We start from the raw sequence: 59,486 nt of genomic DNA on the forward strand, positions 1-59,486 counted from the left end.
ACAGAGATGAGTGGAATTGCGTCATAGAGAATTATTTGATGTAAAGATAGAGGCAAAAATACTGCCGACAAGACTAAAACTACTATATATGAGAGAAACCGTATTAAATAGTTATCACAAAAAAATTCGCAAATATATTGGGACAGAAGAAAAAGATGGGGTTGCATGAAAGAAAGAGATGTGGATGTAAGAACTGTAGAGCACAGGTGGATCAAAAAAGATGTGCACGGAACTGCAGAAAGGAAGCATACGATAGGCTGCAAAAGGTTGCATATATACTCCATCCGTCCCACATAATTTGACCCAGTTTTCTATTTCGGGACGTCCAATATAATTTGACCAATTTCACTTTTACCATTTTTGATAGTGGACCCCACATTCCACTAACTCATTCGTACTCACATTTAATTATAAAACTAATACATAAAAGTAGGACCCACATTCTACTAACTTTTTCAACTCACTTTTCATTACCTTTCTTAAAACCCGTGCCCGATCAAAGTGTCCCAAATTAGGTGGGATGTAGGGAGTACTATACATACATTAATAATGTTAGAGAGAGAAGGTTTGTGTGTGTGATAGAGAGAGGAATGCCTACCCACACGCACACATGCAAAGCTGAACTGGAGACGTTTTCGCTTCATTAAATGAGTGATATTACAATCAAAACTCCAGAGGTGCACGAGGGCCTCCATTTTGTCCTTTTCTGCTTTTTGCTACCCCCCTTCCACCCCACCCCTACCATTATTTTTCCTTCAAATTATTTTCTCCATTTGCATTTGCTTCCCTCAATTATATGTAGAATAATGTTTTTCTACTATACTTCATAAAATCTGCCCTTCTAGATTTATCCTAAATCATTCCACTCTACTACTTTTATGGAGTACTCTCTAGTTTATAGACACACTTGTGTACATCCATATTTATTGTTTCATATTAGGGAATTTAGTTAGGATATACGTATATACGTATCTGTACACAAATATTTTTGCCTAATTTTTGTTAGTCTTAATAGTTTAAGTAGGAGTATAATTTATACTCTACATTCAATATGCATATGCATCTCTATTGGTTTTGGCACTAAACTTGTGAAATTTGGTTATCTTATCAGAAATTTTGGTGCTATTTACTTTTTTTTTGAGCCCATTTTGCCTCCTGAACCGATTTGAAATGAGTTTTTTTTTCTTTAACATGTTTTCTCATAAAAAAGAAGTTTTTGAAAGGAGAAGAGAAAAGAGGATAGAGATAAACATGTCTTTTTGAAATATGGGGTAATGCTCTTCAGCCTCTTCTATTAATTTTCTATTTGTAGGTTTTGTATGCTTCTTCACTTTTATATTTCCAAAAGTGCGGACTACTAGACAATATTCATATAATGCTTAAATTATTGATAATTCCCATAAAAAATATTGATAGTATACAATTTAGGCAAGTGCAAGGGGCAAAATGATTTATAGTTAATTAAAGTTGAGAGGACAATATAACTACCATTGCACTATCAAGAGCTACAGATATCTTTGGAGTCAAGTGGTGTGAAGATAAACGATTTAAATTAATATAGTTGTAGTAGTATTTTTCACTCCTATTTCAGAATGGATAGGGATTTGGTTCTATACTGGTAAACTTGTATTTGTAATTGTTAATGTTACTGTGCACGGAAAATCGTAAAAATAATTTTTTTATAGATTTTTAAGTTGCATCACTTTTGATTTTTGTTTCATTATTTGAGGAAGTAATAAGGACATGATAATTTGATATTGAAGAAATTCAATATTTTCATACGAAAATATTAATACATCATGAATACATGGGATCAATATTATCCTTTTTTTATGAATAAGGGATCAATATTATCCTTATTTGTTAATTAGTGGGTCAAGTATTAAATGAGGATGAATCATTTTGCTTGATTTGAATTTATAATCTGAAGCTTCCTTACCTAATTGGTTATAAATATTGCATATCACAATCTTGAGATGATTGCCAATCATGTATACTATTCTCATACTGTTGTTGCAATTGAAACTTTATCTTTCACTGAAATATAAACTAGGCATGGGTGTGAATCATTCATTTATTGTTATTGTTGTTCGGTGCATCTATTTCATATACATACTTTGAATTCACAATTATATTCCCATTTTCCACACAAAAAACAAGATTTGTATGGATTGAATGCTTTGGAATCTTTGCGTGCATAGTTAGAAAAATCTGCTAATAAACAATTTAACAAGAAAAATTTAAGAGGAGTTTTAATTGTGTTTACCTTGAAGTGAAAATGGGATATTGATTATATTGTTTATTTTAATTATAGTCAATTTGCTTTACTTAGGGAAGGGAATGGTTGCGTTTGAACTTAAATTTAATTGTTAAACAGAAGGCCTTCGCCACTTGACCAAAATATTTTGTAAAAATAATAATGAAATAAAATTGTACTCCTAGCTAGTACTAATATGTACGTACAGTGTTTAATTTGTCTGAGAATTTTGAGAGTGTTGACTAAAATAGAAAAAAAGAAATTATTTGTGTGGACAATGTTTGTGGTGTATGTTACTATGTGTAATTTCTGTCTTTGGATGTTACTGTGCTTGTTACAACGTGTGCACAATCTGCATAGTGCATGTCTGCATTTCTTATCGTGTTGTGTTGTGTAGCGTTGTGTTCTAAATGTGTGTGCATTCTCTCGTTGGCAATGCGTGTATTGTATAGTGCGTTTGTCATAAGCAGTTAGGTGGGTAAGGGTAATTTGTGTTAAGAAGAAAGAAAAAATGTGGTTTTGAATTTATTGTGTTTTTGGAAAATTTTAAACTAAAAAATGAACTCGTAATAATCTATCATTATCATTATTAGTAATTTAGTATCATATCCATTCTTACAATCAATATGCCTTTAATATATCTTGAGTTATTTTATATCCAAGGTTAGTTCAATAATTTCATAATTAATTCACTTTTTCATTTTGTATATAGGGTAAGAATAATTTTGTACTCCATTTTAAAATATTTTACATACATTTAGCCTTTTTTTCATTTTATATTTAACAAGAAGTTTGGTGCTTGCTAAACATGTTTTTAGGGAGTTTTCTATGTTCCGTCATCTCATATCCTGTAGGTCAATTGACCATCGTTGCTTTTCGATTTTGATAGTGTTCCTAGGTCTCGTTGCGAGCATCTCAAAATCCTCCCACTAGGAGTGTGTTAGTGATGATGTATAAATTAATAATTTCAAAATACAATATATGTAGTGATATAAGAAAAGGCAAAAACCAATTGAAATTTGATTTGATCAGATATCCAAGGGTGTTCTTAGATACATGAATGTGTGCTATCGAGTCATGCCGACATGCATTTACATGTGTATTTAAGAATAATTTTTTCATTAATATTCGGTGTACGATATAATCTGAAAAATTACTATATATCACGTATACTGCATAATTGGAGAAGATAAAATTAGACTAATTTGGTGCAGTTGCAGCGATAGCATCCAAGAAGTTGGAAAAGTGCAAAGTGGGTAGCTTAATTATTGTGCTTTATTAAGGATAGGTACTCTCATACAACAGATTTGGCAAGTGATTGTAATTCTTGACGTATTAATTAGAAATTAAAATATTTTATTAACTAAACCGCGATTTTAAAGTGTAGAATGATTCTTACAAATAGGTTGGAGAAACCCACGTAAGAATAATTTATCCCAGATGCCTTGTCCATAAATAAAAATTCTTTAATTGTAGTGATCCACAAATTAAAAATGATGAAAGAAAGAAGTAGGGAAAGAAGACTGTTTTATTACCCAGAACTGTAGAGTGAAATTAATGCGTACGTGTGGAAGTGACAGAGACAGCAGCAAAAACATGGGCCTCTGATGATTGAGTGCACGTGTGGGAGATGCATCCACGTGCACTCGTTTTTATTCACTCAAAAAATTGATTGCATTTTGTCTCTTTGCTCAACCACTATTAATTTTTGCTGTGCCGTCTGATATTTGTTCCCATCCATGGTTTTCCTCTTTCCCACTTTTCTTAATCTCATTGAATTTGAATGTCATTGGGTTTCACAAATTATATAAAATTGAATTTTGCAAATACTAATCTCGTACATAAGAGCATCTACAATAGTTGGATTATAAATAGACAGAGACTGATTTTAATGGACAATCTCAAAAATATGATTATTTTTCATGGATGGATGTCAAATAGAATTGTTCTTATTGATAGATAAAGTCATATACAATCAGTCTTGATTCATGAATTTTCTTTTCATATGACGAAACTAATCTTGGATAGTTTTGGATCAACTCAATTTTGAATAATCTTTGGACGACCAAACATAATGTAGTGTTAATCATTGCATTTTCGCTCTATTCAAACTATACCAACTCATTTAAATCCCCATCCCCATTTAAAACTACTTTTTAGTATGAATTTAGCGTTAGATTCGTTGCACGGGAATCCAACAAATTGGTTGGGTTGTGAGTACTTAATAATTTGGTTTGTTTTTATTAAAATAAAACCTTATCAACTCGTTATAGGGATGATAATGAAATTAAAATTGTCTCGGGGCATTTTGCTATAGGTCATCTTAAGTCAAATATCTAAGTGTTTCGCCTCTGAATATGATAAGACTTGGATTTAAATTGACCTGCAAATCCAACTCATTGGTAGTTCTTAATTTTACACTAAGGCCTAATAATTCCAAATTTGACATAATTGAAAATTTAAAATGGACAAAGTTGATTTGAAATACAGAGGCGTCCCAGTGCATTCAGTATTCTGTCTGGTTTATCTGATCACATCATTAAATAAAATTAAATGAAAGGATTGCTTAAAATTGGCTAAGTGTCACATTCTTGAATGGTCCCTTTCGGCTACAGGGTTAAATTCAAATTTTACTGTGTTGGTGGATGGATAATATTAATGCAAGTATATAAATGGTAGCCCCTCCTTTTTCTTTATTTTGTACTTATTCATTTAATCATTTTTCTCCAATTTGGCTTATAAGCACATATATGTATCCTACCATTTATTTTATTTTGGAATTAGTATCACTTTTGTCATGCACGAAAAAAGTGATGATAATGAGATTCCATCTAATTGATTATGAGCTGGTGTACCTTTGTTTAGTTAGGGTTTAGAGTGGTGAGTTGGAATGTGTTTTTGGCTTTTCTAATTTTTGCATTGCTGTTTTAATACCTACCTATAGTATTTTTTTAACTTTGGGGTGGGAGAATAGTGGTAGGAAAACAGTGTGATATTAGAGTGTAAAATAATACTACTCCAACCTTAACAAAAAGAAAAATCTCACATAACCTAAGGTGGTGATAGTGTAATAGTATTAGAGTGTGAAATAAGTAAATGGAGTAACTCTAACTACTGTCTAGAACGACTAGTTCGATGCAATTGATAATTTACCCTCTCACTTAAAAGAAAGCAAAAAAAAAACTAATAGGAGTAGCAGTAACAAAATAAATGGTAGGTGGACCAATCCGATTGTAGCATTAAGCATAAGATTTTGGTCATGGATATGCATCATGTCGTATGCAATATGAATTTATTACAAGGCATTTCCCCTGTCGTTTGACTCTGAATCTTTAGCTGTGAAGTGACGTTTGATTATGTACAAGTATAAAACCATTTCGTGTGACACGTGTTTCAATAGTACTCCTATTCAATTTAAGGTATTACGAGCAAGAATGATCATGTTATTATACTCTTTAATTTATTTCAAAATTTCATCCAATCTCTACTGGCATTCCCATAATATATGTATATACTACTATATCGATTGGTGATAATTATGATCTCCATAATTTAATTAGGTTTTATAATTCATTAGATGCAGTGACCAAATGTTAAAAATCAAGAGAATTAACTTCCATATTAATTTTGCTCCAATGCACGCCAAAAATAATTAAATCAAAATGGTAAAAGGTAGGAGTGCTATTTTTACTAAATAGGATAATTATAAATTATTTGAAAATTACATAAAAACATCATAAATGGTTGACTACTCACACCAGTTCAAATAACTGATATTAGAGTCTTGTGATTGTTAGTGTCTGATTAGTTTGTGATGGCGCGAAATCGTCTGTGTATAGACCGAGGGCTTAGACTTTGGCAACCAAGTTTTTTGCTATCTCTTTTTTCTCTGTATTTGTTGCTCTTTCCTTATTTTGATGGTGGGTATTGTTTTGAGTTTAGTTGGCTCGTGTGTTTACTCTGGTTGTTTTGTTTGGGAGTGTTGTGTTTTGCTGTGTTTTAGAGGTTGTTACCCATGGATCTCCATGTTAATTTTTTGTCTTTGACACGAATCTTTGCTCGTCATGCCGTTGGCTTAAGCAATTTTATTTCATTGAAATAAATTGGTTGACCAAATATTAAAATTTTCTTCGAGGGAATTATGGATAATTTTATTCATGTTCTTATATGTGGACGTAGGTAAATTGGAGACCTAAATCCCATCATCTACGCTAAGACATTGACTCGACGAACAAAAAAAAAATTGATACAAACTTGACGAAAATATTTAATCTAATGTCCCTTTTACCTGTACCATAAGGCATAGAAAATAACCAGTACTAAAAAAATTCTTATGTATTAAAATTGACTAAACAGCAATTTTTGAAAACTATTGCTCAAACACTAAATGGAATTCAGGGCTGGCAAGAAAAATGAAATAAATAGATTAATGAAGGCAGAAAGTAAACATGTTGGACTTGTTGCAGGAAAATGTTGTCACGAAAGGGGAATATTGCTAGTGGCCAATAATCGAATTTTTGCATTAATAGATGTACTCTTATCTTAGGCTGCAACTTTAGCAATGGCTTTGTGTGTGTTATAATTATTTATAGTAGCTTGTCAAAGAAACAGATATATTTTTTAATCAAAGTTAACGTAATTGGATGATCGTTATCTGGAGAGAATATGTATGTCGTTTCTAGTGTTTTAAATTTGATGCATTGGATATTTTAGTTATTATATGTTGCACATTTAGATCAAGACTCTTTAGATAATCTAGAGCTCAAGAATGACTTATAAATTGTAACATAATAAAGTTATACAACCACATTAGGTTGAGCCATACGCATTTTAGTAAATGTACATTTATTAATATAGCTATACATATACTCCCTCCAGTGGCGTATGCAGGATTTTTTATTCGGGGGTGCGATATTTACTTTGATATAGAGAAAATTATTCGCTCATTTTTCTTTCATTTTGTTAGTTGTGAATATAAAAATATAAATATAATAATTATATAATAAATAAAATACCTTCAAAGTAAATTTTTTGAGAATAAAAAATATAGTAAGTAAACTTTTGATATTGTATTGAAAATAATACATATACATAGTAATTTGTAGATAAAAACACTTGAAAGTAAACTATTGATATAGTATTGAAATAATGCATAAACATAGTAATCTATAGATAAAAATATACTCGTAATCACTATAAAATGGAAGAAGAAAATAATAAATTGCAGCAAAAATACTCTCAAGTTTCATGTAGGAGTACAATATAATTCCAAAATATAAAGGAGAATGTAATAATAGAAGAATTATAAAATGAGACCCGCTTGGATCGAACTCGCGTCTGTTGGAAGGTGAGCGCCGTGTTCTACCGCTGCGCCACTACAAATTTTATAACAGTTGTTACAATATATTATACAAAACCACATTTTTGTTCTACACTGGATACGCCAGTGACTCCCTCCGTTCCCTCATAGTTGAGTTTTTTTTTCATTTTGGGAAGTTCTGTCATAGTTGAGTCATTTCTATATATAGAAAAAGCTAACATATTTTCTCACTCTAACTTTACTCTCTCAACTTTATTCTTTCTCAGTACTTAACACACTAAATATTAATTTCTTAAACTCCGTGCCGAAAAGAAACTCCATGCCGAAAAGTTTTACCTCAACTATGAGGGAACGGAGGGAGTACTATTTAATTATCCTATTTTAGTAATTTATCAATAATTTAAAATCTAAATTTTTAAATTTCATTCTACAAAATTGATACCCATTTTGTGTAGACAACAATAATGCAATTGTTAGGGTCACTCTATATAAAATTTACATTAATGTCACACCTAGCAAACGAATTTCTAAAATAAATCATCAAGTTCTGTGGTATGGGGATTTGTGTTACATTTTGTTTGAAAATCATGTTTCTTATTATCAATGCATGTATAAGTCACATGTAATTATGGCATGCCACTATATCAGATGATATAGTACAAAATACACTCACATGAGTGATCGTAACATAATCAAATTTTGAGTCATGTTTAATTAATTGATTAATTAAGACTGAAACATTAAATGAAATGTAAATTAGGTGCCTGATTCCCTTTATAAAAATAAAATAAATTAAAGACTTTTGTATGGATAAATTATAAAATATTCTTAATTTTGGGCTCCCCACGATATGATAGGTCTAAACATTAGCATTGTGCGAGTTACTTTCCAAGTATTGACATATCGGTACATGCATGTGTTAATTTTATCATCCGATAGCGACAGATTTTGAATAATCATATATAGATATTTTTCATACCAATAATTCCTTATATCAATTTAGTGACAATACGTACATTCATTCGTATTTAATGTTTCGTTTTGGGATATATGTATCTAAACCAAGAATACATAATATTGGTTGTCCTACTTTATTATGAGTGTGTTCAAGCAATGCCTTTGTACGTACATAAATGTACATCCTCTTAGATTGGTTTTCTATTTATCATATGTGAAAATAAAAAATATATAGTCCAAATATTAAAATGAAAGGAACATGGAATTTTTTTGGGTGAATAACTATATAGTATATACCATGACTCATAGCTCAACATTCGTCGTGATGCTTTGAGGTCATGTAATTGTATTCGGATTGATTGGGGAATGGTTTCCAGGTTTGAACGCCATAACTATGAGTGAGCTGCTTGTTTATGTGTTGTTGTAGTTTGGATAGTTCGTTAGTAGGTGTTTGTTGGGTTTTTTTTTATTCGAGAGAAGAAAGGGTGTTTGTAGGATCTTTTCTTTGGTTGCCACATTTTGCCTTTTGGCTGGTTTGTGTTTTTCCTTTCTAGCTAATAGTTTGTTTAGTTTTTTATCAGACTTTGGCTAACTTCCTCTTCAGCTCTGAGCATTTTTGAATTATCAAAATATATATGCATCATGACTACTAAATCAATACAAGATATATTCACTCATCATCATCAATAAAGAATTGAAAGATTGAGAGAGTGTAAGTCCCAAATGGTGTGCTCTTCCAACCAACATATTGCAGAAGAATCTCACCTTTAGGTTGGCTCCACTTCACAAATTCAATAATCCCAATTTCCATACATAAAAAATAAAATAAAATAAAATAAAAGAAGGGAGGAAAAGAAGAATACCCCCACCCCATGTGTAAATAAGGTCCCCCCATATAAGCATTTGAGTGTTTGTTTGATGCCCAATTTTTCCATTTGCTTTGTCTTTGTCCTTGCCATTGTTTCTACCTTTATTTCTCCCTTGTACCAATCCTTTCTTCATATATACCTATTCATTATTAGGTTTAATTATTTACAATTTTTTCCACATGATGTCAAAATAAAAGGCGCGAGTGCCATGTGATCTGGTGACTGCTTGCCCACAATCAGCATCAAGATTTAGCCCTCTCCTACATTTTCATGCTCACTAAATCTAAATTGCATGTTACCCAATTATATTCACTTCCACCTTCCCACATTCTTCCCCAACCCTACAAGTTTTTTCTCTTCTTTATTATTATTATTATAAGATTGAAATATGAGGTAGGAAGGAAAGCGTTACATACCCATTTATATCCTTATATAGGTTTTGACAAAATTAATTAAATATATATTCGGATTTAAAGCTAGGGTTTGTGGTTTTCTTGGATAAATTAGCAAAGCATGAAAGCATCGTTACATGCACATTTATTTGTCTTTTTTTTCTCAGACTCTATCTGACATATATACCATCTTTTATGGCGTCCGATAAAGTGGGGGACCTAAATGGAAAATGATATTCTAATTATTTTAGGTATATTATGTTATCTTTATGAGTGCAATTGTGTGTGACTTGCCATATACTACAATTTAGAGCTTTTGTTATGAGCCAGGTATTTATATGGTTCATAAGTTTGTAGTCTTGTAGATATATTTATCCACAATGAAATACAACGATAGAGTTTGTGTTGATTGTTCACACAAAGTGTTGATGATATTGTAATATGTAGACAAGATCATTACCCAGTCGATGTGGAACAAATGAGTTTTTTTAGTAGATACACTAATTGTCTAGTAATTGTGGCTTAGAAAACATGCCTTTCTTTGAAGAAACGATATATCTTGAGAAAAAATTGATGCTATTTATGAACATTCATTGCAAGCATGGTCGATATTTAGTTAATATACATATATATGGAGTAACTCATGTAGGTGCATTTAAATTCTAGATAACCTTCTATACATGTATGTTCGACATTATTTATTGTTGTATCTTGTATATTTTGATTTTTTCAATTGTTAGACAATTGAGTCGCCATATACATGCATATAACTCTTCTAATTGTTACATTTTTTGTTACATAAAAAGAACCAGTCTATTTTTTAAAGAGACGCAAAAAAATATATCAAAGACGTATAGCTAGATTTACATCTATATATAGTCGGAGAGGGAAAATAATGTTAGTGTGTGATTCACTTTCATTAATAAGTTAATATTAAAAATAATATATCCAACAAAAATGAACGAAATTTAATCTAGTAGTATGTAGTGGTTTAAGCTGCCAACTAACAGGACCTAAGATTATCTGGTCAAATTACAGTATAAATATTATATTAAACCAATTCACATAATAAACTAATAATGAAATAAAATCAATTTCTGTTTCAATAATAATGTAGTAAAAAATTATACAGTATATATAGTGCTATTTTCAAGAATTTTTGGGGGCTGGGCCCCACCCGGATCCCTTCCCTTCACTGGAAATATAGAGTACTATGAGTTAAGACGAGACATACTGAGTTAAATAGGAATAGTAGATTTATTTTGATCAATACAATATGATGTTCAATTTCCATATTGGAATTTAGTTTGTACTATATTCCAACAAGAAAGCAGTGTTACAAATCTAAATAATTAAGTAAGACTGATTATTGTACTCTTGAATACTAAGTATATTTTATAAGCACTTCATTAAAAAAAGAATCTTTGAGAAAATAATTAGAGTGCCTTTAATTTGTTTTGTAGCTATTAATCATATTTCTAGTTTCGCAGACACCAATAACATGAGCCCCATTATAATCGGCATCGATCAAATCAATTCTTTAGACTTTTGTATATTTGACCATAAATGCTGTCACATTAGCTTACAGTATTACTCAGGGAAAATGTGACAGCAGAGCAAAAACAGTACATATATCTTTCATATATGTAAACATATTAATACAATTTAATACTCGGCATAGTTCAAAATTTATATCGAATATGTAGGATGATATTCATCTATACAAATACATATAGATAGTAAAATAAATCCTATATTTAGTAATTGTACATTTAGTGTAGCACACGTCCGGATTATTAATTAATGCATCAACTACTTTGTACTAAACTAAGGAAAAAATTGGGTGGATCTCTTTAAATTCTTGTTTTTGGTAATTATTGTTTGGATTTCTTTTAATATATCTTAGGATTGGTAGCATGTGTAAGATGCCACCTAATCACATGCTCCCCACCAATAATAGTAAAGACAGATTAAATAATTTTCTCAACATAACACTTTTATTTGAATATTATTGTAAAGCGCTTGATTTATTGTAAAACACAAGGATTCGTCACAAAAATTAAGCAGCCGTAGTGGGCGTCTCAACCATTAAAAATTCGAATTTTTATCAAATGAAATCACTTCATTTAAAGGCAAATCTAGCAAAATACTTTATATATCATTAATTTGCAAATCACATCTTAAACTATAAATTAGTCTTGCTAGTTAGATTCAGGAGGTTTCTAAGTATGTTTAACAATTTTAATGTTCTTAATTTCACATATTTCTAATATATCCCATCACACAATTGAATATTGTAATTTTTTATTTATAGGATCAAGGGCATTATTACATCAAGATTTTGAAGCATAATGCAACCATGTTATAAAGAATATGCATAAAGTTAAAGGGAGCTGAAATAAATAGTTATATAGACCACACGATAAAATGGCCTTTAATTAAATCCAAAACGTTCATTATCATATAATCATAGTAGTGTCATCATTTTGACTTCTACTATTTCTGATATACTTACTAGGAGTACAAATTAAAACAAATAAGCACACCATCATGTCACCACATATGGGAATGGACTTCAAAACTGAGTTTGTAATCTTTCTTTGGTCAAAGTTGAGCCTTTCTTTTGCTTTTTGAGGGGAAAATAATAATATTATTATTCACTTTTATTCCAATTAGGTTAAATGCATATATACCTATAAGGGTAACGAAATCCTTTTAATTTGTCTTAATCAATATTAGTATTTTTTATATTTGGAATAAACTTTTTCTTTTCTCTCACAATTTTTTGATGAAATGGAAATGCTCAAACCAGATCACCAGATCACCAGTAGGAGTCTGGCAACTAAACAAGCACAACAGCGTCACAAAAAATAAAAGAGAAGCGACATCTAAATCTAATCTAAGCAAATTCAAAATGCAAAAATCACAAAAGACTATACCACGCCAAGCCACGCTCGCAGCCACTCCGCTAAACAAGTAAAAATGTACCAGCAAAACATACTACATTCATCAATCCCTTGTGGATACAAAAACTTCTAGCCACTTCTAATCTCTTCCAGACAATCAGTCATATGCGTCAATGACAATGATGAGTTTGTGCACCAATCTTTAATCCATGTACCAAGTCTCCACAACAATAATTTCTTCTCAAAATTCTAATTTGGCTTTAGATCCTGAAGATTACTCACATTGCGAATAGCCTAAATGGATCAAAAAACAACATAAAACAAATATCCAAATTCGTCTCTAATTAACTATTTTATCTCTCAACTTTTTTACCATCAATAATTCAACCTAAAATCCCCTGTATTATATAATCCTTAATTGGGCTTGGGTGGGATAAAATCTGAATGAAATGATGTTTCATAAATTGGGCTGTGATAACTATGGCCTACTATTCAATTTTGGAAAGTGCAACAGTGCATCATTTTTATTTTTTTTAAGAAAATAGTGCATTATTTATTAGGTGTTCAGGGGTCCATATTACTGTGGCGTATACATAAAGCAAGATCTTCTTATTCTTTTTTTTTTTAATATTTTTATACTATCTATTTTAATATAAATTCAAGTCCACATGTACTCCAATTTTTTGGCATATATTTAATAGAAATACATACTGGAATGAATCATCACTCATAAGCTGTATTTTGTAGCCCACTGTTCCTTACATAACAGCGGTACGTCCACATTGAAAAAATCTAATATGAATTAATTAATTTCTTGCCCATTTTTATAACATATCCTTGTTTTTAAAATATTTAATGAAGCATAATAAATCCTACCTTTGAGTGCGATTCATATGATTACACCAATATAAGTAAGTGAGTTCCATGACATATAATGATCAACCTTTTAGATAGTAGGAAGTCAACCTTGTAGGGTTTATTATTATATCAAATATATGTATGTAATAAGTAAAACATGAAATTATAATCTCTCTCCACCCCTTTCATTTTTGTGCATGGGAATTCTAAATTTATAGAAAAACAAGAAAATGAAAATTTCACATAGAAGAGATGATATTGTGGTAACAGAGTACTATATCAGATTAGTCAATAGTGCATCTAATTGTATGAACTTGATAGTCTTATCCCAAATAGAAAGAATAAAACAATGGAATTTAGAATCTGTAATATTACTATTTACAAACTACTATTGTTTTGTAGGAATGATACACAATTAAAGAGATCATATTTATGGTGTTATCAAAATAGTGGAAGTTGAGGAACATGTTTGTCATTAAACCACAATTTGTACCATTTCTGTATAACATCTCGTAATTAAATTTGTACAATAAAATCTTTGATTTTATCTAGTATATTTTGAGTGATTCGTGAAAGTGTAAGTATTTTTCGTATTGTTTTTTCTTCCGTGTTTTCGTGATGATAGGGTTTGTGTTACTAATTTTTTATAATTTATATTTCAATGGTACATTTTTCGATATGAGGCAACTCAATTATAGAACAAGTTACATATTTCTAACTTCAAAATCTATAATTTGAGCCAAAGGTGTTTCGATTCGATATATATCACTTAATCTAATCATCACATGTTGATCGATTTGATTTCCGAGGGCTTCTCTTCTAACATGTTCCTCACGAGCGTGTACATTTTGCACCATTCTGCTAAATAATAAGATAAATTAATAAGATTGCATAATAAAAATGAATTCACAAGCCCAATTCAATCCCAAGCCCAAGCTAAAGTCATAGGAAATCTAGCCCAAAACATATAAATGAACACTCTATTTTCATCTTAAATTAAATTTTCATGCACTTAAATTAGACCCAAAAAAAAGGACTTTTCATACCTGATACCTTGTACAAACTTCAAACTATAATATGGACCGTTAAAAAATGTCAACAGATGACTAAATAATAACAACAAAAAATGTCAACACAATGCCAACGGTTGATTTTGTGTTGACATTGTGCTAACATTTTTTGTTGCTGTTATTTTGTCATACGTTGACATTTTTAACGGTCCAGATCATAATTTAGAATTTATACAATATTTAGAGTTTGCATTTTATCATTATCTTATTATAGATTATTTTCGTTTTACTTATGGAAGGGGAAACGAATTTAATCTTTAAACCTCTATTTAAGTGTAATATTAAAATCAAAATAATGTTTTTAGTTCCAAGTATATTACTCGTTGATAAAGATTTTACTATATAATATAGTAGTGGAGTAAGTTATAACCCACATGTGTATTAAATTTATAAAATTACGAAAATCAAGAATATAACTAAAGAATCATATGGCTAACTTAAAACATATAAATGAACTTACAACACATGAATGGACGTCGTTGCATCCGCACAAGAGCTCCCCATTTAACAAATCCGTCGCTTCAAATGCTCCTCCTCCCTTACTCCTCTGCACCAAAATTTAATCGGAACTTAGTCTCATTTTTCACTAACAATATTTCAATCCCATTTTCTTTCTTTATTTTTTACTTTATTGAATTTGTTATAGTATTATTCACTTTTAAGCCTATTTTTTATGGGCGTATAAACATGACCGACCTTATAATAGTCGACGGCAACAAAATTAGCCCAGCGGTTGCCGGCAGCGGCATGACACGTGTGTAGCATATCGGCGAGGGCAACCGAATTCTCCACACATGCGAGCAGCTTCATTGGCACCGATCTGAAATAGTTGACCAAAATCAGCGATTTCGAGGTGTCGCTAAGCACCGAAGACTCTCCTCTATTGAAACACTTGTCCTTCATTCCATCATCCCCATCTGCAATTATATTAATTCGTTAGATAAGATAATACTGAGATATAATATAAGAGAAATAAAAAAAAATTGTCCAATATACAACATAATCTTGGCATTGTGGAGCCAGACCAAGATACATTGTCACATACATTGATTTTCGACCATGTAATTCCACTGGTGAGCGATGCCTTCGGTGGCTTCCTTGGATTTTGCAGAAGTGAAAACGAGCAGCCTTTGATTGCCGGCCACCATGTCGGTGACGCGCGGCCAATTACCGCCGTTTTTCGGCATTTTGGACAGGGGAAACCAGTACTTCATTAGACCCGCGTTTGTGAAAACCTTTGTCAATCCCTTGGGTGTCTTCACGTAGTCTTCGAGAATTATTGTCACGATTTCCGATGGATTTCGCGACATGAACGCCTCTATTTCCCTCAACGTGTTTATCGCAGGTTCCTAGAGGTCGTTCGGCAGGAAAAATAGATAAGATAAAAAATGATAAGAACGCACATTTTAAGTTATTTTAGGTCAGATAATTCCAAGATAGATAGAGGAGAGTACAAATTTTGTGTAGTCGTAGCATTGGCCACCGAAGGAATGGCAGAGCCATATGTCTCCCTCGAAGTCGTAGATATCGAGCATCAGAGCGCGAACGCCGTCCTGACAAGCCGGAAAGATATGATTAGTGATGAATTTTTGTGGATGAAATGAATGAGAGTTTGAAGATTATACATTGAGTTGTTGAGTGATGTTGTCTTCTTGGTTAGTGAAGGTAAGCCTTGGTTGTCCATCTTCGATTGCAAAAGCGTTATGGGTTGTCAAGAATGCGTATTTGTTGAAAGGTAGTGAATTGTTCTGCAACAAACATTCAAGTATCTAGTGTAAGCAATTGAATAAACATGGCTATTTAGATGCATTATAGTATTATACTAGTACTAATATTGATACAAAGTGAAAGAGCCCTTAATCACAAATTCGAGGGAGATTACGCATGCCGTGGTAGACGGAAAAAACATGTTCAACTACTTACATGACGTAGTTTAATACACCTGGTCTCAACCATATCTTTAATTTTTACACGTATACGCGTCATGTCAAGAAATTCAGACATATAGAAAAATGTCAAAATCATGATACATGTAGGCATTTTAAAAAGTTATGGGATTAATTAGAAATTGAGATTGGTTTTTCTGCAGATGGCCCAATTTTAAAATTAGCATTTCTTAAATAACAAACAAATTTTTGATTAGGTTGGACTAGCAAGAAATGTAGGACCTCTCCATCAATTCAATCTACAACCACAATTTTCCATAGTACTACTAATTACTTAGATAATTTTGAAGAGAGATAGAGATAGTACGAGTAGGCTGAACTGATTAGTGGCGGTTGTTCTCACACATTTGGAGCCTTCTACTTCACAAGAAAGGCAATAAAGGCCCGGCCCGCAATCTGAGCCCGACGAACAATCATCTCCAACCTGCATCAAATGAAAAAACACAAACTCAAATCAAAATAATTACTACTATTATTCATATAAAACAGACCTTGCAAGCTCCATTAGAGCAGGCCGAGCCGAGCTCTAACAGAAGCAACGCTGTGATTGCTGCAGCAAACACTCTCCGAATCGCCATCAAATTATATAAATCTATCCCAAAAAAATGAAATCTGCCTTCAAATAATCAAGAATTTATTTAATTTGTCTGAGTAACCAAAGGAGACTCGATTGTTTTATTTTATACTATGTATGTAACGTTGAGCAATAAAAGACGAAATTTGGTTTAGTATTCCATGCCAAGCTGCCTAATCAATGCTCATACGACTTTTGTGAAATAATTGTTTAGTGGCTTTTACTAATATGACAAGATTTAATTTTAACATTAATTTGGACAGTTCTTGCGACTTTAGAGGTTATATCAAGAAGACAAAATCAAGTGTTTTGCAGATTTGCAGTTAGTTCAATTTATTGTACAAAATCAAGAGTCAATACTAATATGGCTTGGCTTAGTATTAACGGATACTGTGATACATATAACTGTAATTAGCATTAACTAATGCATACACACGAAACACATACATACCTGTAATATAAATATCATTCATTATTTTTTAGTAACATTTTTTACTCACTATAGCTAGATTTATTATATAAGGTATTCAAATTGAGATGATAAAATAATTATGAATTAAGGATTATTACTATTATTTAAAATAATTGGGCTGGACACCTATAAATGGGCTTAAAGGTCCAAACTGATTGAAGCCCACAAAGAAAATATAGATGGAAAGTCATTATTAAGAGCTGCAGCTTTCTTTGCTTAACTCTAACTCAAGCACAAACACGTGGACTATACATACTTTTTCCTTTCTTTCCTTCAACCAAAATTCTTTCTACATCCATCTAACAAAATCATTATCAACAATTCCTAAAAAATTAGTTGAAGAATAAAGGCCATCATTTTCTTGCCATTTTTCATCTTTTGGCTAAAAAAAGTCCCTTCAAAGGTTTGGATTTTGTATCACGTTCAAGAGTGCTAAAATATGTTGATTATCAATTGATCATATATATGAGTATTTGATGTGTATAATCAGATAAATAACACAGGTATAAAATATTAGATCCAATCCAACCGGCATGGCATGTCTTCAATGGTAAGTAGGTTAGTTAAAGTGGCTCTCTCAGCTTCACATGCATGTTTATGGACATTATTTTATTTTTCTAGGATAAATGGTCGATTTTGTCTCATCGTTTGAGGAGTTTATTTGAAAATGCTTCATCATTTGAGTAATTTAACATAAGATTTTTAGGTAAAAAATGTCCGGTAACAAACACAAACGATGTGGCAAAATCAACCATTTATCATTTCTTTTATTCCTTCAAAATACTCCTTTATTTTCAAGAAAATCATTTTCTTGGCCATTTCTAGAAAACTGTTTTCTGTTAAGGAATGTCTATGTCTTAGTACTGATTAACCAGAAATTAGATTATGACATCTGAACCAAATTGGAAAATCAATTGCTTAATTACACATTAGACTAATAAACAAGTAAATATGTTCTCTAGAATGTTTGTTGACCAAAATAGATTATACTAAAAGTCCAACAACAAATTGGCAATTTCTTATTTTTTTTTTTGCTTCCAACATTTCAAGCTCTATTTTATATATAGTAAAGCTATGTTTCCTCTTTTATGGAGTACTATTATTTATTTATAAAGTGACATGAAGAAACATGAATTCCATAAGTTATATATATATATATATATATATATATATATATATATATATATATATATATATATATATATATGCAGCAGACTGCAAATGTCAGTAGCATCCAACTACCAGAGGGTGGAGACATTTCAAATACTCTACAAAAACTTTCACTTTACTCATATCTTTCTTACATTCTAAACATCTTCCCTCCAACAAAAAGATACAAATTCTGGCTCTTACACAAACATAAATTCTGACATTGTCTTTCTCAAATTCAAGAAAACATGAAATTTTTCATTGCAGCCTTATTCCTATCTGTGCTCTTCTCTTCCACAGGTAAACATGACTTGTGCTTCTTTCTATCATTTCTGCAGTCAACAACGTTAAATCTTCTCAATTCTGTGGTTTTTTTCGTCGCCAGCCGCCTACGATCCGTTGGATCCAAACGGGAACATCACAATCAAATGGGATATCATGTCTTGGACACCAGATGGCTATGTGGTTAGTTACTCACAATCAAAACAAAATCTTGTTTCAATGACATTTCATCTATAGCATGTCTTAGTCTTCTGTTTCTTTCCCATAGGCTGTGGTGACGATGAACAATTTCCAAATGTTTCGACATGTCATGAGCCCCGGTTGGACTCTGGGGTGGACGTGGGCGAAGAAAGAGGTGATATGGACCATGGTAGGAGCACAGACCACGGAACAAGGCGACTGCTCCAAGTTCAAAGGCAACATCCCGCATTGCTGCAAGAAAACGCCGACATTGGTGGACTTGCTCCCCGGGGTTCCTTACAACCAGCAGTTCAGCAACTGCTGCAAAGGTGGAGTCTTGGCCGCCTGGGGCCAGGACCCCACGGCCTCTGTCTCTGCCTTCCAAGTCAGCGTTGGCCAAGCCGGGACCACTAACAAGACAGTTAAACTTCCTAAAAACTTCACCCTGTTAGGCCCAGGGCCAGGCTACACTTGTGGCCCTGCCAAGATCGTGCCTTCGACAAATTTCCTCACCCCTGATCGTCGTAGGAAGACTCAGGCGCTGAGTAAGTCAGCCATTTTTGTGATTTTGATGTGAATATTGTTGTTCTGAGATCTAATTGTTGTTTGCAGTGACATGGAATGTGACATGTACATACTCTCAGTTTCTGGCGCGGAAACACCCTAGCTGCTGCGTCTCCTTCTCGTCTTTCTACAACGAAACAATCACTTCTTGCCCTTCCTGTGCCTGTGGCTGTGAAAACAAACACAAGTGCATCAAGTAAATCTTGCTTTTTCTCTTCACAGTAGATATGTTTTTTTTCCTTACATTTTATAAAATTAACATGGTTCTTGAAACAGACCTGAGTCAAAGCTTCTGAGTGTGGTGGGGGTGAACACTCCGAGAAAAGATAACACGCCTCTGCTACAATGCACGCACCACATGTGCCCGGTCCGGATCCACTGGCACGTGAAGGTGAACTACAAGGACTACTGGAGGGCGAAGATCGCCATCACCAACTTCAATTACAGGCTGAACTACACGCAGTGGACCCTCGTCGTTCAGCACCCGAATCTCAACAATGTCACTCAAGTTTTCAGCTTTGATTACAAGCCTCTAGTTCCCTACGGCTCCATCAGTAAGTTCTTTCATCTCTATCCACCAGCCACCAACAAAATCAAGAAACTGTCAAGTATAATCAGACATCTGATGGATTCCAAACTTGACCTGCAGATGACACGGGGATGTTTTATGGCATGAAATTCTACAATGATCTGTTAATGGAAGCAGGGCAATTTGGTAATGTACAGTCTGAAGTGCTTCTTCAGAAAGATAAGGACACTTTTACCTTCAAGGAAGGATGGGCATTCCCCCGGAAAGTCTACTTCAACGGCGAGGAGTGCATGCTACCCCCACCGGAGTCTTACCCGTTCCTGCCAAACTCTGCGCCTCAGAGTCGAGCTTTCCTCACAACATTCATAATTTGTGTTGCGTTTTTCTTTCTCGCAATGATGTGATGATGATTGGGTTCCAAACCTTGTAATGTTAGAAATTTTGAGGATATGATCAATTCTACAGAACCAGATGAGATAATTTACTTGATAGTGCAATTTGCACTGCCATTTTTTCCCACGCTGTAAACTTTTTGGTAAGTTAGAAGAGATGGTGATGATGAAGATCAAGACATGAAGTCAGTAGCTGAAAATAGATAATTTAATTGAAGTACAACGTATCAAATCGTCCTCGTCTCGTTACATTTATATCAAAATTTATGAACATGAACAACACCACAGAAAATAAGCAGATGGGATTCACCAACAATTGCAGTTAGAAATCTTATGCACGTAGCCGATTTTGTGCACCGTAATCATGTGAAATATGTCAAAACAACACAGGGACGGAGAACCTGAGTTGGTCAATTTTATGCTCGTCGCAGATGGGATTCACCAACAATTGCAGCCACACTGACAGAAACCTTGCTGTTAAAGATGGATGATTCTCAAACACATGAGAAGTGGAATGCGATCGATATGAACATAGTGATGAGCAGCATCAGCAGGGAGACGTTTTGTCGTAAACTGGAATTTGGTAGAAATGGATATGCATCCGGAGGCGGCATAACACAGTTATCACCATTGAAGTAAATTCTTCTAGGGAAACCCCATCCCTTTTCAAAAGTGAAAGTAGATTTGTCCTTCCGGAATAGAAGCTCCGACTGCACGTTCCCATTGTGGCCAGCTTGCTCAAGAAAGTCATTATAGAATTTCACACCGTATAGCATTGCAGTGTCATCTGTCACAACACAAACATGATATTAAACCAATGATCGGTTTATCCAAAAAAAATAGTTAATGATGTACATGAGCTTATTTGTGAGATAAGTAGAATAAATTGAAGAAAAGGAATACAACACCAAATAAAAAGAAAATAATGCACTGTGAAAAAAGTAGTGAAATCTGAAATGTGCAGTGAAACTTACTTATGTTTTGGTATGGGTTTAGTGGCTTGTAGTTGAAGCTGAATATCTGTGTAAGATTGTCGAGGTTGGGGTGTTGGACAACTAAGTTCCACTGGCTATAATTCATCCTGTAATTAAAGTTCGTTATCGTGACCTTGACCCGCCAATAATCCTTGTAGTTCAACTTCACATGCCAATGGACACGAATCGGGCACATATGACTTGTACATTGGACAAGAGGCGACAAGTTATTACTTTTTTCGCGAGCAGATACAACTGAGGCAATGTATGGTGAATCCGGGCTGCAAGGAGCAAAAGGAAAATTCCACAATTAGTGGCAAAGTTTAATTTGGGGGAAAAAGCAATGCAGAAGATAAAATATAGAAGCAAGAACTCACTCGACACAACTTCCTGGCTGAGTGAGGTTGTTTTGGCAACCACAGGTACATGTAGGACAAGGGACAATTGTATCATTGTAAAAAGACGAGAGTGAAACACAGCATGATGGAGTTTTTTGAGCCAGAAACTGTGAATACGTGCATGTCACGTTCCATGTCACTGCAATGAGAGAGAAGAAGCATGAGAAAGACTAAATAAGGCCAATTTGTAGGTCCACTTTGCTGTCGGGAACCAAATGTAAAATCAAACAAGAACGGACAGCTAACGAGACCCCATTAAAAGATCATTTGATGCAACCCCACCATGTTTCTCATTATCAAAAATCAATCAATATATTTGTTTGAAAGTACAGAGCAACGCCATGCTACATAATTCATCATATAGTAAAAAAAACGATATATGAATAGGAAATCACAAAGAGGGTAGCTTACTCATTGCTTGCGTTGTTCTTCTTCCATCAGAGGTCACAAATTTAGTCGGTTTCACAACTTTTGCAGGTCCACAAGTATAACCAGGCCCTGGTGCTTTGAGTGTGAAGTTCTTAGGCACCCTAACTGTTTTATTGGTAGTTCCCGCTGCGCCAACACTTATCTGGAATGAGCTTGCAGCATTACTCGGATCTTGTCCCCACGAATTAATTACCCCTCCCTTGCAACAATTTGCAATCTGTTGATTGTAAGGAGTACCAGGCAATAAGTCAACAACTGTGGGGTCTTTCTTACAACAATGTGGAACATTCCCTTTATATCTCGAGCAATCTCCCTGTTCGGTGGTTTGACCTCCCATCATGCTCCAAATCACTTCTTTCTTCGCCCATGTCCATCCTAGAGTCCACCCCGGTGCTGCAATGTGACGATATTGTTGGAAGTTGAACATTGTCACAACCGCCTGCAATAAGTCAACACAGGGGATATTATGTTAGTATGTTAGACAATCAGTATAAACACTTGCACACGATACAAAGTGTTGAAGGGTTGCATTCAAGGTGACAATATATCAAACTGCAGATATGATAAATCAAATTAACACCTACCACATAACCATCGGGTGTCCACGTGATAATATCCCACTTAATTGTGATATTGCCATTAGGATCAAGCGCATCGTATGCTTCTGAAGATAGACAACGAAAGTAAACAAGTTATAAATTGAAGACAAACAAACACATCAAACATCAAATCATGATTTAGCAACACATTCTCAGCAGTACTCAAATTTCAGTACAAATGAATCAAACATAACTACAGCAAGGCTACTCTACATTACTGTGATATATAAATACCATAAACCAAAATCTCACAGAAACCATCACACTACAACACATCAAGGTTAACTAATCCTAAATCTCTCTAGATGAAATTAGTGAAATCACTAGCATTCTGATTGAATTTACATACACCCGAAAGCAGTAGACGAATCAAGATCGAATTTTTATTATTCTACCACAACTCAAGATTGAAGCAACCAAATTCACCTTAAATTCCCAATTAATAACTAAATCCCATTCCTGATTTAGCAAAAAGAAGCAATGACTACTAAAGCAAGCTAAAAATGCATCCAAATCACAAAAGATCCGAGCTTTTTAATCGGATCAAACAGGGAAAACATCATTTATTATTCCCAGATAATTTGGAGCCCACCAAGAAAACCTTTCCCACCAACCAGATTTACAGTAACTAAAAGAAATTGAAAAGACAAGAATTACCTATCGAAGTGAAGGTGAAGCAAGAGAGCAAGAAAAACAGCAAAAATGTGGGAGATCTGAAGGAGAGCCCCATTTCCACCTGAACCTAAATCTCTTGATAAGCCACCGCCTCTTAAGATCTGCAATTTGTAGAGGGGGAGAGAGAAAATGGCAACTGGAGCTCACTGGACTTTAAATAAAGTCAATTAGCTCAACATGTCATCACATTTAAAATCATTTCTTTAATCTCAAATCGCTGTATGCTTGTGATTTTTCATACAACGCCCATTTTTTCAAGATTTTAATTAATAATGTGATGGCCGTAGATCGATTCAAATTGAATATGACAACTAAACTATGGGGGCATATAAATCAGTGAGAAAAGACAATTTTTTTATTTGACTAAGTTTAATAAACCGTGTTTCTTTGTGACTTTTCTCTCTCTCTAAATGTAACTAATACTTTCTTAAATTTATTCTCTACATAACGTATGTATGAGCAGTAATTAATTAGTATCCTTTGGTCTGGCAATTTAGTTGCTGGCTGAATATATAAATTATTTTAGTTTTATTTGTTTATTTGTTTATGTAACCTATATCTATTTCTATAAGTAGTACTGTACTATATTAGATATGAGATTTTCAAGTTACAATTGATTGAAAATTACGACAATTCTCAAAATATTTGAAAGAATGTCATTCTCCAATTTGCGCAATTGAGAGTGCTCACTAGTAACAACATTAAGATTTTTTTTTCTTTTATTCTAATTTAATTGTTTTCTTCTTCTCATTCTCCTTGATTTCAAAAATTCACAAATTCAATAATGAAAAAAAATAATATGTCCATCAAACAATAATTTTAATTTGACACGTGATATGGAAAAAATGGATATAAAATGGCAAAGCTATTATCTTTTGAAAATCGAGGTTGGTTATTTAAATACTTTTGGAAATTCCATTTCCGCTATTTGTGCAACGATTTATTATTTAACAGTAATTGTTGTCATGTCTGCCGTGTGGAGATTTTATCAAACTGGAATAGTTTTTAAAAAGAACCAATATTTAGAGCATCTACAACCGTGCTCTTGCCATCGAACACGGTTGTGGGTGAAATTCATTTGAGGTATTCGCTGCGACATATGCTTCGTAAGCGGCACGATGTTGTTCGTAGTATTCTTGTTCTTCGCGCTCCGCTTCCGCCATAAGATGGGTGAAATCCATTTGAGGTTTTGAGTGAGAGAAGAAGGTGTAGATAGTTTGTATGAGAATTATGAATGGGAGATGAATGAGAGATGATTTGAAGTGATAAATGGATGATGAATGTGTGTATTTATAGATGATTTTGGGGAAAAATAAAATTTTAAAATCAAAAAATTCAGAAAAACGGGAAAAATGGCCATATTTTTGGGATTTGGAAAATATTTTTTTAACAATTTTTTAAATTAAATACCGAATTTTTAATAAAAAAATAAAAAAATTCAAAGGCAACGGCAATCGCTGCTTGCCACGTCGCCTGCTCGCTGGCACGGACGTGCTCGATGCAGCGAGCAGCGCGGCGGGTCTCGTTCTTGCCAGCGGCACGCACGGACTGACGTCGTCCGTCCACCGTTGTGCATGCTCTTATGCTTTCCGTTTTTAATCAAAAGCGGAAAGGGATGTAAAATGTATACGTTTTTACCTTTTTTTTACTTATTTTTCCAAATATAATACTAGTAACTTTTAAAATACAGACAACCCATTTTATTCATGATGTATTATGTATATAAGAGAAGTCGATGATCACTTGTCTATCTCATCTTTTACTTCCCCACTTGGCCAGATTTGGTTCGAGCCATTTTTTATGCATTGATTAGATGTTGTATTATGGATTTCAGCCAACCTAATACTAACAATATCCAATTAAACTCACGGCTTCCATCTTAAGCAATCTACTGATTGTCGTTATTATCAGTCCCTACTACTTTCGCTATCACCACTCCCAATAATTGCTTTAGGTTGCACTATTTTGCTTACACAACACACGACATAGATTCTCGTTCTCTTTATATTTTAATCATTCCGGTTATTTATATACTCTCATATTTCCTTTTTCGTTAATATGTAAATAATTGTTACTCCCTCCGTCTAACTAAATTGAGTCAAAACTTTTAGACACGAAGATTAAGAAATCGTGTTAAAAAGTATGAGGGATGAATAAAACAGTAAAGATAAAGAGATGGTAAAGTAGGTGATGGAATAAAGTAACGTAATTGAATGTTTTGTTTTTTGTCAAAAAAAATGACTCGACTTAGTTGAGACATCCCAAAAAGGAATACGACTCAACTTAGTTGGGACAGAGAGGGTATATTTTTTTATTTTATTTGTTTTATTTAGTAAAGTTCGCCTTGATTTGATTCTTCTTCTTCTGATCTTTTCTACAACAATCCTCGTCGGACTTTTTGATACTCAATTTTGATTAGTGTGAGAAATACAAAGTTAAAATTTTCAATTTTCATTGAAAGTTTGGGATCATTTTAGGGAGCCGATTGACTCACTCTTTATTTAAAGTTTATGCTCGTTCCAAGGAGTTTTCAATACACTGTTGTACATTTAGATAATTTTTTTTATTGAATTAATGAGCCAAATTAGACAATTTTTGCTCTTATTCGGAATACGTACAATTTAGTTTTACCTCATACTGAAGAATCTATAGAGATCATTTATGCTCGTTCCAAGGAGTTTTCAATGCACTGTTGTACATTTAGATAATTTTTTTATTGAATTAATGAGCCAAATTAGACAGTTTTTGCTCTTATTCGGAATACGTACAATTTAGTTTTACCTCGTACTGAAGAATCTATAGAGATCATTTATGCTCGTATTTATGAGTGCCTTTTTTTCATTTTCAAAGATTAGATTTTTATTGAAATTCTATAAAAGATATTGAATCTTATTGCAAATATTCAGGAGTTGAGGCTGTTGTGGAATTATAGGCAAACGATCAATCCTTTTCATATACTGGCGAATTGAAAGTCCAAAACGTATATAATGAAAACCCATCACTCTTTTTTTTTTGTGAGGATTCATAACGGCTCACGTTACGTTATGGCTTTATAAAAGCCCAGTTCCACAATTTATTTTCCAATCTATCGAACCGAAATCTTGTTTGATTAAATTGAATTAAGTTAAAAAAAATTGCCCATATTAATATTTATAAACTGCCATGCCATGGGACCGTTTTCATACCAACCAATTTGTTTCTTGCAAGAAATAATAACCAAAATATTTTATTTATATCATAGATAGGGAAACCTGCTTGACACTTTACCTCTCCAATCAATTCTTAAAGTGGAGAAAAAAAAAATAAAACAAAAACACAAAATTCATGCCAAAGAGATGATGCTGATGCACTATTTTTATTTAGATTATAGCATTACATTAGCAGTGGATTATAGGAGTACCAAAGTTTCACAAAAGAAAAATTAATTTATTTTGGAGTTAGAAAAATAATTATTTAATACTTAAATCATTAATTAGAGACGCAGTCAAGGAGTACAAAGAAAGACCGAGGAAACTAATAACACACCTATTTTAAATAGGGATGTCAATGTAACCCGCAACTCATGGGCTGACCCAAATAGTCCGCTAAATTTATAGGGTTAGGGTTGGAAATTTATAACCCGATAAAATTAAAACCCGATTAGCCCGCACCCGATTAACCTGCGACCCGTTAGGGCTAGACCCAAAAACCCAATGGGCTGGTCCGAAAACCCGATAAAATTTATATTATTTTTTTTTTACTTCTAATTCGACACTTCATTAATTAATTTTATAATATAGGTAGATAACTAAAAAATAACTTTCAATTTTATATTAAATATATAAATTATATATTGAATTTTTATTAATATAATAATTGATAAATAAATTAAAAACTTCAAATCCACCTAAAAAAATTTAAATTTATAAAACATGCATTAAAATTTCACAAAATATCTCAAATATTAGTATTTGATCATGCTTATGATTGAGTTTGACCATATATCTCAAATTTATCATAATTAAATATTTTACATTTTATGAATATAACTAATTTTCATCATTATTTATTGGATTGATCGCATATTAATCTTATCGGTAGTAACCGATTAACCCGCTGGGCTAGCCCGAAACCCGAGCTTTTAGAGTTAGGGTTGAACTTTTACAATCCGAAAGAATTCACAACCCGATTGACCAGCACCCGATGAACCTGCAACCCGAGTAGGGCCGACCCGAAACCCAATGGGCCGGCCCGATTGACATCCCTAATTTTAAACCACAACTAACGAAAACAAATATATTAAATTAGTTTAAATTCAATTCAGCCCAAAAAAAAACCAGAAACCGAAACCACGCATCAATTTCTCTATGGCAGAGGTTTCCAATCTCCACCGGCGCCGGCAGTCACCGCCGATATACCGGCGATCCATCGCGACTACCATTGTGTCCCACCTAGAAGAAGCCGTGCACGAGGAAGATGAATTCTTCAATCAGGCGCATCCATTCGTCTTCGATTCATTCTCCCCGCCGCACAATTCCTCAAATCCCTCTTTCTTCGATGACTACGCGACGTCGTTCGATCTAGGGTTCGATTTGAACTCAGAGCCCGAGAATCCGGGGGGGTGCGAGTACGAGGACCCCAATTGCTTCTTCTTCGGAGGCGAAGAAGACGACGACCAGATGAATTACGTCACAGATCTGTTCGAGCCACGCCACCCGCACCCGGCGGAGGATCTGATTTGGGAGCTCGATTCGCGCCGTGTGGAGGATCCGGGCATGGAATTCGGATTCGGACCGGGTCTACGGGTTGTCAGCATGGATTCGGAGTCGGATACCGAGGAATTCGAGGTAAATGTTGGCTATAGTAACGACGACGATGATGATGATGATGATGAGGATGATAGTTTGTTTGGGGTTAGGAATCATAGGTATTACGCTGGTGACAATGATAGAGAGGAATTTGAATGGGAGGAGGTTAGTGAGAGGGTTCAATTTGATGAGAGGGAGAATTTGAATATGGTGATTAATCGAATCGAAGAAATCTCGGTTTCATCCAATATTTCCTCCTCGGATATTGATAATTCGGATTTAGGTGGTGGCGATGGTGAAGGTGTAGAGGTAGGGCGGAATATAGGATGGGAAGTGCTGTTGGCAGTCAATAACCTAGAGAGAAATCTTGAATTCGAGATTCCTGGAGAAAACAGCTTCATCGATGGGGGTGAAGGTGAATCTCTTCCGCATACCAATCTTCCAGATGATTATATCTTGACAATGGAATACGATGCCCTTTTCGGGCAGTTGGTGGAGAATGACAACGCGTCGAAAGGCAGCCCCCCGGCTGCAAAATCTGCGGTCGAGAAGCTGCCTTCCTTGGTGCTGACAAAGGCGGATGTTGAGCAGAACAATAGCGTGGTCGTGTGTGCTGTTTGTAAGGATGAGTTTGCGATTGGTGAGAAGGTGACTCGGATGCCTTGTTCCCATCTCTACCATGAGGACTGCATTCTGCCGTGGCTTAGTATGAGGAACTCGTGCCCTGTGTGCAGGCACGAGTTGCCAACGGATGATGCTGACTACGAGAGGAGGAAAGGCGGGAGAGGAAGGGTTCGTAGTGGAAATGCTGCTAGCTTGTTTGATGATTTTGAGGTCAGGTACAATTTTGAAATTCTGCCGTGAAAAGGCACTTTAGAATGTGGTTTAGAGACTCCATCTTTGTTTTCTGGTATGTTTAAAATTCATCCACATGTATTTATTTTTACAAGTATTGTTGATAGTGCATTGCAAGTTATATAGATCCTTGGCTGAGTATGAAACTACCTTGTATATTCAGCATTATAGTCATAGAGACTAGTCGGTCGGAGGCATGATCTTGCAGGGTCTTCTTGGTGCTATCGAACTTAATGAATAACTTTTCAATTCAATATTAGTGATCGGAAAACAGAACCGCTTGATAACTTGTGGAATTGGTGGTTTATCAGTTTGGAAAATAGTGTAGGACTAAGTTGCAGAATTTTCAGTCGAGCAGAGCTACGAACTATCGCATTGCTGGTGGCTGGTGAAATAATTCGAGGTTACATTCTTTCATTCCAAACTATCATGTTTAGCTTTTCGGCATAGCTCAATAGTTCCCTGCTTTCTGCATATATTTGGATCATGGTTAAGGTTAGTTTTTATAGCTAGCAGTTGTGTTTCATATGGATTGTGAGTTTATACATTAGAGACGTAGTTTTCAACATTGTAGATGTTATACTACCAAACATTCCCTTTTGAATAAATCCAATATCATTTGCTTTTGCCAGATAACAGATCGAGTGCTTGAATGTTGAAGTTGAGTGCTTGGTCACTCAACTGAATTGAATCAATGATGTAACAAATTTTATTAAGTGAGATGTTAAACACATCTAGTCTCTGCAATCCCATTTGAAATAGCATGGTTCTACGTTCTTTAGGTTTGAATGCCATATTTAATGTGCATCTTAAACACTCTAGCTTTTGACAATGAGAAGTAGGGGGTTGTCGAATAAGTGCTAGGTAGAGTTGAAAATATTTTTCTTATTTCTTTGTTTCTCAGCTATAATTGTATGAATTCTCCTAAAAATACCATATTATAGGTGATATGTATATGGAGTAATATAAATAAAGACGCGTTCTTAAAAAATCACATCATATATTTTTTTAATAGGGAACATCATTTTGGTCCACGAATTTTGCCAAAGTATCGTTTTAGGTCCGTGAACTTTGAAAATATCATTTTAGGTCTGTGAACTTTGAGTTAGTATCATTTGAGGTACTTTTTACTATTTTCAAGTTTTTTTAGACGAAAATACCCCCAATACCTTAAAGTGTATATATTTTTAATAAATTTATCATATATTCATATTTTTTTATAGATATCTTTAACATATATTTTTGACAAATTTTCTAAATATAATTTGACATTAAATATTATCACTTAATTTTGTGACATGCAAGTAAAATTGCTTCTTCAATTTTTTATATTATTTTTTTAAAAAAAATTGAATAAAGAACTTTCTTTAATAATAAAAAATTGAATAAAGATTTTTTTATAAATATCTTTACAATATATTTTTGACAAATTTTATAAATATAATTTGACCTTCAATACTATCATTTAATTTTGTGACATGCAAGAAAAGATCTTTATTCAATTTTTTATTATTAAAGAAAAGTTCTTTATTCAATTTTAAAAAAAATAATATAAAAAATTGAAGAAGCAATTTTACATGCATGTCACAAAATTAAGTGATAATACTTAAGGTCAAATTATATTTAGAAAATTTGTCAAAAATATATTGTAAAGATATTTATAAAAAATTATTAGTATATGATAAATTTATTAAAAATATACACTTTAAGGTATTGAGGGTATTTTTATCCAAAAAAACTTGAAAATAGTAAAAAGTACCTCAAATGATACTAACTCAAAGTTCACGGACCTAAAATGATATTTTCAAAGTTCACGGACCTAAAATGATATATTGGCAAAGTTCGTGGACCAAAAATGATGTTCCCTCTTTTTTTAATTGGATGGGTTTCCATGGGTTTTATTACATATGAGTATTTCTTTTAGAGAGGGGTGAAAATAGGTCAAATTATGTTCCATTTTGCTTAGAGGTACTCGACCTATTCCATTGTAGCTAGACCTAACTGTGTCATTTTTTATGTCTTCTAGATTTAGGTCCAAAGTTTAGCTCTTGATTCCTTTGCCAAACCTCCCCACATTTATAATCTTCTCTTTTGAATGAAAATGAGCATTAAAAAAATACTTGTACTTCTTTTAATGATCTTGAAAACTGATCAAATTTCATTTTAACTAAGCCCAAAACAAAGTACTCTGAAACCTTTGTTCTCAGTCATTAATTATTCTACTCCTAGGTTGACACATGATAAAAAAACATCTTGAGTACCTTGGTTCATGGTAAAAAAAATTAACAATCAAATTGGCTAATTTTGTACTCCTCCCCCCATAACCAAAAAAAGGGAAAGAATTGGAAAATGAAAACTGGTTATGTTCAATGGTAAAAATCTCACATGTGAAGTAATACTCCAATTGACATGTGGGGCTTCGAGTACAACTCTTATACCCACTTTTTATAATATCATCAAGTATCATTTGGGGAGAAAAAGGAATAAGATGGTATAAAAAAAGGCACGATATCGATTAAGAATGACGATTCATTCATATCACACATCAAATCCTCGTTTTATAATTAATCCGATTTTATAATAAAAATCGTTGTATAAATACTAAAGTATTGTAACCATACAATATTTCGAAAAAAACCCAATTATTGTGTTCACTGTTCATATATACAGAAATATTAGGCATATTATAATGGAAATAAGACAAATTTATACTCCCCGTCCCGCAATAAGAGTCTTATTTGGTGGTTATAGCACGGTTTAAAAAATAAAAAGAAAAATAGGTTGAATAAGTTAGTAGAATATGAGTTTCACTTATGTATAATAGTTTTATAGTATAATAAAATGTGAGTGAAATAAGTTGGTGGAATGTGTGGCTTACTTATTATCATTTATGGTAAAAGTGAAATAAAATTCTTATTATGGGACGGATTGAAATGACAAAAAAGACTCTTATTGTGGGAGACGAAGTATTAATATTCATTGAGAAAAACCTATATTTTGAATCTTCCCAACATAGAGAAGCTTAATCAAGATTAATAAACCATTTTTTTTCTTGCAGACCTTATTCATATTAATATTTTAAATCAAAATCACTCAATAATCTTCAAGAAAGAAAATTATTGCTACTAAATAAATACTATCATGACAATCCGGCCCAGTATTGTAGATATATTTCGACCCATTAGCCCAAATAAAGGTTGCACTTTCCACCAGATTGAGAGAAACAGAGCTCCACCACCACCACCTCCACCTGTTGCACCGGCGCCGCCATTAATGGATATCTCGGTTCTGAATGAAGCACTCGCGTTCAAGTCCTACGACAAGGTCGCAGACATATGTGACACTTTCATGTTCCAGGTAATTTACAAGCATACCCTATTACACCCTGCAAACCCTAGCTTTCTATCGCTAATCACTTTCATCTTTCACCGATCGCAGGCTGCATCTGAAGGCGCCTCGTATCAGGAAGATTGGCCTTATGCCATTCATCTAATCGGTCACATCTACGTCAATGACATGTAATTTTTAAAATTGGAGAAATTTGTTGTGATTATGTTGTTTGTGTTTGATTATGTTAATCTGGTTGCCGTGGTTGTGACTATGATTGTGCTATTTGAACTGTTACAGTAATAGCGCAAGGTTCTTGTGGAAGAAGATACCTTTAGCAGTGAAAGAGAGCCAGCCAGAAGTATCAGCCGCGTGGAAAATTGGGCAGAGGCTGTGGATCAAGGATTACGCTAGTGTTCATGAGGCTATTCGTGAGTTTATCTGGAGTCCACAGTGTCAGGGAATCATGGCAGCTTTCTCCGGTGAGTTCGTGTTTGTGTTATTTACCATTTGTATCTGTTAACTAGATTACTATTCATGAACTCAGCTACCTGTCTTAGTGAAAAGAATTAAGTGCTTTGTGTTGGAGATTCCATTGATTTGTTGGGGCTCTTAAGTCGACGCAATTTTACTCCTGCATCCAACAGCTCCATGAGATGTTTCTGTAGAGTATGTGTCTGCAGTGACGAAAACTATATGAATATACCTTCTTAATCCTTCATATCAGCTATGCTTTCTTATGCCATTAATTGATCTATAGTAGAAATATATGCTATCTTGCTCTGTTGCGATACATTTGATCTTATGAACCTGTGCAGATTGTGGTACGTAGTCATGGTTCTTTCATGATTCATTTTTTTGTCTTTTCATATCACTTATAGTCATTATCTGTATAAGTGTAGGAGTTCCATTCCTCTTTCATATGTGATGCCAATATCAAGATAGTGACCTATGAAATTTTATGTGAATAAGTGACTTTATATTGCTTTCTAGTGTCCTTTTGTGTGGGATAATGTTGAAATGAGTATGACTGTCAAACTTTAAAAAGAAATGGATTGCTAAGACCTTTATCGGGAGCCTACTTGCAGCTTGATCTCCTTTGTCCTATTTGTCATTGATCTATATGCCTATAAAGAATACACAATGCAAGGCGACTTTTCCTTGTGATTAAACAGAGACTTCAATCTTGCATCAAGAGCTTAGATCTTTATTGTACTCTCTCACTCTCTGTTGATTCTTGTACTAGTGTATAGCAGGTTTCAAAGGACGCTTAGCACATTATGTAATCATTTTGCTGCTGATCAACTATGATTACCGGAACATACATTTATCGTTAATGCTCATGTCTAAATTATTGCAGAAATGTACACCAAAAGGATGTTTCAACTTCTACAATCTGCTTATTCAACCATAAGCATTCAAGATACTGCACTTTTCCTTGGAATGAGTGAGGAGGACGCAACAAATTGTAAGCTCCATCCATTACTCAGACAATCACTTATCTGATAGTTGCTCAAACAAATGTTGCTGTTGAGTTTCATTAATAGTGGGTGATTGCTCTCTCTTTGCAGATGTACTGCAACACGGCTGGACTGTGGATCCCGCATCCCGGATGCTCACTGTGAAGAAGCAGGCCGTCGTGACTGAACAGAAACTGGATCACAGTAAATTACAGCGGCTGACCGAGTACGTTTTTCACCTCGAGCACTGATGCACCAGTCTGGATGCATAACCACATCGATGACGCTTGAGCTGTTCATATGTCTTCCTTTATTCGACATAGATGTTTTAGCATCTCTTCCATGGACGATCTTCTGTCGTTTTGTAATCTTATAAAATATTCAATGGTTTATGATATCAGAATATTTGTAGTTAATTAATTTGGGTTTTTAGATTAGTTAATTGCCATTGGCTTATCTCATTTATTACTAATATCACAGGAGTATTATGTCATGCTACTTTTTAAAGATTTTCTTAAAATTCATCTACCTGAAACTCCTTTTTTTCCAAAATTTAAATCTTTTTCATAAATAAAATTTATATATTCCGTCCAAATTAATTGCTCCATGTATATTCCTTTTGTTGTTCCAAGCTACTTATTCTATCTTTTTTTTTGGTAAAATTTTTATCATTTCTTTTCTTTACTCTTACTTCCTCTTCTTTCCTATGTTATTTTCTTTTTACTTAATTTTTAAATACTAATACTCTATCCAAATTTCTCAAATCCTGTGTTAAAAAAATGCATCAAACTAGCTGGGAAATGCATCAACGATGGGTCAACATCAAAGTTAATTTGCGATTTTTATAAATTGAGAAACATCATTAAATACTTACTACTCCATGACAGTTCTATCGAATATCACATGAATGCAACCTGACATAATAAAATAAAGAGTACTTCAGAAAAAAGACGTTAGGTGCCAATCTGAAATGAGCGAGTACAAATAGCTCTATGTATACTCTCATCTCATCTCATCTCATCTCATCATCTTCATCCCTCAATTTCTCTCTCTTCGCTTTATTCTACCGGTCATCTCTATGCTATGCCTACAAAGACGCCATTCCTAGACTCGCAATAGAAACTCACTCACTGTAGGATTGGATCAGGAAATTTTTCGATTTTTCAGTTCCGTGAAAAGCGGTGAAAACGGTTTTGAATTTCATGTTGATGGCGTCGCCGAGGGTGATCGCGTCCAATTCGGATCTGCCGCGTGACTCCCCTCCCTCCTCCATAAATATCCACTCCGATCAACCAGTTAGGGGTTTCGGCTCCATGAATATGGACGAAATCTTCCGGAACATCTGCCCCGATTCCGCCTCCTTCGACACCGGCGCCGGAGAGGCTGCCGCGGCGGGCGGATTTTTACCCGGCGACGGAGGATTGAGGAGTGTCAAGACGACGGAGGAGGTTTGGAGGGATATCGTCATCGGCGGCGGGGGTGAGGCTGCTGCGATGACGCTGGAGGCTTTCCTGACGAAGGCGGGGGCTGTGAACGAGGAGGAGGTTGGGGTTCCGGCGCCACCTCCGCCAGTGGCGGTTGGGGGTTTTGGAATGGAAGGTGTGATGGTGAATCCTGCGCCGGCGACGGCTCAGTTTGCGGCGGCGGGGTGCGTGCAGAATGTGATTGGTGGTATGGAGTTTGGGAGTGGGAGCGTGGGAGGCGGCGGGAGAGGGAAGAGGAGGGTGGCGGTGGACGAAGTGCCTCTGGATAAGGCGACGCAGCAAAAGCAGAGACGAATGATTAAAAATAGGGAGTCAGCTGCGAGGTCCAGAGAGCGGAAGCAGGTTATTTCTTTATTGTTTTTGCTTTTCCCCAATTTTTAAATTAAGTACTGTAATTCTTTTTGTAATGCATAAAGCTTCGTTGTTGCTTGCTTCTAGGCTTATACCGTGGAGATGGAGGCTCAGGTGACAGCCCTAGAGGATGAACATGCCAGGCTCTTGAGACAAGAGGTGCCTCTCTCTGTCTCTGTTGGGATGCACTTGTGTAGATAACCATATATTGCATTTTGATTTGAATACCTAGAATCTGTATGTTTTTAATCTTCTAGGGAGATTGCTGAACCTTTTTCACCTTTTAATTACTTTTCTGATGAGAAAGAAGGTTCTGATAAAACTCTAATTTGCAGGCTGAAATGAACAGGGATAGATACAAACAGGTATGTATTTATATTGATATTGTTATTGTTTACCTCATTCATCATTCTTGATTCTTGATAACTGAGAATATGTTGACATTTTAGCACCTGTTATATGTTTCAATATGTTTCTGTTGGAGTAAGCTATTGGTTATTTTGCCATGGCTAAAGTAAATGTATTCTCTAAGCCATGTGCTTATATGAAGTCTCTACGGCTACACACTTGTATGTCTTGTTCAGGATTGTCTGTAATCAAGTTTTAGAATCAGCTGACCCTACTTGCTAATTGTTTTAAGCTCTAACATGGAGTATTTGTGTGTGGCTAGAGTTTCTACAGTAATCTAAATCACAAGTATCACTATACTCTAGCTGTAAGGACAACTGTTTGATGAGATCAACTTTGACTGGTCTGAGATAAGAGTGGGAGAACTGACATACATGAACCTATTTGTTCTAATCCACTCTGTTTGATCATCTGTCTGTAGTTAGTTATCAGCGCACCAATTGATGATCTAATAAGAGTGGGAGAACTGACATACATGAACCTATTTGTTCTAATCCACTCTGTTTGATCATCTGTCTGTAGTTAGTTATCAGCGCACCAATTGATGATCTAATACAAATGCATGTGATATCAAGATGCATGCTTGTTATGTGTTTAATACTCCCTAAAATTTTCAATGGTATCAAATTGTATTAGGAAACTTGTAAGTATGGTTGTTATGTAGATAGAGACATTATATATAAAGTAGTACTGTTATTTTGTGGCAAAGAAGATTGAATCCCTAAAATGACTGAAAATGTTTAGGCCATTGAAACGTCATTATGGTTATTATTACAAAGGGTGCCTTAACTACAGAAGCTTAACAAGCACACCAGTGATTCAGTTTTCCTCAATGGAGTAAGCTTGGAAGGCTTTGTAATTGTTTTAAAATGCAGAGAAGTATTTACTATACAGTTTAGTTACTAAAACCTATACTTTGCTTGTATATGCTCACAAATTGGACAACTCACTGAGCTAGATTTTAATGCCTAGCATTCTTGAGAAGTTAAACCATAATGAGAGACCTCAAGAGTATACAGATGAGAAGTGGAAGGCTCCTCTGGATAGAGACATTAGGAGTATATATTTTGTCTGGAGTGTTGGTTGACAACATGTATCTAAAGAGCAGTCTGTTGAATTCCACTAACAGACATCAGTTATCTGTTCTGATTTGTGATTATATGAGCCAACTGTTTCAACTCAATTAGTATATCTCTTCATACATATATGAATCTATGTCCTTGTACAGTTTGGTTGTGTTAGTCTGAATCACCGATCATCCATAATGGTGTAATGCAGCTCATGGAGAATATAATTCCAGTGGTAGAGAAGCGAAGACCTCCAAGAGTTCTGAGGAGCACACGCTCCATGTAATGGCAGGTGCGTGGTTGAAGATGATAAAGATTGTAGAAAATAGGTCTTGTTGGCCTGCCATAGATATCCAGCAATGTCGCGAGAGGACGTTCTGGCACGGGCTAGATGGGCAGTTAGCTACAGATGCAGTAGTGTTCTCTTTCAAGGGGAATTGCTGAATGAAGCAGTCTGAGACATGTAAATCAAAAGCACATCTTGATCTCTATACTGTTTATAGAGTGCTTACTTTAAATCAATTTAAAGTAATAACATTACACATCTTGATCTCTATACTGTCCATACTGTTTATAGAGTGCACATCTTGATCTCTATACTATTTGTAGCTCATCTAGTGGTTAATTATTTCTTGATGTAATAACATTTCTTTAGGAAAATGGTGGAATCTACTATTGATTTTATCATTACACAATTTAGTAGCAACAAAAAAAAACATTAAGAGACAAAGTGTTCTTGAAATGACAAGATTAAAGGGCAAAGCTTTCCCAGACATACACATTGTTTAACAAGAATAAAGAACCAATCAAGAAAAAAATTGATGGCCAGCCTCACACAGACAGATCTGGAAACAGAATGGCAAAGCAGTATTTTACAAGAAAGTAGTACTTACTATATATATCACTAAGTACAAAATCTACCTGATAAAATTTTATTACTGTGGCCAACAACAAGTCACAGCTTCTCTTTCATGGTAAAAGCTATAGCATGACATTGCAATTTCACTAAGGCTGTATGGCCTTGCCAAGGAACTCGAGGCCCTCGGAGCGACAAGCCATGACTTTCCTAAATGTCTCGCGTAGCTTGCACTGCAGTGGCTCGAGCCCCGTCTTAAAAGCCCCACATGCTAAAGACATCTCGTTGACATTCTCATTAACTTCGTCCTTCAGCTCGTCCGACAGTGGGAACTGAGCGGCATCTACCGAGTCTGTCAGCTGATGCACACACTTCTCAATCTGATATATCTCCTTTAACAATCCACAGGTGTTACGCCGCTCTCTCTTCTTGGACTCGTCCATGATTCGGCTATGGAGCAAGAACAGAGGCGTGCTCCACGAGAACTGACGAGGGATAGCAAAGTGGATCTGCACGCCCCGGTCCTGACAAGGGATTGCAGCAACGAGAACCCACAACACAAACATCAGAATAAAGCTCATTGCAAAGATGAGCATCGCCAAACCATTAGTCGCTGCTATTTCGTTCGTTTTTGGAGGAGCCAAGTTACTCGCAATAGACTGGAGCTGCTTAGAGGCTGACCAAGAATGTGGCACGCTCCAAGAGAGTGACCGAGAGTGCCCTGATGATGAGCTCCGTTGGTGTTCCTTGCCCTTACGCCCAAAAGAGCGGTTTCTGTGTGAAAACACTGAGCCGGTATCTTTGTCATCCAACATCAGTAATGCCAAATCCATCAAGGCTTTTCTTGCACGACGAAACTGGCTCTCGCCAACCATTCTCTGCTTCGGTTCAAGAGCACACACCACAATCTCCAAATGCTTCTGCCAGACACAAACGGTCTCAACACCATTGCGAGTTGCATTGAAGATATCCATTGCCTTGATGGCTCTCTCGAAATACTCGGTAGCAAGCCTGTCTGCTGGTGGCTTCGAGAGCAATGCTTTGTTATCAGATAGTAAGGTGCTGAAATCCTCCTGGCACGCAGTGAACGCGTCCAACAACTTGTGCATCCATGAAACAGAGAGAAGCTCATCCGCGCTAACCACTGAAAGATCGTGGAAACGGGTGTAAACCTGTCGTTGGAACGACTCCAGGCACTTGATATTTGAATCATGGCTCATTTCTGAATGAACCTGATCACTTCTTAGAGTCAATATAGAGCTGCGAAATGAAGCAAAAGGGATATGGCATCCATGATTATTTGGAGAAGGTATTTCTTCAAATTGTAACACAACTACTCAAACTCCTAAAATCAAACTTGAGATTAAAAAATTGATGGCATTAAGTGAACCCTAATTAACCCCAAATCAGAAAGCAGAAACCTGCAAATCTCCAAACCATGATCAACACAAAATTGAACTTTATCGAATGACATAGCTAGCATAAAAAACTACTTCAGATTTCAATTACAAATATAAATTCCCAAACCTTGATCAGTCAAAACTGAAAGAAAAACACACACACACACAAATTTCACCAGAAAATCAACCGAGTTTAAGTCTCAATGAACATCAACTCATGAACACAATTGAATTGAAGTGATTCAACAGAGTTCTACTCAAACCAACGCAGATCAAAAACAGATGTTTAGCAAAAATCAAACAAGGCAAAAAACAGAAAACAAAGGAAAACTATTTAGTGTACCTTGATTGTATGGGGTGAACATGAAAAATGATAGCGGCAATTTAGAAGCAGAGGAAAATGAAACCCTAGGAAATGGCATGAGAGGTCATATGAATGAATTGGAAGGGAAAGGGAAGCAGACTGCAAAATATTTGACGCAAAGAAGAATAAATTAAGGCCGAAAATTTGAAAACATGAATCTACAGGAAAGACAACTGTATAACTGCTGGTGGCTCTTTACACGCACTATTGTGTGTTTCTGTGTGTTTTGATGATCATTGATTATATAGATACCTTATTTTCGCACCAAATTAATTACTCGTTTCATTTTGGGATATTGGTCTTACAAATAGTAATAAATTATTGCTGAATTTTGATAGGACTAATAAATTTTACGATTAATGCTCATTTTTTTTCAAGGGTCATTTTTCACATCCGATAAATCTCTGTCACAGATCAAAGTCCGTGATTCTGCCAAATTGTGGCTCATTATAAGCAAAATCAGCCTAAGATTTATGATTTTTAAGATTAATATCTCTTTCATTTTTGTCTGGGATTTAAGAAAATGGTATTTATTAAAATAAATAAAGAAATAATAAAGTATACAAGTGAATCGATTGGAACGGAAGGAATATTTATTTTTTATAAGCATGTGTGCTATGCAAATGTATGTGTGTAACAATATGCTTTTCTTATTATTAATTCACGAGTGTGCCAATGGTAGTAGATTACAATTTAGGAAGAATGAGACGAAAAAGTATAGAATTGTTGGAAAAATTATTCTACATCAATTAATAAATAGATATTTCAAATCTCTATAATAAAAATAAATAAGAAATTATTAGAGCATCTACGATAAATTGAATAGTACTCTTTGAACGTATACACCATACAATTAAAAAACTAGATAATAGTATTAAACTATAAAGTTATTAAAAATCAGGAAAAAATTGAACTCAAGTTCTTCAGTCAAACTACATAATCCTATATTTTATATTTTTATATGAATGAAATCATCGATGTATTTTGTAGACATAATTTAGAATTGATTATATTTCTGCCATGTATGTTAATTCGCTAGTCCCACCAACATCTTAATAATACTCCTCTATAAGCCCAAACTTTCTTCGTGGTATGAACTTGATTTTTTTTTCATTTTATTCAAATAATAGTAAGTATATCTTTTAATAATTCATTTCCGAATTAAATGCAATCGACAAGACATTAGTCACATTATCCTTTGATATTGTCAACGTGATGCTTAATTTCCTCTCTTCAATTATGTATAATTATTAATTTATGTAACTTATGTATGATAACAGTGAAGTGTATGTTATATGATTTTATTTTATCACATCCTTCTATTTTTTGCCACTCGAAAAGTTTGAAATTGATAAAACCTAATGTTTTTAGTAAACTTAACACTCTAATTTAACCATGGTTGACACATAATATCAAGACATAATATTATTCATTAAAAAAATCAAAATATTAACCAAAAGTTCCAAAATTTATGATTAAATCTGAACCAGACTAAAAAATCGTTGATATTTGAAAATTTCCCAAAAAAAAAAAAATTAAATTACTATGCATATTAGGTTAAAAATATTTAAATAAACTAATAGTTGAATAGAAATTTTTTTATTTAAATACTAACTTTTAAATATAATTAAAACATTTTTTTCAACTATATAAAATCAAAGCAAATTGAATCCAAAAAAATCAAATTTTGAAGGAAATTAACGAAATTAGACTTATATAAAAAAATATCGAACCAAATTTATAATTTTGTTTTGATTTAATTGTATTATTCAAATTATAAATGTTTTCATTGGGCCTCTGGCACTTGTCTATAATAGGTAGACTGCATAAATATTGATGGACAATCACTTTCTTATCCCATATTCATGAATGTTATATGTTCCTTCAATAATTGACACCTAATTTTTTTTTCCAATACAGACATTTCTGTAACATAATTCCCCCCAATGTTACTCAAATGTTTTGTGTCTTAATTGCAATTAATATTTGATGTGATGTCCTACTAGATCAATAATAATTAATACTATTCTACTAAAAGATGTGTTCACTAAAAACTATATAGAATAAAAATAAATATAAAAACGAATTTATATCTCTTTAAATCAATTATACCAATTATGAAAAGACAAAATTAACGGAAAAATCATAGAAGGTTGGTTAAATTCTGGTTCATTCGACAACATTAAAGTTATTTGAAAAAAAATCATGAATTTGGATTTGTTCTTAATAATCCCATAGGAGAAAAAAAAATTGATTGTCTACAAGTAATACATTATTATTATTTTTCAACCAAACAACGCATTTTTTGGATAGACGACATCATTTAACTCAACAATAGTGACGCACGTCCATGTATGATTTCATAGTGATCACATCTAACATATTTTCCGCAAAAAAGTTTCCTTGTAACATAATTGTTAATAAATTAAAAGATTGTTGTTTTTCTAATTGATTTTTGAAGTTGCTGACAACTAAAATTTAATCAAACTTGATGATTTTTGTGTTGGAACCGTAGTTTACATGGAAAGAGAAGTCACAAATGAAATCTTCTTGGGATCAAATTATGATGCCCAAATAAAAGGGAGAGCTATCTTACAGTTGTAGGAAGTTGGTTTCAGTTAGGGTAAAAATCTCATCTATAGGCAGATTGCAAATGCTTGAATATAATCCATGGTGAACAAGTCCTTCCCATAAAATAGTGGATTTGTCAAATTATGTCAAATTCAAACCCATAAAATTTGAGACCAAGAGAAAGTGGCTGAGACATCAAATTTGCAAATGAAATTGGGAGCCTTCTGAAAATAGTGGATTTGTCAATTAGAAAACTAAATACTGTCTGAGATAGTTATGGGCTATATGTGGTAGCTATTGGGCCATATGTAAGTATGCTAAATGGGCCATAAAATAAGATAATTTATTAATAAAAGGCCTACTCAAGCCCAATCTTGAAGGGCTTCAAACTAAGTGCAACAAATAAGTTTATATGTACAGATACTATAGTAATTATTTTTTCTAAAACAAATTAAATGTATCCATTTCTTATAACAATTAAACCTAGCTATAAATTTAATATGGTTCTTACTATCTTATAGAAATATAAGGTGTATCTAGTTATGATTTATATTTCAATTAACGCCAAATATTGTTAAGCTCGAGCTTGGTTCGTTTAGTTGCGAACTTCTCTAGACAAACTCGAATAAGCTCTAATTATGCCCAAAACGATAGCTTAGTTCTAATTTTGTACACTTCTTTCCCCTTCCCCCAAAAAAGGAAAGAAAATTAGGAAATGAAAACTAGAATAGATATGTTAAATGAGAAAAAAAAGATATCACACGTGAAGACAAATAAATAATAGGAGCATAAACTAAATTCTGTCTGAAAAAAGTAAATTGTAAGTAATTGAAATGGTTAGTGTAGAAGTGCCCCAATCAGATAAAGCACTATGATAATCCCTTTAGAAAACCATGTGTTTAGCTTTTTCAACCAGCCTTTTTAGTAGCACTAATATAATTTTAAGAGGTGGGGGCTCAAGATTATTGCCTCAAAAATGTGATTATGTTTTGACTTAATCTCGCTCCTTTTTTCAAATTAAGCTAGTAAAGTAAACCACTTAAAGTAAAACTGGTTTTTTAAATTAAAGAAATAATCCAATTGCATCAATATGTTGTGTAAAGTGATTTCATAGGATAGGAAGCACGAGTGTTTTAATTTTTTTTGTTGATGGAGATGGCTTCACATTAGTAGTGGAGTTCGATATTTTTTAAATTAGTTTTATCATTATTTTTGTACCTCAATAAAGTGATCTGTGTAATTGAGGATTGATGACGATTGATTAGTAATCAAGGTTTTATTTTAGTTTGTGTGATTTTTAATGAGTTTGGTTTGGTGGGTTCAACAAAATCCATCTTAAATTCACATCCTTTGATATCTTAATAAAATAAGAAGGGTCCCAAAAATTGATTAAACTACACGCTTATATGTAATACATGTAAGACAATGAAATAGCTAATTTTTTTTTCTTCAGAACTACTGTAGTTTGTTGATGTTTCTTTTATTATTTTTTTAATTAGCCTTCAATATTCCCTTCGATTTTGTGTTATAGTGACGCTAATTGTGGGCATCATGCATGGTTTCACGTGATTGTTCATTTTAGGAGTTAAAATAAAAAAAAATTTATAAAGTATAACTAATAGGCCGATGAAAAATGGGTAGTTTAATGATAATGGAACATGATTTAGCTTGTAAGATATTTTCTCTTATCAATCTAAATTCTTTCATCCCAAAGTCTGATGAATTCCGGTGCAAATTATGATAATTAAATGTTTTGCATAAAATGTTAGTACTATTTTTTCATCATTATTCACGTGATAATTATATCGGACACAACTTGATGGTGTTTGAGGAAAAAAAAATTTATATCGGACACAACTTGAAATCGAACCATTAGAATTATGGTTGAATATTTACAAATTGATAAAAACACAATTCGATTAATTTGCACTTAATGAACTTGCAATTCATGTAGGGATAGCTCAAAACTTACTGAACTGACTCGATTGACATCCCTAAATAAAATGATGCAATGGGAAGAATTTAAATTTTAGGTACGGAAGGAATAGATTAAGAAATTGAAAACGAAAAGCATTCATCAACCGATGGACTAATGTCTATTCCCAAAGATATTTTTAATGATCTTGTTTAGCATAAAATGATTTTATTCTTATCATGTCAAGAAAATTATAGGATTGAAATAATGTACTATGTCGAAGCGTGAAAATATACATAGATAGACTAGCTAGGCACCACAATATAAATTTTGTCTACATCAAAGGGTGCATATCACCTTGGTTTCACAACCCTATAAAAATTTTAACATCCTACAACCTACGATTTAATTTCATCATTGTAATCCTAATTACCTCATCTTATTAATTACTATTCCCCAATTTGTATCCTCGACTTTATTTATTAATTCTTCCCGTACTTATAACCTTGGATTCGAGTTCGGCACAACCTTTAAACTTCTATTCCTTTATCAATCTAAAAAAACCAGGAAACAAGAAAAATAAAGATACCAATTCGTATTAAAGTAATAGTACTACTATATTTTTCTGTATTACTCTCCTCATTCTATTAACAACGTTCTTTTCAATCAATTCTAATAAAGATGTCATGTTTTCATTTTTGAAAATAATTAATAAGTATGGAGTATTCAACTATTTTTTTTCAACTATTTTTATCTTTTTATTAATATAATTAACTATTTTTTTCTCACTAGTTAATATACTAACAATAATATCTTCTAAAATTTCGTCCTATCGCACCTCCCATAAAATGTGCTACCAAATAAGTATGTCATCTTCTAGGATAAAGAGTACTACTTTTTTACACTCTCACACAAACTCATCATGTGTATGTAAAGAATTTATACACAAAGTTTTTCTTACTTAATTATGATTAATAATGACACTACATTTATCCATATTGTTAATGGCTATGGTGACTCGGATTTCTAACTTATTTTTTTGAAGCGAAAATCTTTTTACCAACTAAATTGCATTTTGTCATTACACACTATATACAGGTAAATTTGAATAAATAGTATTTCCTCCATTCCAAGTTAGTTGAGTCGTATTCTTTTTTGGGTTGTTACAAGGTAGTTGAGTCATTTCTTTTTTTTTGGACAAAAACTTTATCCTCTCGCATACTTTACACTCTCTTTATTTCTCTTACGTTATTCCATCTCCTACTTTACTCTCTTCACTTTAACCTTTAATACACCAATTTTTTAAATCATGTGATGCCTCAACTACCTTGGGACGAAGGAAGTATATAACTAGACTACTTGTTAACATTCCAAATCTAAGGCAAGACAATCACCTAAAGCCCTGTCTTCACTTTTTAAGGGGCCAAATTTAAAGCCATGATATGTATTTTTATTTATTTTTAATTAGAAGAAGTAACACAACCATTTGAGAAGTGAGATCAAGAATCATTTCAGACTAAAAAAAGAAAATAATGCCTACAACAGTTCCAGATTACATGTTCAGATGCACTGATACTCGACAAACATGCATGCTCATGGCGACACGTGTTATGTGAAACAGTGACATTTCATTTATACTGTAACAACACCTCTTAGTAATAAAAAGTGGGAAAGGAGCAAAAAAACATCATCGGCAAAATGTTTTGTTAACACCAAGATTAGTGAAGAATAGCAGTTGCCACATGCTATTTATAACTAAACACCTTTTTCTATCCACATCGTTAGTGGAGTAAGAAACCTATAGCAATTTGTATCAACGGGATGGGTCCAAAATGATACTCATAATGCAAAATGCAATAACCCCACCTATATATACATATATATGATACCTCATTATTGCACCAATTTGGCAAAAAAGTTCTTGTATTATAATATTCGTATAAAAAACATATTCTATTATTAATTTTATACTGACTTTACTAGGGTTCAAAAGTGGGAGCAAAGTTATTAGTGATTTACGTAAGGGTTTGCACAAAATGATCTTATCCTCTTAATTGCTTTTAATATGAGGAGAAATAGGGTGGGCTATGTGAAGATGTGCTAAAAGTATTCAATTGAGCACGTATCATCGCTACAATTGTTGTTTTGCTTGTATCTGTATTCGCTTTATTTTTATTTTGTTGTCGACAAACTTTGTTTCTTGCGTATTATTGTTGTTCTGTTTTAGCATTTAAAATATTAATTAGTTTGTTGCCTAATCTGACAACTCTTTTTGGTATAAAATTTGCTTTTCGATTTGGATCTGCTGATCTCAATATAAATTGAAATTAAATCTTAATATTTTATTACCACCTTGTAGTTTAGTATATATGTGTAGTGTTGTATTATACATATTGCGATGCCACTAATAGAAGATAAAGACAGAATGGAAAAGAAAACAGATTCCATGCGTCAATTTCGGTGTATATATAAAGGTCGAAGGGTGAATGCTAATCGATTATATTCTTGATTAGTATTTATACAGAAATTCGAGTGCACTTTTTCTGCTGCAAGGAAAAATTGATAAAGTTAATTCAACATCACAACGTCAGTACTATAAGAAATGGAGCAAATATGAATCTTGTCTTGATATGTGAGATCTATAAAACTCATCTTAACATAAATCGGCAATTATTTGTTTCTAATGCAATTGTGACTGAACCGATACAATAGTAGTAGTTAATTAAGCTAGGTCTCGAACAAACTTGATTTGGCATGTAGATAAAATATCACATGGCCAAGCGAATACTCGCACCAAACATGAATAATGAATTATAGGAAACTCATGCATGCCTTTCTTACTTCTTTTTTTTTTCTAACATGTAATTAGAAAAAGAAATGATTTAAAAATAATACTCCCTACGGTTTGTAAGACTCTGATCAGCACAATATATGACACGTCTTCTTTAGCAAAGTTGACTCATATTTTAAGAAATATTTTAGAAGTTTTATAAAAGTAAGAAATCAGCCATAGGCCTGCGTTATATGAAAATGGGATTTTGCCGCCCCAACATAGCTATATAGCTTCAAGGCTTTCGACTTTCAAGTCAAAATCGAAACATGTCGACTGATATTTCTTATCAAATTCAACTTTTGATATTCAGCCGTGTTGTGGCCTGTTACGATCATTTTTATTCTCTCATTTGGATTAACAAATTTTATTTTCCGTCTAGATTACAACACCAAAAGGTTACTAAAAGAAGCTTGCGCACAATTTGGCATAGCCATAAAGACATTTAAATCAATCAAGAAATTTTATTTTTTCTGAATTGTCCCATGCAAGTATGTATCTTTATTGATGAAAAAAATATGTATACCAAAAAATGACCTTTTGTACACGAATAAGACAATTGAGAAAAATAGAAACTTTGTGATTTACAATAATATTTTGTTCCAAATCTTATGGGAATGACTTGAATTTAACCAAACTCCATGATTTAAATAGTTATTATTCCATTCAAACTCTGATAAGTTACTAATAAAATAAAAGCTTATAAAGAATTAGAGATAAGTTAAACAAATAACACACATAATACAGGATTGGTATTTCGTACTAGTACTATGATACACACCATGAGATGGAAGCAAATAGAACGAATATGTAACTATTAATTTACCTAAATAATATATTGATATATAGTAATGTTAGAATACTCTAGTCCTAGACACAGGAAACTACCATATACTAATATACACGAGTGATATATATGGTGAATGACTGACACCATAGGCCATAGCATGATATGTTAGTATTATTTGTTCAAAACTTTCTTTCTCCGCAAAATTAGGAGGGAGAGAGAGAGAGAGGGTAGAAATAAAATAAGGCAAAGGGCAGCTACGAGTTGAGACAAAAACTGATTGGGATGAAGGCATGATTGTTGTAAAGAAATGAAATGCTTTGAATACCTGAAAGAAAAACTTTAGCTTAGGTCACTTGAGTGGGGTGCACAAATGCCTTGCTTTGCATATGATATCATGGACTAGAGAGCACCTGAACAAACGCCTCTGGCCCTATCAAATAACCACAAAGATCTCCTCATTTCTCTACTCCTAAATTTCCATGTCCAATCACCATCATATAGTACTACAATTCTCCGCCATTTTTATACGTATTTCATTCTTTTATACTACTACATCGATCCATTCTCTAATCTCTACTTGATTTTTATGTGACAAAAAGCAGCGACGTGTGGTCGACACATGTGGTTAAAGTGGGGTGGAGCCATGCACTTGTGGGGTGGGAGTTGGTGTGCCCAACACCCCCACGCGGGCTTGTAACCTAGGGCCCAGACGGGGAAGATCATCGTGCACCTGCACTTTCCTAAACTCTATTCACATTTAGAAATAAAAATATGTGTATTTGACTCTAAAAAGGGACAAGTCAGGTGTTACATCCAGCACCCCTCGGTGGAATACCCCGACCGTTGGTTTAGGGCACTGTCCCTAATTTAACTCTTCCAAACCCTCTTACAGCTAATGTTTTTCTGTTTTTTTCTCAAAGTGAGATGAAAAGAGTGCTAGCATTGAGGTTACACAGGTAAAAATGATGGGATACAAGCATATTTTTTGAAAGATAGATAAGATATGCTGACGGGGTATTGTGCCTCAAGTGGGTAATCGGTATTTAATCATTTCTTTCACATCAGCCAACCCCATCTTTTTCTTTTCCCTCCCTTTATTATTAGTAACCTCTCCCTCTCTCTAGAGTGTGTGTGAGAAAGATAGGAACAAGAAAAGGATATCTTACGTCTCCAAATCTTTAATTTTTTATTGGCAAATGTGTTTGACTAAGTTACCAGAAATTCTCTATGGAAATCCTGATATATAACTAGAAATGGAATTACTTATAGTGGCGTCCTCACTATTAAATTCACCTCACTTTTATCATATTATTTGGGTTTGGAGTATTTACCTGCATCAAAAGGAACTTGTTCAGTGTTGGACCATTTTCCAACTACTGTTTGCTCATATAAGCTGCTTGACATTCCTCAACCTACAAAACAAAACAAAACCGATACATAATCAAGTGGCGTAAACCATGTACTCTGTTAGATTATTTACTGGGTATGCAGTTTAATTCTACTCAAATTCTCAACGGTTCGAATAAAACCATTGTTAGGACACCTAAAGCTGGACTAAGGCGATGAACATAAAACAAATGAAATGACAGGCATCCTATTGGAGTCTATACATTAGTCCACCAAGAAACCACACTTTGTCACTTGGTCAAAAAAATAAAAACCTTGGCAAAGATTGACGAAATTGTGGAGGAGATTCCTTTAATGTTTAGAGGCATCCCAAAAGCAGCATTATCTCTTCGTCCAATATAAATCTATAGACTTACGCAGACCAAATCTATGAAAACACGCCTTGTTCTAAAAAAGAGATGTAAATATTTTAGTGTATATACTTATGTACAATAAAACAAGCAGCAAACTGAAAAAAAAGGTGATCAAGAAGAAATTAACTAGGATCAAATATACAAGGTAGCAAAATGGACATCTTGGTTATGGTAATTCTGGTGGACTGTCTATCGAGGAAAATGGCAATTCAAAAAGATATCAAACATAAGTACAGTATAGTATAGTACAGTACACAAAAAAATGGTGGGGCTGATGTACGTATTCAACTACATTAATCATCTTCGGCCTCTTTATGGCCAATATGGGGAAATGACTCTCATTGAAAATGAAATGAAATATGGGAAGAGGAAACAAATAAAACAGGGGAGCAATAGAGACAAGAAATGAAAGAGGAGTCAAATTTCATCTAATGGGATTGTTGACTACTGAGGCCACTCAACCCAATATCAAGAAAGCAATTAACTCTATAAGAATTCTTCTACTTGAGGCATTACACATTTTCTTTTTCTAGTGGAAGAATACATTTTAAAGTACATCCATACATTAATCACCCACCCATTGTCCCGTCCCACCACACACCGTATATGATTTTCCAAACTGCATAAAAAGTATTGGTTATGTGGTTAAAATTGAACCTCATATCCTGTAAAAGTTATCTCGGTCAGGGAGATTCACAAATCAGCACTAACTTGCTTAAACAAATGGAACTTACTCCATGAACACTGAACACTTGCAGAATAAGATTAGACTCAGTGAGAAGTTCATCATGGCTACAAAAACATTAATTAATGGACTTCCCACATTATCTAGGTAAAACATTAATCTTCTTGACTAATCATCAACTTGCAAACATCGGCCTAATGTTTAAACAATATATGGAAACATTTAAGCTGGCAGAATAGTGAAAACACTAAAACTTTTCAAATGAGGATTCCACAAGTTTGACTTGAGAATACATAAAGACACCTCAAGTTCTTTATCGCCTGGTCTTATTTAGTGAAACAGATAATGTCAACAAACTCATATTTCTCATATACATACACAGTTGTTCGGTAGTAATACAACATAGTGTAAAAGTTTGCACCATAGCTGTTCAAGCCACATTGGTAAATGGACCGTTCTGTTCACTAATTCAACTAGAATAGCGAAAGAAGTTCTACGCTAAACTTAAATGGATTAAAGATTCAGTACAATCTAGCCAATAGATATTCACATTATTTGTGCTTATACAGCCTTATAGTTAGCCAATATCATAGTTCTTCTTCAAAATACACATATTGTGCAAATAAATGCATAAGAATAACTAGCCATGCACTACATACTTATCCAGTTTTAAACCTCACCAATAATAGATGAAATGGAGTTTTCACAGATGGCACTCACTCAAAATAAGAAGCATAATATCATGTAGTCAATTTTTGCGTCTAAAACATTCATTTCTACCAGAGTACACTGCTTATGCTTCCTGCAATGCCTCAGGAAAGGATTTTCGTCTGATATTGAAATTTGATCAATGTAAAGAGTATATCGTATCTTAATTTATTAAATATAGTTCCAGAAAAGTGGTTGCTGAGTCACTAATTTCTTTTATGCAAGTTTTCCACTTTTGGAAAAGGGATTGCTGCCCCAGTCTCCTCCTATTCATTCGTGTCCTTGAACATTGCTGGCTACAGACCAATGTTTAGTAGAAATTTCTAACTTTGGCTGACAATTATAAATTTTCTAAGTTGACTTCACTAACCATTTCTTATGGTCTATTCCTTCCATAACATCCCCCAAATCAATTATTATAACCCCAATTATAAACTACCCCACATGTAAGCATTCTATTTTCCATGAGATTATCCAATTCTGATCTAAATTTTAATTCAACTTGTATAGACTGCTGATTGCCTATGTATGGCTTCATGCATCATGCAACATACAGCCATGTATAGATTGTACATGGACAGTGCATAGACTAATACATCCTGTTACATAGATTAATATATGAGAGCACATAAGGCCAAACATAGTTTGGTGTCAATCCTGCATTTTCATTTTTTGAGGAATTCTACTGTACTCTAATTTCTTACAATGGGGCCAAACCACCTTTTTGGCTTTCTATAAATCCTCCCCTTCCCACTAGTTTCCTTCGCCTTCAACTACCAGCAATACTTCTTTCTACGATCTCCCATAAACTTATCCCACAAACTCATCTCAGAAAATCTTCCCAGTCCAACAGAGCAATGCAGCCCAATGAAATTGCTGAGCTTCATTTGTTATTTCCTTCCAACTCAACACAATATCCTCCCAATTTTGGCTTAACTAGTAACTACCCACCAGCTTATCAATTTAGCAGGTTCCCCAACCCTTTATACCAACTCAATACCGCACCCCAAGTTCAAGAACTGAATCCACAGTCAACATGTTTCAGCAGTAACTCGACATCTGATGAAGCAGATGAGCAACAACTAAGCATAATAAACGAGAGGAAGCAAAGAAGAATGATTTCAAACAGAGAATCTGCAAGGCGATCACGCATGCGCAAACAGAAACACTTGGATGAGCTTTGGTCACAAGTAGTCTGGCTCCGTAACGAGAATCACCAGCTCGTAGACAAGCTTAACCATGTATCAGAGCATCATGACCAAGTACTCCAAGAAAATGTTCAACTCAAAGAAGAAGCTTCAGAGCTTCGTCAAATGCTTACCGACATGAAGCTGAACAGTCCTTATCCATACTTAAGAGAGCTTGACGATGATCCCAGCAGTGACTTGGCCTAAGCATGAATTATGTACTCATATTTCTTCCTCAGTTTCCTGATTTGTTACTGAGATAGATGCTATGATTTTTGTCTTATCTTGATGCCTTTAGCCAATTGTTGTTGTCTCGATCTATATGAATCACAATCCAGTTATTATCCATATGAGTTAACAGTACGCTGCAATAAACTCTAAATATTGTCAAAAAAGGCTAGGTTTATTTAAGTCCTGGGAATAGATTCATCCATGACACAGGCCCCAAAAATTTCTGAACTGCGACCACTTAGTAATCGTCTAGTCTATTGACACATGCAGGCACTAACAAGCAAGATTTGCATACAAGAATCTGAACACACAGCTGCTCCATCATAATTTGAAATACTTAAACACTCAACTCCTAAATACAGCAAAATTAAATACAATAAAAAAGCAAAACGAAGATTAATTTCCCTAGAGTGTCATGCAGCATTTCAAGTTGGAAAACAGTAGTTTCTTCAGACAAACTATGCTACCAATTACCAAAATGATTGCCATTAATTGACATCAACCAAACAGAAACCTTTTCTGTTTTTCAAATTTAGTTTTGGCTAAAAACATGCTTGGTGTGGCGTTTAGGGACCACTTCAGTTCCTCTAAGTCGTATTCAGTTCGGCATCTAGGGGACACACTGTTTGTAACAATCTCACCATCAATTTTCAATGCCACAAGGAAATCATGCTTAGTTATATCATCTTTGTCTACGATTTCTTCATTTCAAACAGTACTAACGATGAAAATATACTCTAATTCGAAGATAAATCATGCGTCACTGCCGTACAATGTTTCCATATGGCATTCAAGGAATAGAAATTCACCGCGCATTAGGGATTTAATCTGGATAATGAAATCGAATTCCGAAAACCCACCTTCAAATAATTTCTGTAGTTCGGAGCTAAATCTGCTTCGCGAAAAATGGATCGTTTCTGAAGAAATTCTTTTTTTCCTTCAAAAATATATTGCGAGCGGTATTGCAGTTTACTGTGAATTCGGACTCCAAACATTGTTTTGCTTTTATTTCTTCTTTTGTTTTAGTTCCTATTAATATTATACTCCTATTAAATAATCTGATTTATAATTAATTACTGTATAGTAGTATGTTTTTTTAATAACCAGTCTTTAATTATATTAGAGGGTGCATCCTAAGTTCTGCACAGGGTAGTCATTTGAGTGTGTAAAACACTATATTAACGGAAATTGAGTAGTTGTGTTAATTAGATATGTGTTGATTACTTAAGATTCGTATATGTATTGTTTGGCTTTTCCAAATAATTAAAATTCTGTATTTAATTATAAATGCCAAACTAAATGGTACAGTAGCTAGTTTGATTTTGATATAACTAGGTAAGCAAGCAAATTAAAAGAGAATCATTTAATAAGATGAAAGTTATAAACTTATACCTAAATTAGGAGTATATTATTGTTCCCAACTCGACTTAAAAATTGATTATTGATGCAAAAATAAAAAAATTGGTCAGCCATCGCCGACCTAGTCTTCAAAAGCCTCCTTAGGTTCAATCAAATTTTCGATACCAAGTTTTTAATAAGGCCATCCACAATAGGAATAGCCCAGCAATAGCCCAGCCATAGCCCAGCCACTGCCACATCAGCAGCACTAAAAATCCTCCTGCCACATCATCAAAACAAGCAAATAGCTCAGTCATAGCCTAGCCACTAATATCCACATCACTATTAACAAATATATACAAAATGAAATAATTAACAATCACACAATATGCGAAATTTAATTTACGAGACATATACGGGAAAAGTTTAATAATACTATTAAAATTTTAAAAAGTACAATAATTTAAAAAGTACATTAATTAAAAAAATACAATAATAAAAAAAAGTACATAAATTTTAAAAAAAATACAATAATAAAAAGTACGTTAAAACAAGTGGTGCGAATGAAAATGACGAACAAAGCGCGTATATATAGTGTTTCGAAAAAAAAAATTTATTTTTTCGCGCTAGGCGGTGCGCTGGGCGATCAGGGCGCTGCAATAGCGCCGAACGGACCGCCCAGCGCCACGCGACCGCCCAGCGCTGCGCGGTTTCTCTCTCCAATCGCCCGCTGAGCGGCTGTAATAGATCGCCCAGCGAACCGCCCAGCGCCGGCGCTCGGCTGGGCGGTCGCTGGGCGCCTATTGTGGATGGCCTAAGCTAAGTAGCTAACCCACCATTCATGAGAATAGAGGCCTGAGTATAAGTAGTACTACTATTATAGTGATTTATATTATTCACGTATTCTTAATATGATCCATAACCCTTATTAAGAAATTGTGTTCTAAATTCTAATAGTATTATTTTTATATAATCAATAAATGAAAAAGGTCACATAATTTTATAGTATGCCATCGATCTGAATTCTATGGTATTAGATGACCATATGAATACAGAGCAACCGAAGCTTTAATATGACCGTGGTTGTGCATTGATTTCAATAGAAGAATTTCCAAATAAAATAGATGAAATTAAAATAAGAATCGATGCTTTAAACTAAATAAATGAAAATAATACAGGCTAATTTCTTATTTTTTAAATTGGTTATAAATTTAAAATTGAAATTTATATATAAAAATAAAATACTCAATTATCTATTTTATTAATTATAGAAAATAAAATCATTTATCGATCATGAATATAAACGTCGATTATTAAGAAATTAGGAGTAATCAACGAGTCTAGTAAGGCGTTTTCATGCCTGGGTACCGCGTGTTGAATGGCTAAGATATTAACTCTAAATAAATCATGGACTACTACTAGACTCATAGTATAATAATCTAATAGTAATAGAGCCATATTCATGCTTTTTATTAAATTGCATTTTCATGAATCGGAATTAATACTTGTAATTGATATCTATATAATTTCTACTACTGTATTACAAACGAATTAGTATTAAATTAAAATTTATTATTAATATAGAACTATTAGTAGTATATTCAATTATTCATCATTCTACGTTTTGCTCTTATTTTTTTTTCGTCAATCTAATCCTACTGTCCGTAGATAGACTTGGTCATGACACAACTAAGAGCATCCGCAACGGTTGTATTACGCTGTCCGTCCGTCCTTACCGCTGATAAGGACACACCTGTCCGCCGCTGCGCTCTTTGACGCTGGCACGAACGTGCTCTTAGCTAAGAGCACGTCCGTGCCAGCGAGCATGGCGACGTGGCGTGTTTCTATTGGCCGTTGACATTTTCTTTTTTCTCTTTTTTTAAAAAAAATGAAAATAATACCAAAAATTAAAAGTATATATTTTCGGATTCTAAAAAATATAGCCGCTTTATTACCATTTTTTTGAATTTTTTTGAATTTTTTTTAAAAAATTTAATCCCAAAATCATCTATAAATACACACATTCATCATCCATTTGGACGAAATTAGGCCACTTATGAATTTAATTATGTAATTTTTAATTTTTAAGACTTTAATTATGAAATTTTTAATTTTTAGGATTTTAATTTGTAATTTTTAATTTTTTAGTAATTAATAATAGTATTTTGGGTATTTTTAATGAATTTTAATATTGTGGAAATGTTTTTATTTAAATTGAATAATAGAATGGTGGTACTCTTGTGCTCGTCCTTGCGGAAGAGCACGGATGTGGGTGTTGTGCTCTTGCCTAAGAGCAGACAGAAAAAGTGGGTCCGGGCCTACATCCGTGCTCGTTGGCAAGAGCACGGATATGGATGCTCTAACTACGTCGGACCATCATTTAGTCCGAATTAGTTTATTTTAGTCCAAATTCACCTACTTCTTTCAAGTTATTAACCTACAAAATCTAAAAATTAGTTTATTTTTTGTCACGACCGCATTTTCTAAGGATAGAAAACACGGTTGATCGCGACTAGGGGAGGATTAAAGAAGCGGGGAAGAAAGGGGAAAAACACAAATCGACCATAGCTCGAAATAAAATCAGAGTTTTGAACAAAATAGACTTGAGTCTTTTAAGATGCACAACGGATACAAATGAACGCGGTTCCATGTATGAAGACATGAACCTCCGAGAGTCAAAATCTGACTGAATTAAATGTCTTGTCTCAACAGCACTTCCTCCACCACTTCGCTGCTCAACCTGCACATTTAGAAATATATGCAGGGCTGAGTACAAAAAGTACTCAGTGAACACATTGCCGACAATTACACATATACATTTGAAAATATTGTCAAGCCATCATCACAGTAACACTCGGGGTGTTGTTGAAAAGACCCGAGCTTACTAAAAATATCACATTGGACTGCAGTCCCTTTTTTTCCTGTACTTAGCCATATCTGATCACATTGTGCCGTCGAGATGGTGTTCTCGCACGGTCACCTTCTCTGCCCAACATGTCAGAGGTATTCTTGTGCCGGGAAGGTGGCCACCTTCCTCGGTCACCTGCTCTGCCCAACATGCAGATGGAGCTTGTGTACACTAGTCCGAGTGGGGACACCACCCTCACTGGGACCCGAATTCGACTTATATCATCATTCATAATTTCTTTGGCCTTAGCCAAATAGATAGGCATCATACACAAAAACATTTATGGCAAGACAACATCTTTAAAAATCACGAACATGTGTTCAAGTTTTCATAAAATACAATTTGTATTTTTTTAGTATAAGAAAGCTCACCTTGTTCGCTTAGTTTCCTTAACTTGAATTTTCCTGACTCCACCCTTAACTCACGGAGATAGCCTTTTGAAAACAAATAACGTACTAATAAGACTCGAGAAAAAATTCACATACTTCTAGGAATGCATGTGGGAAATTATTTCTTTTATCATTTGTTCACCGTTAGAAAATTTTAGAAACTTGCATATTAATTAAGTTGGGAAATTTAATTAATAGCACTTCTTTATTAACTTAATTATTTTTGTGACTTGAGAACGCCGTCTCCCTCTTTCTTTCCATTTCCTTAGCGGCCGCCCGAGGCGTCGCGGGGCGATGCCGGTCGGCCGCTTACGCCCATAATTCCTCCGTTAGCTCCTCGTATTTTTCCATCATAATCTCGAACAAAAAATCCCAAAATTTATTTAAGCGCATAATTGAATTATCGCAACTATTTCCCTTTGTTATGAAAAATTATATGTTTTCCGGACTTGGGATAAATTATTCATACTTCAAAATTATTTCGAAATTAATTAAATAACTCCTAAAAATTTATTTAATCCCATGATTAACTTATCGTAATAATTTCCCACCGAGAATTTATTTTTATTTCGGCCTTGGAAAAAAAATATTCTAAAATTAATTAAACAATTCTCCACAATTAATTCAATTATCAAACCAATGATTTATTTACAAAACCAAATTCTCCACCTTATCTCTCAAATTAATATTCTAAAGCCCCAAAATAATTTTAAGTGGAGCCCAACTTAAATAGATCATTCAATTAATTTATTAAGCCCAACTTAAATAAAGCAAAGGCCCAATCTTAAAAAAAAACAAAAGCCCCAATCTTTAACTCCCACATCCCCTCTCTCTTCCTCCCTCTTCCTCTCTCTCTAACTCTCTCCTTCTCTCTCTCGTCGACAAAAAAATGGGGATTTCCCAGAATCCCGTCGGCTTCTCCAACACTCCACACCAGAGCCATCGGTCGTCTCCCCTCCGACGCTCGTTGCACTCCGGCGACGTAGGCGTCGTACGATTTCCTTCCGTCGCCCTCCGTCGCACGCCGCTGCACCCGACGCCGTTGCGGTGAAGTTTTCTCCACCATCGCGTCGACCCTCACGCCGGGAAGACGTCGCTGTCGCCGCTGTTACCTCCGGGCTCCAGCCGCATCAGTCGCTCCGACGCCGCTGCTCAGATCCGTCGGCTACTGCTCGCCGGGTGTAACGACGATGTCGTCGACGTCTGCTACAACCGTCGTCTGCTGCTGTGCAGCCTCTTCGCCGGAGATTGCCGTCGATGCTCGAACAGTTTCGAAACGACCCCTACCCAGCCCCGATTGGACCCGAAAGGTAAGTCCTTTACCCAATTTTTATGTTAATTCGTATCTTCGATTAATTTTGATCGTTGATTTAATTCCGAGTTCAGCGTGGGAGTGGTGAAAGAATGATATGCTGTGGAGGGTATACTAAAAGTTCATGACTTGGAATTGGAAAGGGATTTTACCTCGACAACACGATATTGATTGTGAAATTGTAGGACCGAAAGGAGTAGCCCACTGGATTTGCAGATTCAGTTTCTGTAATTCAATTGATTAAGCTCTCAGTTCCTTGAGTAGAAGTTGAAAGAATGAGTTTTGTTTTTCTTGCTGCAGAGTTACGTCTCGTTGCAGAGATGTGAGAGTAGGGGAAATCTGATCTAGGAAGAAAAAAATATATACTAGAGAGAAGATGGCTGATGTGGGGTGAAGAAAATGATTCTTATATCTATACATATGTATTAAGGATGACTATGAAAGTGGCTTAGACCATCCACAACGGGACTCGCCGGCGTCTCGCTTCTCGTCTCAGCGAGACGAGTTGCAGCCTCCATCTCGTCCCGTCTCGTCGCGCGACTCGACTCGCCGAGCCAGGAGACGAGCTGGCTCGCCACGCGCCTCGGCGACGTGGCGCAGCCCGGCGTCATGCGTGACGCCCACTCGCCGGCCCGCGAGTGGGCGTCGTCACGTGCTGACGCAATAAATATTTTTTTTAAAAAAAATTTGAATTTAAATAAATTTTTTTTT

At 34.3% G+C, this 59,486-nt stretch overlaps 8 protein-coding genes and 1 long non-coding RNA gene across 12 annotated transcripts; 5 read left to right on the forward strand and 4 right to left on the reverse strand.

Annotated features, from left to right (window-relative positions):
• Positions 1 to 14,209: 14,209 nt before the first annotated feature.
• Positions 14,210 to 17,317, reverse strand: LOC121767588 (PI-PLC X domain-containing protein At5g67130-like). Of its 2 annotated transcripts, none has more exons than XM_042163891.1 (8): positions 17,067 to 17,317; positions 16,883 to 16,999; positions 16,255 to 16,377; positions 16,084 to 16,182; positions 15,675 to 15,978; positions 15,326 to 15,546; positions 15,090 to 15,176; positions 14,210 to 14,417 (listed from the first exon to the last, which is right to left on the reverse strand). In XM_042163891.1, the coding sequence occupies exons 1-8, from the start codon at positions 17,151 to 17,153 to the stop codon at positions 14,391 to 14,393; spliced, it is 1,065 nt and encodes a 354-aa protein (XP_042019825.1). In that variant the 5' UTR covers positions 17,154 to 17,317; the 3' UTR covers positions 14,210 to 14,390. The 2 variants fall into 2 exon arrangements, with proteins under 2 accessions (XP_042019825.1, XP_042019824.1); XM_042163890.1 differs by having other exon boundaries at positions 14,210 to 14,420.
• Positions 17,318 to 18,866: 1,549 nt separating this feature from the next.
• LOC121766425 (COBRA-like protein 4) lies at positions 18,867 to 20,853 on the forward strand. The gene is made up of 6 exons (XM_042162718.1): positions 18,867 to 19,070; positions 19,156 to 19,235; positions 19,321 to 19,777; positions 19,845 to 19,992; positions 20,073 to 20,350; positions 20,446 to 20,853. The coding sequence occupies exons 1-6, from the start codon at positions 19,019 to 19,021 to the stop codon at positions 20,727 to 20,729; spliced, it is 1,299 nt and encodes a 432-aa protein (XP_042018652.1). The 5' UTR covers positions 18,867 to 19,018; the 3' UTR covers positions 20,730 to 20,853.
• A 54-nt stretch (positions 20,854 to 20,907) lies between these two features.
• Positions 20,908 to 24,050, reverse strand: LOC121766422 (protein COBRA-like). The gene is made up of 6 exons (XM_042162715.1): positions 23,775 to 24,050; positions 23,103 to 23,182; positions 22,501 to 22,957; positions 22,069 to 22,228; positions 21,692 to 21,972; positions 20,908 to 21,504 (listed from the first exon to the last, which is right to left on the reverse strand). Exons 1-6 carry the CDS (start codon positions 23,845 to 23,847, stop codon positions 21,212 to 21,214), a joined length of 1,344 nt encoding a protein of 447 aa, XP_042018649.1. The 5' UTR covers positions 23,848 to 24,050; the 3' UTR covers positions 20,908 to 21,211.
• A 4,046-nt stretch (positions 24,051 to 28,096) lies between these two features.
• LOC121766424 (E3 ubiquitin-protein ligase CIP8-like) lies at positions 28,097 to 29,559 on the forward strand. Its single transcript, XM_042162717.1, has one exon. It carries the CDS (start codon positions 28,139 to 28,141, stop codon positions 29,441 to 29,443), a length of 1,305 nt encoding a protein of 434 aa, XP_042018651.1. The 5' UTR covers positions 28,097 to 28,138; the 3' UTR covers positions 29,444 to 29,559.
• A 3,073-nt stretch (positions 29,560 to 32,632) lies between these two features.
• On the forward strand, positions 32,633 to 34,663 carry LOC121767349 (COP9 signalosome complex subunit 8-like). The gene is made up of 5 exons (XM_042163603.1): positions 32,633 to 32,791; positions 32,873 to 32,952; positions 33,062 to 33,243; positions 34,122 to 34,229; positions 34,333 to 34,663. Exons 1-5 carry the CDS (start codon positions 32,708 to 32,710, stop codon positions 34,470 to 34,472), a joined length of 594 nt encoding a protein of 197 aa, XP_042019537.1. The 5' UTR covers positions 32,633 to 32,707; the 3' UTR covers positions 34,473 to 34,663.
• A 469-nt stretch (positions 34,664 to 35,132) lies between these two features.
• On the forward strand, positions 35,133 to 38,191 carry LOC121768859 (bZIP transcription factor 12-like). The gene is made up of 4 exons (XM_042165447.1): positions 35,133 to 36,047; positions 36,144 to 36,215; positions 36,392 to 36,421; positions 37,743 to 38,191. Exons 1-4 carry the CDS (start codon positions 35,424 to 35,426, stop codon positions 37,815 to 37,817), a joined length of 801 nt encoding a protein of 266 aa, XP_042021381.1. The 5' UTR covers positions 35,133 to 35,423; the 3' UTR covers positions 37,818 to 38,191.
• A 90-nt stretch (positions 38,192 to 38,281) lies between these two features.
• On the reverse strand, positions 38,282 to 40,367 carry LOC121768861 (protein ROH1-like). Of its 2 annotated transcripts, none has more exons than XM_042165449.1 (2): positions 40,131 to 40,367; positions 38,282 to 39,619 (listed from the first exon to the last, which is right to left on the reverse strand). In XM_042165449.1, the coding sequence occupies exon 2, from the start codon at positions 39,605 to 39,607 to the stop codon at positions 38,537 to 38,539; it is 1,071 nt and encodes a 356-aa protein (XP_042021383.1). In that variant the 5' UTR covers positions 39,608 to 39,619; positions 40,131 to 40,367; the 3' UTR covers positions 38,282 to 38,536. The 2 variants fall into 2 exon arrangements, with proteins under 2 accessions (XP_042021383.1, XP_042021382.1); XM_042165448.1 differs by having other exon boundaries at positions 38,282 to 39,647.
• A 7,817-nt stretch (positions 40,368 to 48,184) lies between these two features.
• On the reverse strand, positions 48,185 to 53,821 carry LOC121768164. Of its 2 annotated transcripts, none has more exons than XR_006043294.1 (3): positions 53,689 to 53,821; positions 49,589 to 49,669; positions 48,185 to 48,687 (listed from the first exon to the last, which is right to left on the reverse strand). It is a non-coding gene; the product is annotated as an uncharacterized LOC121768164 (long non-coding RNA). The 2 variants fall into 2 exon arrangements; XR_006043295.1 differs by lacking the exon at positions 53,689 to 53,821 and adding an exon at positions 49,919 to 50,191.
• On the forward strand, positions 52,163 to 52,947 carry LOC121768162 (basic leucine zipper 43-like). Its single transcript, XM_042164543.1, has one exon. The coding sequence runs from the start codon at positions 52,268 to 52,270 to the stop codon at positions 52,802 to 52,804; it is 537 nt and encodes a 178-aa protein (XP_042020477.1). The 5' UTR covers positions 52,163 to 52,267; the 3' UTR covers positions 52,805 to 52,947.
• Positions 53,822 to 59,486: the final 5,665 nt, after the last annotated feature.

This window comes from Salvia splendens, chromosome 15, assembly GCF_004379255.2.
Source record: "Salvia splendens isolate huo1 chromosome 15, SspV2, whole genome shotgun sequence".
Taxonomy (NCBI): Eukaryota; Viridiplantae; Streptophyta; class Magnoliopsida; order Lamiales; family Lamiaceae; genus Salvia; species Salvia splendens.

Excerpts from the sequence above, each read along its gene's own strand:
- LOC121766424 (XM_042162717.1), top strand. The coding sequence starts at position 28,139 with ATGGCAGAGGTTTCCAATCTCCACCGGCGCCGGCAGTCACCGCCGATA.
- LOC121768861 (XM_042165449.1), bottom strand. The coding sequence starts at position 39,607 with ATGAGCCATGATTCAAATATCAAGTGCCTGGAGTCGTTCCAACGACAG.
- LOC121767349 (XM_042163603.1), top strand. The coding sequence starts at position 32,708 with ATGGATATCTCGGTTCTGAATGAAGCACTCGCGTTCAAGTCCTACGAC. Across the intron at positions 32,792-32,872 it reads GTGACACTTTCATGTTCCAG|GCTGCATCTGAAGGCGCCTC; the intron begins GTAATTTACAAG and ends CACCGATCGCAG. Across the intron at positions 33,244-34,121 it reads AATCATGGCAGCTTTCTCCG|AAATGTACACCAAAAGGATG; the intron begins GTGAGTTCGTGT and ends AAATTATTGCAG.
- LOC121768859 (XM_042165447.1), top strand. The coding sequence starts at position 35,424 with ATGTTGATGGCGTCGCCGAGGGTGATCGCGTCCAATTCGGATCTGCCG. Across the intron at positions 36,048-36,143 it reads GGTCCAGAGAGCGGAAGCAG|GCTTATACCGTGGAGATGGA; the intron begins GTTATTTCTTTA and ends GCTTGCTTCTAG. Across the intron at positions 36,422-37,742 it reads ACAGGGATAGATACAAACAG|CTCATGGAGAATATAATTCC; the intron begins GTATGTATTTAT and ends GGTGTAATGCAG.
- LOC121766422 (XM_042162715.1), bottom strand. The coding sequence starts at position 23,847 with ATGGGGCTCTCCTTCAGATCTCCCACATTTTTGCTGTTTTTCTTGCTC. Across the intron at positions 23,183-23,774 it reads CTTCACCTTCACTTCGATAG|AAGCATACGATGCGCTTGAT; the intron begins GTAATTCTTGTC and ends GTCTATCTTCAG. Across the intron at positions 21,505-21,691 it reads AAACCCATACCAAAACATAA|ATGACACTGCAATGCTATAC; the intron begins GTAAGTTTCACT and ends GTGTTGTGACAG.
- LOC121766425 (XM_042162718.1), top strand. The coding sequence starts at position 19,019 with ATGAAATTTTTCATTGCAGCCTTATTCCTATCTGTGCTCTTCTCTTCC. Across the intron at positions 19,236-19,320 it reads GGACACCAGATGGCTATGTG|GCTGTGGTGACGATGAACAA; the intron begins GTTAGTTACTCA and ends TCTTTCCCATAG. Across the intron at positions 19,778-19,844 it reads TAGGAAGACTCAGGCGCTGA|TGACATGGAATGTGACATGT; the intron begins GTAAGTCAGCCA and ends TGTTGTTTGCAG.
- LOC121767588 (XM_042163890.1), bottom strand. The coding sequence starts at position 17,153 with ATGGCGATTCGGAGAGTGTTTGCTGCAGCAATCACAGCGTTGCTTCTG. Across the intron at positions 16,183-16,254 it reads ACATCACTCAACAACTCAAT|GACGGCGTTCGCGCTCTGAT; the intron begins GTATAATCTTCA and ends CCGGCTTGTCAG. Across the intron at positions 14,421-15,089 it reads ACGACGTCCATTCATGTGTT|CAGAATGGTGCAAAATGTAC; the intron begins GTAAGTTCATTT and ends CTTATTATTTAG.
- LOC121768162 (XM_042164543.1), top strand. The coding sequence starts at position 52,268 with ATGCAGCCCAATGAAATTGCTGAGCTTCATTTGTTATTTCCTTCCAAC.